General features: G+C 39.1%; 5 protein-coding genes and 1 pseudogene across 5 annotated transcripts in view; 4 read left to right on the forward strand and 2 right to left on the reverse strand.

Annotated features, from left to right (window-relative positions):
- Window positions 1–593, reverse strand: part of LOC117321470 (piggyBac transposable element-derived protein 4-like) — a gene marked incomplete at its 3' end in the record, with an annotated part of 1,234 nt that extends 641 nt beyond the window's left edge. Inside the window, exon 1 of the mRNA XM_033875884.1 lies at window positions 193–593. Coding sequence (XP_033731775.1) covers window positions 193–593 — 401 coding nt within the window. The remainder of the gene's footprint in view (window positions 1–192) is intronic.
- A 2,074-nt stretch (window positions 594–2,667) lies between these two features.
- LOC117321474 lies at window positions 2,668–4,961 on the forward strand (annotated as a pseudogene).
- Window positions 4,962–28,887: 23,926 nt separating this feature from the next.
- Window positions 28,888–31,201, forward strand: LOC117321475. Its single transcript, XM_033875888.1, has 3 exons — window positions 28,888–29,047; window positions 29,818–30,343; window positions 30,607–31,201. Exons 1-3 carry the CDS (start codon window positions 28,888–28,890, stop codon window positions 31,199–31,201), a joined length of 1,281 nt encoding a protein of 426 aa, XP_033731779.1.
- Window positions 31,202–41,454: 10,253 nt separating this feature from the next.
- On the forward strand, window positions 41,455–42,435 carry LOC117321476 (uncharacterized protein K02A2.6-like). Its single transcript, XM_033875889.1, has one exon. The coding sequence runs from the start codon at window positions 41,455–41,457 to the stop codon at window positions 42,433–42,435; it is 981 nt and encodes a 326-aa protein (XP_033731780.1).
- Window positions 42,436–56,106: 13,671 nt separating this feature from the next.
- LOC117321477 lies at window positions 56,107–56,877 on the forward strand. Its single transcript, XM_033875890.1, has one exon. The coding sequence runs from the start codon at window positions 56,107–56,109 to the stop codon at window positions 56,875–56,877; it is 771 nt and encodes a 256-aa protein (XP_033731781.1).
- An 8,740-nt stretch (window positions 56,878–65,617) lies between these two features.
- On the reverse strand, window positions 65,618–69,793 carry LOC117321478. Its single transcript, XM_033875891.1, has 4 exons — window positions 69,455–69,793; window positions 69,163–69,287; window positions 66,119–66,380; window positions 65,618–65,653 (listed from the first exon to the last, which is right to left on the reverse strand). Exons 1-4 carry the CDS (start codon window positions 69,791–69,793, stop codon window positions 65,618–65,620), a joined length of 762 nt encoding a protein of 253 aa, XP_033731782.1.
- Between the last annotated feature and the right edge of the window lie 2,296 nt (window positions 69,794–72,089).

The following is a 72,089-nucleotide window of genomic DNA, read 5'->3' on the forward strand; positions in this document are numbered from 1 at the left end:
GCCTTGTTATCCTCTCAGGTATGGTTTTAGGTCGAAACAGGGTAGCTCTGGTCCAATACATATCCTGTGTTTGCGCAGATTCAATGCACATCACAACGTGAAAAAAACAAAACAAAAAAAACTCCAAGTTCTCGTGCGTTAGTTGGTCTCCAATTCCCGTCTGGTTTCTCTGTCTGTCTTTCGCTGGCATACCGATTTGTCTCCGCAGCAATGTCCGAGAAAAACTGATGAGGGAAAATGAGATTGAAAAAATCCATCTCGTTTTTGTTGGCAAATAACAAAGCTGCGGGGCCAGGATTTCCCGTAAATTCATTTACGACTGGTGTGGCGAAATTTGCGGTCCATTCATCGTTTTCTTGTTCAGTTTCTTCTACGATTCCAGGCAGTAGTTCTGGCAAAATTCTCAGTTGTCTCGTCAATCTAGCAAGCGGTATTCTGTCCTCGAGAAGTGTTGCGAGGGGAACATCTTCATCCTCGGAATCGTCCAATTCGTCGGAGCTTGAACAAATATTTAAGTCCGATTCGTCATTTCCCCGTAACTTTGACATGTACTGTGCATCTAATGGTAGATTTAAACACGTCTTCCTGATCATATCCCTCAAATTCTCCTCCGGAGCTGTCGCTATCGAATCGTATGCTGCTGTCTGTCGCCATGTTTACATTCATGAATGGAGAAAGGTGAAGGCCAAACCCGCGTAAAGAAAGCATTCCTTTGTGTGTTTCAGCCAATCAGACCTAGGTAAACAACCCACCATTCTGTTCAGTAAAACCTACTCTGATTGGACGATTTTTGATGTGTGTCTTTGGAATACTAGTTTTCAACTAATCATAGCAAACGTAACCTAGTGTGTTTGCCAGCTTGTATGCGGGATCGGCCATTTACGACAGTCATGGGGAGACCGCCTGTATGCGGTATCGGGCCTGCAGGGGGGCTTGTAAATACCACGCATAGAGGACGGGATCGGCCGCGAAAGAGTTAATAATCATGACTGTATACTGTATATAGTGGAACACGCCCGTGACTATTGAAAAATAACTGCTTTGACGTGGTTTTCATCACATTTCTTATATCGAACACGTTTATAACTTATTAATTCATGTTACGAGAATGTGATAATAATATATTGAAAAAGAAGCTTTATTTATATAAACAACATTGCAAAAACGATATAATTGCATATTTGAATGCTATTTTTCCAACAGCAAGACTAGGGTACATTTGCGTAAACGGTTGAACCGGTACGTCAGGCTCACATGCCGAATCTACCTGAGATCAGCCTCGGTCCAGATCTGAACCTGACGTTTTCTTTCAGGTTAAGCTGGTTCAACCGTTTCAACCGCTTACGCGAATGTACCCTAGTGTATACGACTCTTTTAGAATACTGCATGTCTGACCAATCAAATTCATCTTTATTTTTAGCTCTATGACTGTAAGGTAAACTACGTTAAATACCTGGGACTTTACAAAGTACAATATGCAGTTTGCATGAACGTAAACCGTGTCCGATAGTACATGAATTTCCCTAATTAACGTTCGTTCTTATTTAATGATTTGGTTTGGTTTGTTTTATTTTGTTTAACGTTTTATTAACAGCTAAGGTCATTTAAGGACGGCCTCCCGTGCGTGCGACATGCATGCGTGTGGTGAGTGCGTATGTGTGTTTTGGGAGGCTGTGGTATGTTCGTGTTAAGTCTCCTTGTGATAGGCCGGAACTTTTGCCGATTTATAGTGCTACCTCACTGAAGCATACTGCCGAAGACACCCAGCAGGACACCCCACCCGGTCACATTATACTGACAACGGGCGAACCAGTCGTCCCATCCTAATATGCTGAGCGCTAAGCAAGGAGCAGCAACTACCATTTTTAAAGACTCTGGTATGTCTCGGCTAGGGGACAGGGCCCAAAGCCTTCCTCACAGGTGCGAATGCTCAACTAAAGGCTAAAAGTGAGGCATTGTCAAGGGAAACATTAGGAAGAAGAAAGTTGTTCAGAAAGAAAAGAAAAGATAAGATCCCAAATTTAGTCGCCTCTTACGATCATGCAATGGGGGCAGCAGGTACAATTCTTACGCCCTAAACTACTGTTTAAAAGAGTTTACAGCACATACAATATACTGACGAGTTATAAAATATAATATTAAACGTGATATTTCTTATTTAATTCCATCACAAACCTTCAATAATACATTTTCTGTATGTAAACATGGAGAGAGTAATTAATGTTAATTGCTGTCCGTATTTACCCGATGCGTGTCCGTATTTGCCCGGTCAGAGTTATTTCCGTCAATCGTTTTATTTTTTATATACACCATTTTCAAGTCACTTGAACGTTTGTATCTTATGTAAATATAAGCCTATGGCTATTCATCTGTTGTGAGCTCTTAACCAAACTAAACCAAACCATTCGGAACACCTCGGCCGATTCTCTACGGTCATCTAACCTCGGATGTATCACGGTATTTGATATGTATAAACGCCGTGCAATTGTGATGGGGTCGCCGTATCACTCATTATGGATGAGTCTCCGCTGTGCATATAGATCTCCAAAATGGCGTCATTCGACCAGTGTTTAAAGTATTCTCTCGATAATTGTCCTTTATTTAAAGAAAAGAATATCACTTTGAAGGAGAAACAGATTGAGACGTTGAGAGCATTGTACGAAGATCATGACTGTGTCGGTATTACTCACAGGCTACGGCAAAAGTGTGATATTTCAGCTGTTACCGTGGTTTTGTCAGCTGAAAATGGAGAAACGGAAACCAATGAGCGTGATAGTCGTGTCCCCGCTGAATTCCCTAATCCAGGACCAAGTCATTGCAATGAGGAAGAAGGGATTTAATGCTTGCAGTTTGAACGTCACTGGTATGTGTCAGTTATATTGTATGCTTTATGTATTGTATGTTTGGATCCCCTCATGTCTGTTATAGATCTGGTCAAAATATGGAAAGAAATCGTTGTAGGTTTAAATTTGTAACACCGGGGAATCGATCATACATCTTAAGATATATTTTACGATGCAGGTAAAAGCACACAATTAAGACAGGCAACCATAAAAAAAATTATAATGGTCATTTAAAACACAAAAACAGGTGACTGTCACAATTGCTACCACAAATGTTTGAAATAAGCCCTTTCATACATGATGATGTACACATGATACAGTGGTAAGTTATATAATAATTATGTTCAGTTTTGCCCCTCCCACTGATGGTCTGGCTTTGTTGGTTTGGCTAGATATGTATCTCTGTAAAGTAGAATGCTTCAATGGTCAATTTCAATCCTATTTAAAAACAACCAAATTTAAAATGTCATGTACCAAGATGAAGATTGAATAATACTCTTTCCCGTAACATGTATTGTACCTTTCATTTTTCATTGCTTTGACAATTGTTATCAGCTCACCAGTACTTTTTGCTTTTTCAAACTAACATAACCCAAACCAACTGAAACCGCCAGTTGGCTTGACATAACCTATTGTTCTGACTAGTGTGAAATCAGCCTGAATAACCCATCTGTTTCACGTTTCACAGGTACTCATGGCTCAACTTATGAAGATGCGGATTGCGAGAACGATGAGGAACAGGATCATGAATATGTTGAAATTGATGTTCCATTTGAGCAACTGGATAGAGGAGACTTTTGCATAATTTATTGTCATCAATAGGCACTATTGAAGACCAGATTTTCTCGACTTCTTAGGTCTCAACTGTACCAAGAGATCATTTGTGCAGTAGTCATAGATGAAGTCCATATGGTTTCAGAATGGTATGTATAAATACACATTTGCATTTAAATCAGCATTAGGGCAATGTTGCAAAATAAAATGAGGTAGAATACATATTTTGGAGTATAATCAGTCCTTATTGAAAAAGAAATTAAGTTGCAATAACCAGTCTTTGCCTTGAACAATATATTTCTAAGAAATGGTAAATTTTGATCATTTGTATTATAATTAAAATTGTTATGATTTCATTGAATTAAAACTTTGCAGGGTTATTGATATCATCACATTAATGAATATCTAATTATAACCCCAGGCCATTTTTTGGGAAATTTATCGACAAAGCAGGAAAGAGGCGACCAACAATTACAAATTAATCTTGTTCTATATTTGTTAATGTCAACCGCAATTAATCTTTTTTTTTCTTATTTGAAGGGGAGAAGAATTCCGTCCTGCATTCCAGAAGCTTGGGGAGTTAATGTGCATTCTAGAGAAGGCTTTGCATTTAATTCTGACAGCAACTGCTACACCGAAATCAATTGCAAGTCTAGCTAAAGAGCTGAATTTGAAAAATCCACTTGTTATCAGTGAGAATGTGGACCGTCCAAACATATTTATAGACATTAGAAACATATTGCCAAACATTCATAAATTTGACAAATTTGGTGACTTGATTGAACCGGTGGCAACAAAATTGCTGGAAAAAGGAGTTCATTTTCCAGTAACCATAATGTATGTGGAAAGTTTGGAAGCATTGTCTTATTTTTATCAGTTTCTTTCGTATAAACGTAAGGGCGCCAGCTATGATGGTGAGGAAATCCCACAGAACAGAATATATGCCCAATACCACAAAGATTATGCAGAGTCCATTAAGAAAATCATTATTCAGGAACTGACTAAAGAACCCCTAAAGTCAGATTAGTTTTGGCAACTGTTCCACTGGGAATGGGGCTCAATGCTCCAAGTGTTTCACGTATCATTCATTGTAGGCCCCCAACAACACTTGAGAAATACCTACAGGAAATCGGTCGTGCTGGACGTGTTGGACAACCGTCAATGGCAATTCTTTACAACAAAAATGATATTGCAAAAAACAGAATCGGTATGACAGAAGAAATGAGGAAGTGTTGTGAAAGTGAAACCTGTTATAGAATTATTCTTGTAAATTACATTGGATTTGAAAGTGTTATTATTTCAAGACCAAAAGAACATTGTTGCTCCATTTGTAGCAGAAAATGACTCGTCGTTACTGACTGTATATATGATTTTTCCCGTCCAGTGTAATTTTAAGCAACTCGCATCATCTAGTGACATACACATCATTCTTGTGGATTCTGTTGCTGTATAAAGAAGATTCTTAAGACCATTGTTCACAGGGATTATATTTAATGCCAGGCATAGTGACACTCTCACTATGTCATGATCACTTTTGCAGAGATTATTTCCTGTGAGAAACCATTCAATAACACTCTCACAATAACAACAGCTTCATTTGTTTGTTCTGATGGATATATAAACTGCCCCCTTCCTCACAGGGGCGAACGCCCAACTAAAGGCCAAAAGTGAGGCAGTGTATAAGGAGACTTTAGGAAGAAAGTTGTTAAGAAAGAAGAGAAAAGATAAGATCCCAAATTTAGTCGCCTCTTACGAATCATGCAACGGGGGCAGCAGGTACAATTCTTAAGCTCTACCTGCAGGGACGTGTTTTGGGAGGCTGCGGTATGTTCGTTTTAAAGTGTACCCTGAACGAAATTATTAAGTTAAATATATTATTCGGTTTAGTCAAAAAACACGAATGCCGAAAACCGCATCAAAATCGGCCGACCCATTACCGAGTAATTGCGATTTTTCTCGAGAACGCACCTTAAACCCAAAGCCGATTACCTCGTTTTGGTGACCTGTGACGTCACAGATTGAACATGCTCAAAGCCGCCATATTGGAAAAAGGAGGGCGAACCCTACCATACAGGTTGAACCAATTTCATTTGGAACACCCCTACACCAGTCCACACCCAATGTGAAGAAAATGAGAACAGCCTATGTAAAGCGAGAACACAGTAGGGTATGTAATTATAAGCCTACATGGTTTTACCAGATTATTCAATCGTACATGTCATATTATTTCATTTTTTGTGTAATCTGTCACAGTTTTGGTCTCTTCATATGGTATTGTAAAGCTGGTCTTAGTTTTAAACCTGTTTTTCATTAATTCCTTTTAAGCATAAAACCCTTACAAAATGTACCACATTCATGATCATGCATTATTTTTTTCATTATAATTCATTATAAATCTTGTTCCAGTATAGTTTTTGTGCTGAGTCAAATTATTTACTCTGTTGGCACTGTACATTCTTCTTGAAAATATTGGTAGAAAATCATAAAATAACAAAACAAAATTTACTAGCTAGTGTCACATAGCACAACCATAATCAATATATTATATTAAGTAATGAAGATGTCATCTAAATAAATACATACATCATGAAACTTAATTATTGAAGTATCATTATTATGAAATAACTTAATAGCAACTGAAAATATAATCATGAGTATAAGTTTAATATAATTTAATGATGTTTAATTTTATTTAGTAAAAATATATACATGTAGGTACATGTACGTATACATATATGTTTGGCCCTAAATGGCCCTAGTTGTCGATGGGCCGTAAAACATAAACAAACAAATACATATATGCAGTATGTGCAGATGATACTTTGGATCTGGCAGTACTAGTGCACTTTTTAACTTCGTTATAATAGTAGATTTTCTTTCTTACAGATTGCCCTTCAGTATGAAACACCTGTTGCTGTTGCCGAACCTGTTGCAGATGCAGATCAAGGGCTAATGCATAGTTTATCAACATCGACTGGCCATTGTGATCAGGTTACATGTATGGACACTGATCAAGATGATACCACACCAAACAGTTTTACAAAGGTAAATTAAATTATACTTTTAAACAATTATGGCAATGTTTTATTTTCAGTTTATATCTTCAGAAAATTAACAATAAAAATGCTTAGTACATACAGAAAAAAGATATATTTATGATGAAGTACACTTAGTCCCCGATTAAAAAAAAATGGGTTGCTTGTCCTTGGTATACCAGTTAATTTGTAATACGTGCACACATGTACATGTACTACGTATCAATGATAACAAGAGGCCCATGGGCCTTAACGGTCACCTGAGATTTGAAGTATTTCAGTTAATCTAATTGACCCTTTTGAGCCCATCCATCAGCCCCTAGGGGTCAGTCAGGGCCAACATGTGTATACCATTAAGCTGTCATCCAATGCTGATAATGTTAACAAAGTTAGAATGAATTCCAATAGAAATCAAACAAATAATAGTCAAAAATGTGATTTCCCTATATAAACTATAGTAAAATTTACCCCCTCCCCAGGGGCAAACTTGTGACCCCAGGGTCATGAAATTCATAACATTAGTAAAGCACCATAAGACCCTTCCACCTATGAAGAGTATTTGATTCTATCTTAATTGGGTCTTGAAAAGAAGATTTTTAAATTTCAGTCAATTTGACCCTTTTTAGCCCCGCCCATCAGCCCCTGGGGGTCAGTCAGGGCCAACATGTGCATACCATCAAACTGCAATCACAAGCTGATAATGTTAACCAAGTTAGAATGAATTCCAATAGAAATCCAACAAACAATAGTCAAAAATGTGATTTCCCTATATAAACTATAGTAAAGTTTACCCCCTCCCCAGGGGCAAACATGAGACCCCTGGGTCATGAAATTCACAATTTTGGTAAAGCACCTTAAGACCCTTCAGTTTATGAAGAGTGTTTGATTGCACCATATCTGAGAGTAGAGAAGAAGATTTTTGAAGCTTAGTCAATTTGACCCTTTTTAGCCCCGCCCATCAGCCCCTGGGGGTCAGTCAGGGCCAACATGTGTATACCATCAATCTGTTTCCCATGCTGATAATGTTAACCAAGTTTGAATGAATTCCAATAGAAATCCAACAAATTATAGTCAAAAATGTGATTTCCCTATATAAACTATAGTAAAGTTTACCCCCTCCCCAGGGGCAAATGTGAAACCCCTGGGTCATGAAATTCACAATTTTGGTAAAGCACCTTAAGACCCTTCCACCTATGAAGAATGTTTGATTCCACCATATCTGAGAGTAGAGAAGAAGATCTTTGAAGTTTTAGTCAATTTGACCCTTTTTAGCCCCGCCCATCAGCCCCTGGGGGTCAGTCAAGGCCAACATGTATATACCATCAATCTGTTTTCCCATGCTGATAATGTTAACCAAGTTTGAATGAATTCCAATAGAAATCCAACAAATTATAGTCAAAAATGTGATTTCCCTATATAAACTATAGTAAAGTTTACCCCCTCCCCAGGGGCAAACGTGAGACCCCTGGGTCATGAAATTCACAATTTTGGTAAAGTACCTTAAGACCCTTCCATCTATGAAGAGTGTTTGATTCCACCATATCTGAGAGTAGAGAAGAAGATTTTTGAAGTTTTAGTCAATTTGACCCTTTTTAGCCCCGCCCCTCAGGCCCCTTGGGTGTGAGGACCATATAATTCACAATTTTGGTTGACCTTTAGCCATAAAAGCTTCCTGCCAAATTTCATTGAATTTGGTTTAGGGGTTTTGGAGAAGAAGTCGAAAATGTAAATTGTTTACGGACGCACGACGGACGACGCACGACGCACGACGACGGACAAAAGGCAATTAGAATAGGTCACTTGAGACTTTGTCTCAGGTGACTTAAAAAAAGGGAACAAACATCAATCTTGTTACTTTTACACTTGTTAAAACACGCTCTTGGACTTGGTCTTGAAAAAAAATCCAGGTGTATTTAAATGTACATAAATATATATAAATATATATATATATTTGATTGTCGTTAATGCCAATTACCCTGTAGGCAAATTAAGTGCTATTTGTTGGAAGTTTTACAAAATTAACTTATGCATTCAAATAAATTATAACCTTTCTTTTGCTTATTTAGACAATGGAAGAGACATCAAGATCCAGGTCATGTTTAACTCAACTATCATTTAGACGGCCTAGTTATAGAACTGTACGTGTTCAAGTGAAACCTCAAGTGGTTGAGAAAGGTATTTACAAACAACAACATGTTTCAAGAAATTACAACTAAATATTAATATCACTTGATAGCCCTATAGCAAGCCTCCAACCTATTAGTCTTCAGTTTGAAACCAAATTTGTGTTAGATATGGTTTTGCTCTGGGTATTTCTCACATTTGTCACATCTTAAATTGCCATGGCTGTTATAAATAGAATGAAAAAATATATCTCAACATAGACTTTTCCCTTAGTCTGAAAATAATCAAATTAATCAAGCTATTTTGATGCTAAAATATTTTTACATGTACTGTATTTTAAAGAAAAAATATTTTTTCCCCCTAGGATGTAAAACTATGTCAGAAAAAACGAAAATGAGAAGTGTAGAAATCCAATGCAACATCCTAAAACCAACAGCATCTCTGCCATCTGCCCCACCTGAGGATCTTGACATGTCATGGATATCATCTAAAATGCACCAGGAGGATCAAAATGACCAGTCATATCCCTTCGGAATCAGATCAAGCAGAAAATGACCACGATATTGATGGAGAGGATGTGTAAGTTTATACAAACATTATTATATTTCTAATGAATATATTATGCTAGTAGCCTGTGTAACTGTCCTGGGTTAGAAACCCAGCAGTATGATGACATATTGTAAGTCAGAGTTTTTCCTTTCCGTGATCAGGTTTTTCTCCTTCCCAAAAAGATTTAACCTAGTTAATGTTATTAATTTGTTATACAGATCCTTACTTTTTGAATATTTGCATACTTGTATGTAGTGATGAGGAATTAAAAACAGCCTAACAGGTACATTCAATTTCTTACACAAGACTATAAGTGCAATTATTCAGTTTAAAAGAGTGTGGTTTGGTTTGGTTTATTTTGTTTAACGTACTATTAACAGCTAAGGTCATTTAAAAGTGTGGTAACAATTGGGATTGGACCAGCCAACCTATGATAGGATCGATCCCCTCTGGTAAGGTAAGGATGTCGTGTGGATTCCTTTTTTTCCGGATCATTGCAATCAAAGACCCTGAGAACATTCCAGATCATGAATCTTGCATGCATTACAGAAATCCAGATAGAAGGACGGAAGATTTATATTGGTGGTGATGGACGTTGCGACACTCCAGGACATTCAGCTAAATATGGGAGCTACTCTCTCATCGATTTGGAGCAGGGAAAGATTCTTGATGTACAACTTGTTCAGGTAAATGTACATAAATAGTTCATGTTTATTTTATGCATGAAATAGATTAGCTATTAAAGTTAATCTGACATTTAAGAAAATCAGAACTACAGCAAAATAAAAACAAGAGGCCCATGGGGCCTGTATCGCTCATTTGGTTGGATTAGACCAAATGTCAATGTGCATGTTCAATTCGTTTTATTTGTAAATCTCAAACAATGCTATATATGGTTAGAGAAAGGGGGATCCCAACTGCTTTAAAGATTAATGAAGTCCAGATTCTTTAAGGTCTGAAAGACCTCAAAAATTGTTTTTAGAACATGCATTCATCACTTTATGACTAGTAGCGATTTAAATGAATTACATTTATTTCCCCTGTTGGTTGGTCCCTTGGGGGTCAGTCACCATTTATGCAAAATCTGTTCTCCTTCCCCCAAGGATATTTCTGACCAAATTGGGTTCAAATCCATTCATAACTTTATGACTAGTAGCAATTTAAAGGAATTACCTCTATTGGGGCCCGCCCCTTTGGCCCCTCGGCGGTCAGAGTCACCATTTATGCAAAATCTGTTCCCCTTCCCCCAATGATGTTTCTGACCAAATTGGGTTCAAATCCATTCATAACTTGATGACTAGTAGCGATTTATAGGCATTACCTCTGTTTCCCCTATAGGGCCCGCCCCTTTCGCCCCTTGGCGGTCAGAGTCACCATTTATGCAAAATCTGTTTCCCTTTCCCCCCCAAGGATGTTTCTGACCACATTGGGTTCAAATTCATTCATAACTTTATGACTAGTAGCAATTTAAAGGAATTACCTCTATTGGGGCCTGCCCCTTTGGCCCCTCGGCGGTCAGAGTCACCATTTATGCAAAATCTGTTCCCCTTCCCCCAAGGATGTTTCTGACCAAATTGGGTTCAAATTAGTGGTGGGACATCGGTTGGGAATTCACACCGATCCGATGATCGGATCGGCTAATGCTGCCGATGTCGTTTACCGATTATTTAATCGGTAATAAGAATATCTTCCACAACAAAGTGCAGAGTTATTTTATTGCTCTCAAACTACTACTAGTTGCTTAATTGGTTGTGTGTGTGTTTCTCACTTATTTTGCTTATCATTTATAGCTTGCATTATTGTTGATATTGTGTTACTCTATTAGTGTAATATCAATAACCCTCACTATTGGTAGTTATGTACTTAGTAGAAGTAGTAGTACGGACTAGTACCACTAGTACACTTGCATGAACTCGCACATTATATTGGATATATAATCCTATAGTCCAGGAGTGTTGTGGTAGTGTAGTGCACCGATATCCTGCACATTGTTGTTGTCTCTATCACTGTCTCTGCATCACTTATACTAACTTTTAATTTCTATATATGCACCTTTTAGTTCTTAATTACCCTCTGCTTGATGCTAGTGGCTTTGTAACATACAAGTATGGTACGTGGTATAGTGCATTATTCATATGAACCATTAACCAGGCTCTGCAAGCAACTGTGTTAACCTCTCTAATCTAATCGCCCTTTGTCCGTCATCATGCGTCCGTAAACAATTTACATTTTCGACTTCTCCAAAACCCCTAAACCAAATTCAATGAAATGTAGCAGCAAGCTTCTATGGCTAAAGGTAAACGAAAATGTAAATTATATGGTCCTCACCCCCAAGGGGCCTGAGGGGCGGGGCTAAAAATGGTCAAATGACTAAAACTTCAAAGATATTATTCTCTACTCTCAGATATGGTGGAATCGAGCACTCTTCATACATGGAAGGGTCTCAAGGTGCTTTACAAAAATTGTAAATTTCATTACCCAGTGGTCTTTCATTTGCCCCTGGGAGGGGGGAACTTTACTATAGTTTATATAGGGAAATCAGATTTTTGATTTTGATTTGTTTTATTTCTATTGGAATTCATTCTTATTTGGTTAACATTATCAGCATTGGATGACAGCTTAATGATATACAATGTACACTTGTCGGCCCTGACTGACCCCTAGGGGCTAATGGGCGGAGCCAAAAAAGGTCAATTATATTAACTGAAATATTTCAATTCTCAGGTGACCGTTAAGGCCCATGGGCCTCTTGTTAATTTATATACATGTCCTGCAACAAAACTGGATTAAGTAGTAAAGGATAGAGGTGGTTGTACACCTGTGATTTATTTGAGTTTTGATTGTTTTACTTCAATGGGAGTAAATCGCTTTGCTAATTTCCATCAAATTTGAGTTTTGATTGTTTTACTTCAATGGGAGTAAATCGCTTTGCTAATTTCCATCAAATTTCATCTTAAGTTCTGCTTCTTCAAAATATATTATTAAAATTGTCCCATGAAATAAATTTGATACATAGTTATAAATATAAAGTACAAGTTAGCAATTCTGATGTCACGCATTCAGATTTATACTTAACACTTAAATACTTTTTATGTGAAGATTGGGGGTTGGTGTATTAGTTACTTTCCTCCCAGTTTTAACAAGGGGAACCTACATGTGAAATTTGAGAAAGATCCCTTCAATACTTTCTGAGAAATAGCGATAACAAACTTCAATTGTCAAAATCCAAGATGGCTGCCAGTCGGCAATGTTGTTTTCCGATTGGTCTCAAAATACAATATGCATAACTAGGCATCAAGGGGAACCTACATGTGAAATTTGAGAAAGATCCCTTCAGTGCTTTCTGAGAAATAGCGATAACAGACTTCAATTGTCAAAATCCAATATGGCTGCCTGTCGGCCATGTTGTTTTCCGATTGGTCTCAAAATGCAATATGCATAACTAGGCACCAAGAGGAACCTTCATCTGAAATTTGAGAAAGATCCCTTCAGTACTTTCTGAGAATTAGCGATAAAAAACTTCAATTGTCAAAGTCCAAGATGGTTGCCTGTCGGCCATGTTGTTTTCCGATTGGTCTCAAAATGCAATATGCATAACTAGGAACCAAGGGGAACCTATATATGAAATTTGAGAAAGATCTCTTCAGTACTTTCTGAGAAATAGCGATAACAAGAATTGTTTACGGAGGGACGGACGGACCACGGACGCAGGGCGATTTGAATAGCCCACCATCTGTTGATGGTGGGCTAAAAATGCTTTGTAATAACATATTTTTTCAACAGTGACAGCTATTGCCGACAACACGGAACACATATTAACCATGGTGCGTCAGCTGACTGAGAAACAGTCACAACTGGAACAACAGTTGGCAGATATTACTTCCTGTAAACAGTGTGTCAAAGCATTGTACAAGGTAAAATATTAACCATGGTGCGTCAGCTGACTGAGAAACAGTCACAACTGGAACAACAGTTGGCAGATATTACTTCCTGTAAACAGTGTGTCAAAGCATTGTACAAGGTAAAATATTAACCATGGTGCGTCAGCTGACTGAGAAACAGTCACAACTGGAACAACAGTTGGCAGATATTACTTCCTGTAAACAGCATTGTACAAGGTAAAACTTATCTAAAACAAAGACTTAAGATAAACATTTTCTGAACTATTCTAACACCTTGTCCACATGTTTTTAAGAGCAATTGTACATTTTTAATACGGTTTTATTACATTGTCTAAGTAATCGGTCTCATAGAAAATCGGACCTGTAGATCATTTTAAACAAAAACAGTTTATATATGTTTATATATAATAGTGTGCCCACAGTGACAAGATCATTTGCATGTTTAATGTATTTGCATATGTGCTTATAGTTTTAAATGCACAGCAAATGGCCTGTGTAACAGTGTTATATGATAAATGCATGTCTTGACATCATTTGGTGATATATTCGGTGTATAGCACTATATATATAGGTATACTATCATGTAGTTATTTGAAGTGAGGTTTGCAACTTAGAATCGTGTAGGTGTACGTGAATTAGAATGGCAGGTACAATAGCTGAATATATGTCTGTTCTTTTATTTATAACAAAATAGAAGCTGAAACCTGATGCAACAAACCCTCCTGCTTCACAAAGGACATTGTCCTTTACCACATTGTCCCAAAAATCGCCGACGACACCATCATCATCTAGCTATCTGAAAGCAACAACCTCCACAGACTCACAATCTGGGCCAAACCAGTGTGGTACCCCAAAGGAAAATGGAAGTGAGACTATGGATGATGGTAGGCACAATTAAATATGACACTGGTATAGATCTCTAAGATGTATTTTATAGGACATAGGGTTATTAAGTACCATATATCATATTTAACTGGGGTATCACACCAGCCCCAGGACAATAAAATCTTATTTCATTATTCGTTTACATGTGTTTATTATTCATGATATGGATCAACAATAAAGTCACGTTAAACAGTAAGCAAGTTACATTAACAGAAGAGTCATTACATAGATTATACAAAGAAAGGAAAGACTTTTCAAGAAAACACATTGAGTAGTGACATTTATCAACATAACCTTGAGTTTTACTGCTGTATGTTTTTATATATATATACACACACTTAAAACAATATACAAATTTAAGATTGATTGCCATGGAGGACAAGTTGCTTTCATTTGTTAAACCCTGAAAAATGTTTGGTTTTCAGACATTCACTTCGACATTCAGAACACCGAAAATACTGATGGTAGGTACTACAATGGCAAACTAATTTTCATGTGTTCTTCAAATTTTAACAGAAGTATTATGGTATGGTGTTGTCCGCTGTCCTTTCTGAAGCAAACATTTCGGCACAGTATACAGCTATATGCTTTTTGTGACGAAATGACTTGAAACAAATTGACAGATTATACAAGCTATGCACTCTAGTCATGCTAATTCGGGCAAACAAGAGGCCCATGGGCCTTAACGGTCACCTGATTTTTGAAATATTTCAGTAAATTTGAATGAAAGAATGAATTTCAAAACAAATAAAACAAATGATAGTCAAAAATGTGATTTCCCTATAACTATAGTAAAGTTTATCCCCTCCCATGGGGCAAACGCAAGACCCCAGGGCTAGGAAATTCACAATTATGGTAAAGCACCTTAAGTTTGTTTGTTTGTTTGTTTATGTTTTACGGCCCATCGACAACTAGGGTCATTTAGGGCCAAACAATATTCTAACATGTTTTATTTTTAAAGTTAAAATCGGATAAAATTTGTCATTTTTAAAAGCATCCGTATCGTATATTTACATCATTATGATAAAAGGTGGTTAAAAATGGTGATATATATATATGTACGAATAGATTATGTGAAATAATATGTACGAGTAGATTATGTGAACTTTGTTATCAATAGAACGTCAAAGACAGTAACGTAAAAGACATCAAAGTCTATAAAATAGATCGATTTCTTTCAAGTAGCTAAATATTGTTTTCGAATCCACGGAACTGAAAAGGGTTTTCATATCCGGGACTCGAAAGTATTTATCACGAATATGCTTAAAATCGGAACATTCTATTAAAAAATGCTGCACTGTGAATTGAACATCACATGCATAACACACCGGTGGATCCTCTCGTTTCAAAAGGAACGAATGAGTAGTATATGTGTGCCCGGTACGGAGCCGAGAGAGGACTATTTCCTCTCTACGATCCTTCCGGCTTGGTTTTGATGTTTTAAGTTTTGGTTGTACTTTAAAAAGTTTGTTGCTCGTCTCGAGAGACCAGCGTTGCTGCCATTTACTCTGAATGGCAGAACTAATTAGAGGTTTGAAATCTGTATATGGTATTTTAATATTTGTTTGTTGCAGATTTAGAGCAAGTTTTGCTTGGCGGTCAACAAGTTCGTTGCCTTTAATTCCGACATGGCTCGGAATCCAAAGTAATGTTATTTTGCATTTTTTTAAGATACGAGATATTCGTAAAACAAGGTTTTGTATGAGTATGTTCTTTGGATCTCGTGATTGTAAATTCTGAAGGACGGATAGAGAGTCGGAACAAATGATTGCTTTTCTGATGCGTTGTTCTTCGATATGGTCGAGGGCCAAATCGATGGCACATGCTTCCGCAGAGAAGATAGAGGCACCATCTGGTAAGCGGATTGAAGAGCAATGGTGATCGGAATAGCATGCTGCGGAGACCTTTACTCCATCTTTTGAGCCATCAGTGTAAATCTGAACATGATCAGGAAAATCTGCAATGCACTCCCGAAAAGAAGATTTGTGCTCTTCGGGTAATACGCTCGACTTTGCCCTCTCATGTAGAGTAAGGTTAATATCAGGTGATTCGACAAGCCACGGTGGTACATCAGTTACGGTGTACTCGCCTATGTTGTCTAAACTTATGTCAAGTTCCTGAAGAAAGTTAGAAATTCTAATGCCAAATGTTGGTAGGAGTTTTTGGTTTTGAGTAAATATGTTTTGGTATTGCGGATTGACAACAAGGTCAAAAGCTGGATTTTTCGGGTTGGATTTCAATTGGGCGGCATATTGAAGAGAAAGCTTTTTCCTTCTGTCATTTAAGGATGGTTCATTTGCCTCTACATAAAGGCTCTGCACAGGTGTTGTTCGAAAAGCACCAAGTACCAGACGTAATCCTTGGTTTTGGATAGGATCAAGCATCTGCAGGTAAAAATTTCGTGCCGATCCATAAACGATTGAGCCATAGTCGAGTTTTGATCGAATAAGCGTCCTATAAAGGCGCAGAAGCATTTCACGGTCTGCACCCCAGTCAGTATGGGATAGTACTCGTAAAATGTTCATTGCCTTTGAGCACTTATCTTTCAAGTATTTTATATGTGGAACAAAGGAGAGTTTCGAATCGAAAATTAGTCCGAGGAATTTAGTCTGCTCGACAACTGGAATTCTGATATCATTTAATGTTAGGTCTGGATCATTATGTGGTTTTCGTTTTTGGCAGAAGTGCATGCAGACAGTTTTTGATCTGGAGAATTTGAAGCCGTTTTCATCTGCCCATGTTTGTAGTTTGCCTAGACATTGTTGAAGTTGTCGTTCTATCGTGTGCATGTTCTTTGACCTATAGCAGATCAAGAAGTCATCAACGAAGAGAGACCCTTCAGTTGACTTACCGAGACATTTAGTTATACTGTTGATTTTCAGACCGAAAAGTGTTACGGAAAGGATTCCACCCTGAGGGACTCCCATTTCCTGTTTGGCTGTTTCAGAATAAGTTGAACCTACGCGAACTTTAAAATGTCTGTCAGATATGTAATTTGCGATGAATTTTGGGAGATTCCCACGTACACCAATTCCATGCAGGTCTTTCATAATACCATATTGCCATGTAGTATCGTATGCTTTCTCCAGATCAAAGAACACAGCGACTAGATGCTCCTTCTTCGCGAAAGCTTCTCGAATGAAGGTTTCTAACCTGACCAGATGGTCTACCGTTCCTCTGCGGTTTCTGAATCCACTTTGGAGTGGACTCAAAATATTATTAGATTCAAGGAACCAAACTAGTCTAGTGTTTATCATCCGTTCAAGGGTTTTGCATATGCAGCTTGTTAGAGAGATTGGACGATAATTATTTGGTTCAGTGGTGTCCTTACCAGGTTTTGGAATTGGAATAATTGTAGATTCCTTCCAAGAATCTGGGATCTTTCCTGATTCGTAGACTTGATTAAAAATATAAAGGAGACAACGTAAATATGATTCCGGTAGATGTTTTAGGAATTGGTACGGAATTTCATCTGGCCCAGCTGCTGAATCTTGTGATTTGTTTAAGGATTCAAGCAACTCTGGGAGATTGAATGGTTTATTGTAACTTTCTGTGTTGGAGGATTTAAAATTAAGACGTTTCTTTTCTTTCTCTTTTTTATATCGTTGGAATTTTTGGGAGTGGTTTTTGGCCGATGAGTTTTGGGCTATATTTTTGGCGAATGCATTTGCAATTTCTGATTTAGAAGAGAAAATTTGTTTTTTATTGATAAGGTGGGATGATGGTGCCGTTTTTCTTTTTCCACTTATTTTTCGCAGTTGATCCCATACCTTTTTAGATGATGTGTTTGAAGATATTTTAGAAACGTATTCCTTCCAGCTATTCTTTTTATCGGATTTGATAGATCGTCGAGCCTTTGCTCTCCAAATTTTAAAATTATTGTAATTTTCAACAGTTGGGGAAGTCAAAAATCGTCTTAGAGCTGCCTTTCGGCCGGATCTATTAATAAAAGATTCTTCAGATAGAAGAAACTTTGTAGGTTTTGGAACGGACTTTGGTATAGTTTTTTCGGCAATAAAAGTAAGAGTTTCGGTAAATGTTTTAATTGAATCATCGAGATTAGTTAATTTTTCCACAGTAAGCTCCTCGTTGCACAGGTGTTGGAATTGAACCCAATCCGCTTTGTGCATATTCCATCGAGGAGGTGTTTTATCAAGAGGAGTCCCAATATTATTTAGAAAAATAGGGAAGTGATCACTCCCGCATAAATCATTATTAACCTTCCAGTCATAATCGAGAAAAATGGAGGGATGGCATAGTGATAGGTCGATGTGGGTACGGGAGCCTGTAGCAGGGTGTAAATATGTTGGGGTATTGTTGTTTAAAAGGCACAAATTGTTTTTATCTATAAATTCCTCAATACGTCTTCCTCTCTCGTCTGTGTTCGGAGAGCCCCACATGCTGTTATGCCCATTAAAATCTCCGAGAATTATGTATGGTGTTGGGAGTTGAGAGACGAGGTTATTCAGTTGCTCACTAGTGAAAGCAACACTTGGAGGAAGATAAATTGAACAGACAGTTACTTGTCTGTGTAAAGTTGCACATACAGCGACAGCCTGTAAATTTGTGTTTAACGTGATCATTCTGTGAGGAATATTTTTATTGACAGCTACAGCTGCGCCTCCTGCTGCTTTGATTCCTATAGCTGTGGTGTTATTATACAGCGAGAAATTTCTAAGGGTAATTGGGTTTTTTAACATGACCTCCTGTAGGCAAAATAAGGCAGGTCTAAACTCTTTCGATAGATTTTGAAACTCTTCTATATTTGCTCGTAGTCCGCGTATATTCCATTGTATGATCCTGTTGTTATTGTTGGCCATTATCCTGGTTCATGCTGGTCGTTCTTCGGACTGACAGGGCTGCCTGGTGTAGGCTGTCTAGTAACAGCAACGTTGGTGATATGCTGTTCACTGTCGTCCATAAGAACGCCATACCTGTTGTAGCCAAGGATAGGGTCATCTGAACCCTTGGCCGGTTTGTTGTTTAGGGAGGGATGCCTATTGATCCGAACCCTAGATTTTGGTGTTCTTTGGTCTTGAGGGGGTGTAGTGGCAGGTCGTTTGGTAATTCGGGAGGTGTCGACCGACGGCTGAGACAGAGTTCGTCGTCTATGGTGGTCGGCACCTACCTTAGATTTACGTTCGTTTGTGTTGGTTTTTGTAGTCGATGGTGATGGTTCGATTGGTGGTGGTGTGTGTTTAATGGGTTTTGAAGGCTCTGGAGGTTTGGGGGTGGCACTCCAGCGAGAGGCTCTCCCAATTAATTGTTTGTATTTAGGTAGGTTTGCCATCTCGGGAGCATCTGGACCCCAGGCAGACTGGTCCTCAAATGCTTGGATAGAAGCATCCTTCACCGAGACGGTACCTGCTGACGACTTTTTAACAATTGTGGCAAACGTTGGGTTTGTGCTGTCCTTGCTCTCGACAATCCTCCTGGCTTCAGGAAAGGAAATATTCTCGGTATATTTCACCCGGAGGACTTCCCTTTCCTTCTTCCAGGCAGGACAGTCTCGAGATGAGGCCGCATGGTTACCCTGGCAGTTTATGCAACGCTTGCCAACAATGTTGCATTGGTCGTTGTCTGTGTGGCCTTCACGTCCGCAGTGTTCGCAGACAGTGTTCCGTCCACATCTGTCCTCGTGATGTCCGTACTTTTGACAGTTCCGGCACCGCAGAGGGTTGGGGATGTAGGCGGAGACACCGTACCTCTGGTAACCTATAGTTACCGTCTGAGGTAGCTGCGGCACTCCGAACGTGAGAATGAATGTGTTCGTGTTTATTGTTTGGCCATTGCGTCTGGAACGGATCCGCCTAACCTCCGAAACATGGATGTTCTCAACATGTTGGAAGTACTCCAGTATGTCGGCCTCGGAGTCGCTCTTCAATGCGGGGCACCTGATTACTCCCTTTGAAGAATTCAGTGAAGCGTGAGGCTTCACCTCGACATTGAGACCGGCAAAACTGGAAGTACCCATGAGATTCACCGCCTGTTGACGGCGGTAAACCTCAATGAGGAGAACACCAGATCTCATTGGCTTGACGGACTTTACCTCGCCCGCTATTCCCTGAATTCCCTTCCTCAACAGGATAGGCGATAACTCGGAGGTTTTCTTACCCTTATCTCTGGAGGACATGGTCAGGAAATGAGGGAACAACGGAGAGGCTCCAGTTCCAGATGCAGTTTTGGTCGCAGTTTCGGTTGGATTTGGTATTGTTTTTGTTTGTGGGGTTTGATTAGGTATAGATTTTGTTTGTGGTGTGTCTGTTGTGTTTGATAACTCGCCTTTGCGTTTTGTGTCATTTTGATTGTTTGTACCCATATGTATTTATAAATTGTTCACTACTTTTGTCCCCACCCACCACGGAGCCCAACTAGGGGACACTTTTGTTGGCACGGGTTTCCAGTGTCAAAAGTGTCAGGGTTACATCAAATAGTATACTCGCAAGAGAGTGAAACAGTTTGGTTCTCCAAAGCAGTAGTTTGGTTCTCCCACGATTGCCCCTAAGCCACTGTCGTCTGGAGATGTGACCAGCCGATTGAAAATACAGGGACCATATTGCCACCCGTCTAGTCCGAGTCTGAAGCCAAAGTCGTGTGTTGCAGACTGGCATGATTTAGAATCAACATCCAAACTACTCAACGACCAGGACCTTCTTCTCCGGAGCACCTTAAGACCCTTCGATCTGTGAAGAGTATTTAATTCTACCTTATTTGGGCTGTAAGAAGAAGATTTTAAAAATTTCTGTTAATTTGACCCTTTTTGGCCCCGCCCATCAGCCCTTGGGGGTCAGTCAGGGCCAACATGTACATACCATCAAACTGTCATCCCAAGCTGATAATGTTAACGAAGTTAGAATGAATTCCAATAAAAATTCAACAAATAAAAGTCAAAAATGTGATTTCCCTATATAAACTATAGTTAAGTTTACCCCCTCCCCAGGGGCAAACATGAGACCCTAGGGTCATGAAATTCACAATTTTGGTAAAGCACCTTAAGATCCTTCCATCTATGTAGAGTATTTGATTCTACAATATCTGAGAGTAGAGAAGAAGATTTTTGAAATTTTAGTCAATCTGACCCTTTTTGGCCCCGCCCATCAGCCCCTGGGGGTCAACTAGGGCCAACCTGTACATACCATCAAAGTGTCATCCCATGCTGATAATTCGATACAAGTTAGAATGAATTCCAATACAAATCCAACAAATAATAGTCAAAAATGTGATTTCCCTATATAAACTATAGTAAAGTTTACCCCTTCCCCAGGGGCAAACGTGAGACCCCAGGGTCATGAAATTCACAATTTTGGTAAAGCACCTTAAGATCCTTCCATCTATGAAGAGTATTTGATTCTACCATATCTAAGAGTAGAGAAGAAGATTTTTGAAATTTTTGTAAATTTTACCCTTTTTGGCCCCGCCCACCAGTGCCTGGGGGTCAACTAGGGCCAACATGTACATACCATCAAAGTGTCATCCCATGCTGATAATTTGATACAAGTTAGAATGAATTGCAATACAAATCCAACAAATAATAGTCAAAAATGTGATTTCCCTATAACTATAGTAAAGTTTCTCCCCTCCCATGGGGCAAACGCAAGACCCCAGGGCTAGGAAATTCACAATTATGGTAAAGCACCTTAAGACCCTTCGATCTGTGAAGAGTATTTAATTCTACCTTATTTGGGCTGTAAGAAGATTTTCGAAATTTCTGTTAATTTGACCCTTTTTGGCCCCGGCCATCAGCCCCTGGGGGTCAGTCAGGGCCAACATGTACATACCATCAAACTGTCATCCCAAGCTGATAATGTTAACGAAGTTAGAATGAATTCCAATAAAAATTCAACAAATAAAAGTCAAAAATGTGATTTCCCTATATAAACTATAGTTAAGTTTACCCTCTCCCCAGGGGCAAACATGAGACCCTAGGGTCATGAAATTCACAATTTTGGTAAAGCACCTTAAGATCCTTCCATCTATGTAGAGTATTTGATTCTACCATATCTGAGAGTAGAGAAGAAGATTTTTGAAATTTTAGTCAATTTGACCCTTTTTGGCCCCGCCCATCAGCCCCTGGGGGTCAACTAGGGCCAACCTGTACATACCATCAAAGTGTCATCCCATGCTGATAATTCGATACAAGTTAGAATGAATTCCAATACAAATCCAACAAATAATAGTCAAAAATGTGATTTCCCTATATAAACTATAGTAAAGTTTACCCCTTCCCCAGGGGCAAACGTGAGACCCCAGGGTCATGAAATTCACAATTTTGGTAAAGCACCTTAAGATCCTTCCATCTATGAAGAGTATTTGATTCTACCATATCTAAGAGTAGAGAAGATTTTTGAAATTTTTGTCAATTTTACCCTTTTTGGCCCCGCCCCTAAGGCCCCTGGGGGTTGGGGACCATATAATTCACAATTTTGGTTCACCCTCAGCCATGGAAGCTTCCTGTAAAATTTCATTGAATTAAGTTCAGCAGTTTTTAAGAAGAAGTTGAAAATGTAAATTGTTTACGACGGACGACGCACACCGCACGACGCCGGACAAAAGGCGATTGCAATAGGTCAACTGAGACTTCGTCTCAGGTGACCTAATAAAATTCACTTCCAAGATTCTGGAAGTAGTCATTTCATTGGCTAATCCAAAAGGTCAACCTGACGTGACCCCTAATGGCTTCTTGTTAGATGATCATGTAACGTAGTGATAATGACCATCTATATTTTAATTAGTTTGCATCCAAGAAAGACAAGTTGGCACTAAATCTTCTAGAACTTTTAGTTACTAAAGATGAATGTGCCAACTTGTCTATTTATGGACAGGCCAAGGGGAAAGTTGCCATGGCCCAAGCAAAGAGAAAGGCATTGAGAATAAGTGTTCATTTTCACATATTTTTCAAGTTTTCTAACAAATCAGTCACTAGAATGATTAAATGCATTGTTTTGATTTCTAAGTAAATGAAGTTGCATCACTTGATAGGGAGCTTAAGATATATAGATAATACTCTAAAAAATTAGCAATTATTCTACTGTAGTAATACACATAAAAGAAAACTAAACTAAATGAAGTGCATTTTGTATCTTGCCCTTTATTGGTTTGTAGGTCACATCTTTAAAATCTACGGAAAGGGAATGCAGGACTCAAAAAATGAATCCCTTTGGATGAATGACATCGTAAAGAAACTGAACGACAAGATCCGAGGAATAAAGAATAATAAATACAAATTGGGAAATTGAGTTACTGATTTTTTTTTTCAGTTGATAGGATGCGGACAATGCATGATCCTTATGATTTTTTGGGATCCCGGTGGGATTTTGACTGGGATCCCACCGGGATTTTGTGGGATCCAATGGGAATCCCACCCAAAAATCCCACCGGGATTTTCAGTCAAATTTTCAATGGGTGCAGCAATGTATATCATAAACAATCTCGCCTTCAAATGTATCACAATCACAAACATTACACCAAAGATTGAAATGATAGGGGCAGAGATACCCAGCGAAGATAGTCACAGCAGTATTTAATATATATATCAGTCAAGACCTAGATACAATTACCACCATTCTGAATAAGTATCAACATTTTGTTTTATCTGGGGACTAATGCGGCAAGCACACTATGGGGGAGCAAAAACACATCCTCCCGGGGTAACATATTAGAACATTTGATATTGGATAATGATATAGTAATTAACGAGCCTGATCAAGCCACCCGTATCGACATCAATACCGGAAATACGTCACATATAGATCTGACGTTAGCCTCCCCCGCTTTGGCCACTACTTTGGAATTCTGAGAAACCCATGAGAGTACGTTAGGGTCAGATCATTACCCAATACTTGCTAAATTCGGACTCCGCCCTATACGAAATAAAATTGAATTCCCGCTAAATGGATATTTTCAAAGGCCAATTGGGGAGTTTTTAGAAAACTATGTGACCTAGAGAAATGCCTATATTAGGAAAAAATGCAGAGGGCAAAACCAATTCGTTAAAAGCTAATATTTTGGTTGACCAATTTCAAAAAGCAAGTAGCTACGAAAATTGTACTAAGGAATTTTGGACAATAAAACTGAAAATATAGATACTTTGGTTTGGTTTATTTTGTTTAACGTCCTATTAACAGCCAAGGTCATTTAAGGACGGCTTCCCGTGCCTGCGACATGCATGCGTGTGGTGAGTGCGTATGTGTGTTTTGGGAGGCTGCGGTATGTTCGTGTTAAGTCTTCTGGTGATAAGTCGAACATTTTGCCGATTTATAGTGTAATCTCACTGAAGCATACTGCCGAAGACACCCAGCATGATACCCCACCCGGTCACATTATACTGACAACGGGCGAACCAGTCGTCCTACTCCTAATATGCTCAGCAGGAATAGAAACTACCATTTTTAAAGACTCTGATATGTCTTGGCCAGGGGACAAAAACGAAAGCCTTCCTCACAGGGGCGAACGCTCAACTAAATACCAAAAGTGAGGCATTGTCAAGGGAGACATTAGGAAGAAAAAAGTTGTACAGAAAGAGAAAATATTCGATTCCAAATTTAGTCGCCTCTTACGATCATGCAATCGGGGCAGCAGGTACAATTCTTACGCCCTACTATATAGATAATATTAGAGAGGTACTTAAGGATGCTGGGAACGAAGATACCATTTTAAATAACCCATTTTCACTAGAAAAATATTTAAAAGTTTAAATTAAAAGAAGGATACATCTCCTGGTATCGATAACTTATCCTATACCATTCTAAAACACCGTCCGGATAACATCAACATTATAACTCTGGAATTTTTCAATACAATTTGGAAATTGGGTTTATACGCAATCGTTATACATAAACCAGGTAAAGATAAGGAAGACCCAGCTTCCTATAGACCTATAGTTTTAACCTCCCATCTATGTAAAACACTAGAAACAATGATAAACAACAGCCTCAAACACTACCTAGAAAAACACAACATCATCAACGAGAATCAAAGCGGATTCAGAAACAACAGATCCACTTTAGATTCACTAGTTAGACTCACGTCAGAGGTTGAAAACTCACTAAGTAAAAACCATCATGCTATTGCAGTATTCCTTGACTTAGAAAAAGCTTACGGTCTAGTTTGGCACGAGGGACTACAACTGTCACTTAAAGAAATATGTATCACTGGTAACATCCTAAGGTTCATTACCCATTTCTTAAAAGATAGGAAAATTCAGGTCAGGGTAAACAATTCCAATTGAGAGGGGAAACTTTTAGATAATGGAGTTCCGCAAGGTAGTGTTATCTCCCCTATCCTATTTGATATATTTATAAATAAATTGAATCAACACCTTAAACTTAACTCACAAAATAAACATCTAGCTAATGTAGCACAATTCGCAGATGATACCAGTATTTGGATAATCTAATTAAAACCTAGATGGTCATTATCGCTACGTTACATGAACATCTAACAACATCCCATTGGGGGTCACGTCAGGTTGCATGCTGTGACGAAATGTTTTGCTTCGATGACATCGAAAAATTGCCAGTTCGCCCTGAAAGTGAAATACACACATCTCAGAGGTCATCAGAACGTGACCCCTAATGGGATGTTGTTAGATGTTCATGTAACGTAGCGAATGACCATCTAGATTTTAATTAGATTGAAAGATGGTGGTGAATTCAATTTTTTTTGTCCACAGTCACTTCAGAGGAACTTTTCTTTGAAAAGCAATATATTTAATGAAATAATCACCCTATTTTTTCGGCATGCTCACAGACTTTTATGTTGTGGATATGGTTATGTTAACATTATTACAAACAAAAATATATTTCTTTTGTAATATTTGAATAGAATGTTGAAGCAGTAAGGTTCACTATTTTTGATTGACAGCTATTCCAATGTTTATGTTTACACCGGAAGTAGAATCCTTAGGATTGCTCCACGTGTTTATAGTCTAAACAATTTCATTATATAACAACGATCATCAATGTAAAGTTCTAATTAAATTTTAAACTGTTTCATTATTACTCACCATTGAGAACGGCATCAACTCTATTAATTAGGGCCCTTGATTCCACGTTCCCCGATTCCCAAGGGGATGATAATAGCTGGCTAGTGGTTATCTTGTATCAGTTTATCCTATAGATCACCACGATTGACCATATAGTCTGGCTAATGATTGCTCCCACATATTGCCCATGTAGGGCATATCTTTTGGATTAGGGAACCACGTTCTCACTTTGTCTAACACACATTTAGGTAAAATATCCCTTTTATGCCAGGCTAGCGTTCTCCTATGTGGGTCCTGCTGCAAAGCCTGCAGTTTATTTGTTTTGTATCCATCATCCAAAAACACTTCCCTGTGGAAAAGCATTGTCCAAAAACGCTTATATTTCTCTTTCCTAAAACTGTTATTTTGCTTGTTTGGCTCAGTATTTTTAGCTTCCCACCACATTTGTCGGTTAACTTCACCAGTAATACATGGCTTACAGAAACAATATGGACACTTCATATCCTTCTCTCTGCTCAATAATAAATTTATCATTATTAGCCTCATTATCTGTCCCAAGCTCCAAAAAAGTCATGTCACACATGTGTTCATCAAAATCCCATCCATTGTGAAGAAATAAATGACGAATAGTATCCTTTTGAAGCGGTGTTACTTTCAGAGATATAGTTTGTTTTCCCTCCATTTCGTTCATTGTTCTAATCTGTATGTACTAAGCCCCCTGAAGTTATTAGTTCTGACCAATACATCACAGGTTTAGGAGGGTGTGCATTGGGAAAACAGTGTTAACTCATTGTATGATTTCGAACTATTTCTATTTGAAAACTGAAAGATACAAACAATTTATCTTTTATAAGAATATAATGGTCATCTAATATATACGTTGACAGAAGAAGTAGTAATACTATGTTACGTTCAGTACCCCTTCAGCGGCCCACTTGTCACAGAGGAGCCATGTGGCATTTTGGCGGGACCATTCTCAGGTATTCCTATAATGGCTCACAGCCTAACACAGGGGTAATAAGCAATTGATCAGTGTCTTCAATTTACAACAAAATCATCAAAAGGTGTAAATAAAAGACTTTTAATATAACTTTTAATATATTACAATATGTTTGATGTAAGTTTATAACTGGTTTTCAAGTTTTCTGTAGATCAACTACATGTTTGTATATGTTTCTATAATTCCCTGGTTCCCCTTTGTGAGGGAATATTAGAACGTTCCATATCCAGGAGACACATGTGTGGGCCAAACTTTAGTTAATTATCAGTTTCTCATTTATACAATTCACAACTTTCAACATGTCGGAGAAAAGGACACGTCCACCATCATTCAAATTAGAAATTCCAGCAGATTTAAATAAAAAAGCAATATTACTTGAGAAAATTACAGATTGTTGGAAAATATCTTATGAAAAAAATGAACAGACCAGTGAACACCTTTGACATAATTGAAAATATTTTGGACTTTTGGATTGAAGAAAAGTAATCCTGCAAGCATCACAAAGAAATTCCACCAATACCAGCAGCATACCTGCGTGCTACACGGAAGCAAGTGAATCAGAAGTTCTTTGTAACAACTCAAAACTCAGTTTCAAGACTTATGGAAATTGCAGCAAACCATGCCCGGCGGTGCCAAGGAAAATTGTTGGAAAAAAACATCAACACGTAAAGGACATGTGGGTGTGTTGAAACTGAAATGCTCACATAAAATTCGAACCCACCATACCTACTTATGGTCTTCCTCACCATACCTACTTATGGTCTTCCTCACCATACCTACCAACAGGACAGTACCTCATTAATGACAAACTTAATCAGTCATTTGTCTAAAGTGGGATGCTGCCCTCCCATTATGGAAGATTTTGTAATGGGGCTGGAATTGGTATTCTATCAGTTGAAAAAAAGAAACAAGTTTTTCTCCACCTACAAGGACTTTGTTAAGCTTGAATATGATGAATCCATCAATGATGCTCTTCTGGAGGAAGTTGCCAGCTATGAAGATTTAGATGGTATTGATATCGTTACGGATGCTCGCCATGGCTGGCGCAAAAATTCCAAAGACACCAGTATGTTGGTTATTGGAGACAAAAGTCACAAAGTTATTGACTGTGTTCACATAAGTAAGGTTGATGAACCAGTTACACAACGTCATGAGAAGATGGGAACAGAGAAGATATATGAATATTTTGAAAGTCAGGATATTTCTATAAGGACACATACCCACGATAGAAATATGGCCATAAACAAACTGGTGAAAGATCATCCATTCACTCCAAATCAAAATGATACATGGCATGGTATTAAGAGTATGAAGAAATCTTTGTCTGCTGTAGCGTCTGGACCAAAGTACAAAGAGGGAAAGACTTGGTCTGAACAACTCAACGACAAGGTTGAACCCATCGCCACTCATTTCCACTGGGCTGTTCGAAACTGTGACGGTGATGCCAAAGTTCTGACCAAGCTACTAGACAATGTAGTGGAGCATTATCGTGACAACCATACAGATTGCCCAAAATCATCAAGATGTCAAAAAGATCCAAATTATGAGCCTTCCAGACTGGTGATAACTGATCCAGTAGCAGAAAAACTTCTCCGTGGTGTTATTCAAAACTCTACAGTGTATAAAAATCCTCAATATTTCAAACTAGGAAAGGACACATATTTTGTTGAAAGTTAGATAGAATTCTAATGACGTCACACATCACGTGATCTGGCGACCGCCGCCATCTTGTGGGTCGAACATTTCCTGAGGTCATGATCAGTCACCCGCAGCATATGTAAACAATCACATAATGGTTCACACGTGTGTTGTTTATGGTTGTACCAATCGAGCAGACAACAGTACGAAGCGTGGATTTTATGGTTTTCCAACAGTTAGACTACATGAAGACAAACGGGCAGGGAAAAAAGAACGAAATGGATCGCCACCAAAGGAAGAAAGGGCTTCACGCCGTCAGTTCACTCAAAAGTCTGTTCGGATCATTTCGTGGAAGGTAACATTCACTACTGATTATGACTACGCTTCGAAAATTAAACTGTATCTTCATGAGACGTGTGTTATAACCATTACTTTCATTGATAGCCTATTGGCCTTTAGATCGGCCCTTTATAGCACAAGTTATTTATGACTGTTTACCACAGGAACACGTCTCAATATTGCCTGCGTTTTAAAATTGTCACTAAAGTTCCTGGAATGGACTGATATATAACTTACTATATATACACTGGAGCGCATTTTGAGTCAAATATGAATTGCAATATCACAATATTTATACGTGTACTACAGGGATTAGCATAGACCCATGTCTTAACCATTTAATGGGTTATATTCCCCTAGCATATATAGACACTACTTTGTATCAGATTAATAAATTCAATATCACGAATTAAGATGAACGTTTGATATAAATTTACCACCTGTACCTAGAATATGTAAATTATGTTAAAAAAAACTAAAAAATGGTATAGATTGCACAGATATCTTGCATTGATCCTCGATACATACTGAATTGTATTAATAAAACTTTGTTGTGGTTCACTTACATTTAGAAGTTTTGTAGATCTTTGTGACTTTATTTTGCAAATAATTTCTGCTTAAATATATGAATTGTCTTAAAAATCATATACAAGTTATCCATTATAATTTAGATTTGAACAATTCTTTAAAATCATATACACTCTGTTTTATTTGATTTGTTTACATAGTTCTTTCTTTTTTACAGGTAAACCAGCTAAAAGTTTTGACAAGTTGAATCCTGACTGGGTACCTTCATTAAAACTAACTGGAAAAGAACAAACCAGCTCCGTGACATCAAGCAGCAGTAAGCGTTTTCACCGGACTAATCAGCGACAGAACAAACGACAACAGCTTATTGCAGCAAGAGCCCTGATTGATCTTTCAGTTTCAGCAAGTACATGCACCATTGAAGAGGATGAACAAACATCATCAGAAGGAAATTTAAAGAAAGTGCAGTTTTTGAAATTAGGAATTGTAAGGTCTGAAACCCAGGGTTCAGAGGAACTAAAGAGCAGACAAAGAGAGGAATTACTTAGGAATTACATGGCTGAATGTCAAGAACGTACAACAGAAAACGTATCGTTAAAGCAGCAGCTTTTGGATGGACTTGCTTTTAGTGAGGATGCACTGAGAGGAAATGATAAGAAAATAAGCTTCCTCACTGGGCTGCCAGGATTTCTGACATTAATGACTGTGTTTGACTTTATCAAAGATGATATACCTGAAAGTTGGCGAGTGCCATTCACAAAATTTGAGAAACTTATGATGACATTGATGAAACTGCGTTTGAGATCATCATTACACGCACTCACCACACGCATACATGTCGCACGCACAGGAGGCCGTCCTTAAATGACCTTAGCTGTTAATAGGACGTTAAACAAAATCAACCAACCAACCAACAATCATCATTACAATTCCTAGCATATCTTTTTGGTGTATCCCAGCCTACTGCATCACGAACTTTTCTTACTGTGTTGGATATTTTGTATAGGAAACTGAGAAAGTGTATTTCCTGGCCACAAAGAGAGGAACTGAGAATGTCCATGCCCATGGAGTTCAGAAAACACTTCGGCCTGAAAGTTGCAGTGGTGATAGACTGTTTTGAATTTTTTACAAAGAGACCATCTGACCTTCTAGCTAGAGCCAAGTCGTGGTCCTGCTATAAACACCACAATACCATAAAGTTTCTTATTGGAATAGCGCCACAAGGAGCTATAACATACTTATCCAGAGCTTGGGGAGGACGTGTCAGTGACAAATACATTGTTGAAAATAGTGATTTCCTGGATAAGCTTATCCCTGGAGATGTTGTTCTAGCGGACAGAGGATTCGATATTCAGGACAGTGTTGGTTTAATGTGTGCAGATGTTAAAATTCCCAGCTTCACGAAGGGAAAAAGTCAGTTGTCCCCCCTAGAGTTAGAATCCACACGAAATATCGCACATGTCCGAATCCATGTGGAAGGAGTTATTGGGCTTGTGAGGAACAAATACACCATATTGTCGGAAGCTATACCGGTGGACTATCTGATTGCTCCTGAAGGAGACGTTACTACGGTCGATAAGATTGTAACTGTTGCTGTTTGACAAACTTGTGTGGTTCCGTTGTGAATTTTGATTGACATTGAAACTGGAGATGTTTAAATTTCAGTGCATTATTATAACAGGTAGATATATATAATGAGGTATATTATTACCATGTTTACAGTTTGTTGAATATGAAGACAAATTTTGATATTAAATTGAAGACAGTTATTATATTTTTTATTTTATTTTTTCCTTGTTTTCTTCCACAGGAAATTTGCATTGTTACACTAGCTAGGTTACATCATAAGTTATTATGATTTACCTAATGAAGTTTAACATACAAAAAGATTGTTTCCAGTTATATATTGACTTTTACTTTGTAATTTAATGTGCATTGTAAACATTGAAAAAATGTAAGAAAGTAGTGTTTTATTCATATAAAGAGTGTTCATTATCACTTTTTGAAGTAAAATGTACATCCTTATCGAGCTGGAAACAAAAAAATGTTTTTGTTTGTTAGACTTGTGGGATAAAGGACGGCCTTTATTTGTTTAAAATTATCAAATGATTCAATTCCGGCAAACAATGCGATAAATTCTGGCAGAATAATGTTATATTGGACTATCGATTATTTGTAACAATCAGCTGTCTTACATGTAATGATCGGATCGGAGCAAAATCTGACTAACCATTTGATTGTGAGTTTGAAGTTTACTTAAAACCAGGCACATCCTTTTACTGACTACATAAACATGAATAACCAAACAAACTTGTAGTGAATTTGCAGACTTCACTCCTGATGAATAGCTAATTATATAACAAAAACTGGAACTGTGAACATCTGATGATTATGTGAAACTTATAAATACAGGTCTCACACAGGTCTGGCAGTTTTCTTTAATTTATTAATTCCTGACAAAGAGCTGTAATTCTATAATTGTGGTTGTGTAAATACATACTTTTAAGAAAATAGAGCATTGGAATGATTTATTTGATATATAATTTAACTAAATCTTATGTAAATTTGGAAAATGAATAATAAATTAAAGAAATATTGTCAGACCAAGTTCTTAAATACTTCAAACATTACAGACAGAGCTAGAGTTCAGATTAAAACATTTTAATAACTGTAATCTCATAATTCAAACACAATAGATATCTCATAATTCAAACATAATAAATAAATCTTTCATTTTTTTCTCGCACACATATATACACACAACAAAACTTCTATAAATTAAAGAAATCAACATTATAACCTATATAGCTATTAATCTTTATAATAGGTCTCATTTTTTTCTATGATGATTTGACAAATTGAAAATATAATAACACTTAATTAAGCTTGCATAGTAAACATGTATATATATATATATAACTATTTAAGTCTGTAATCTATTTATCCGACACATGTATTTAACATGCATGTGATGTCTGAAGATCAAATTAGCTATCAAGCCACTTTCAACCTTACTCTTAAATGTCTTTCATATAATGAAATAAATCAAAATCAAGTTACTATAACATTCAAATAGATCTACACACGTGTACAGCCAAGCTTAAGCAGATAATCCATATGTGCACTCACAACACTGTTTGAACTAGTACTGTCAACAATTTTGTACTACTTTTTTGGAGAATCCTGGCAACTTCCTACAGTCTGGACAATACCATGTTGCACTCTGTTTTGGGGCACGTTTCATCTTGATACATTTGAAGTGCAGCCACACATACGGACAGTTTTGGTTGTCACAACCAATCACCCTATCCTCTGTGTTGTCATAGGGTTTCCTACAGATGCATATTGTCTCGGAGTCTGAATAACAGATCTAGATTGCTCTGGGTTGGAATCAACAGGAGGCTCGAGGTTGGAATCAACAGGAGGCTCAAGGTTGGAATAAACAGGAGCTGATGATGTCGCTGTGGTATTAGATTCAGTTGTCTGTAGAGAAGTAAGGTCTGCAGGCTGAGAAAACTTCTTACCAACAAGCTCTGGTAAAATAGCCCCCCGAAAGAATTTCTCCGCTTTTCCTCTGGCGTCATTCCAAAAACAGACGTCTGGCAGCACACGTTCAATGTGAATTGTGTTTGGTGTCCATACAACGAAGTCACAGAACATCTTATCACATACAAAAATCTGTGCTTGAATCTGGGAATGATATGGATGTGTTCTCTTCAATCGCAGGCCTTCTCCAAACTTTTCCAGGCAGAAATCTTTCTTCAGGTCACTGAAGTTCTCTCTGGCACATTTGACACTTGACCGCAACACAACCTTTTCCGCAACAGTTACATGCTATCACCATATCCGGAGTTGCACCAAGGAATGGGTACTCGCAGCTGACAGTCAGTCCACAAAGACTACTTTCCATATTTGCATGGTCATTCTTTGTTTTTTTGGAGGTAAGCATTAATGGCGGTTTTCTCATGTTCACAACCCCAGTCAGTGGCTTTGCTCTTAAACTTAGTGCTATGAGGATAGCACGCTGCCTTCAGTTAACTCTGGGATGGTTTGTCCAGGCTTGTATGGCTCATAGCATAAAGGCGAGAGGCAGCTATTCTTCCCGTCCTAAACCTATACCAGTTTTTATTGCAAGCCCGGCCACGTGTACGCTCCTCTACTAAAGATGCCTGAGATGGTGTCACTTCAATGGTGTCAAAAATGACGTCACAGTGATTTTTAACATCCTCGGACGTCATTCCCACGCACTTCTCATCGTACAGTTCTGAAATAATCTTTGGCATGCTGACACCAAGGGATGCAGGTTGGTAATGATGAGCATAGCCAGGCATCAACGATAACAGCACGGGCTTGGTACCAGTGTCATGCAATCTTTGCAGGAAGGTGTCACACTTTGCTTTTGTAGGGCAGGCCTGGGACTTTGCATTGCAATGCTATTATCCAGCTTTCTTTTTTTGGCGGAAGCAGAAGTGAAGTCAATGTCCCCAACTTCATCATATCCTACTTTGTCAATTCCTGATGGAAGAAGCCAGTAAGCAGCAGATTGTGTCACTGTTTTACAACTTCTGATACGGACAGCAGTCTCAATCCAAAATAGCAACGCTCCAACATGGGTGCAGGTTTCACCGAGGCCTGCCATACATGTACATTGTGCTCCTAATATGGCTCCACGAGAGGTTGTTACAATCCATGGTTGTAGAGGTTTTTCATTCATCCTTTGGGAATGACGAACCTGTAAATAAGAAATTAATCACATTATTATTTAAAATGAATATAACACTGCTGTGAACATAACAAATTTGAAAACCTAATTTATTGAAGTTAATATAATGATTTCTTAATTTCCTCAGCTATATATAAGTCACTTTCATTGTTTGTTTCCGATATTTTCCATGTCAATTATATATCAATATCAACATTCAATTTTACCAAAGAAGAAGGTTCTCTTGTAATACAATTTACATACACATTTTCAATTCCCTTTCAGTTTTCAGGGCCAGACATCTAGAGGAAACTAGCTACATTATAATTAAATTCAATATATATATCTTGCTGTTGACAGTGATATGAATTAAATACTGTAGAAGAAATTAAAAAAACCTTTTGTGAAATTAATTTTTTAAATGCATAAAACATGTCAGTTACACAAAAACAGATTACATATGATACTAGGCCTAGACCTAAACCATGATTCTCTTTCATGCTACATTTATGCATGCATGTCGGTTATAAATTAAATTGACCCCATTTCGGGTATATTTTAGAAGTGAATATCGATTACATAATCAGGTCTGCGGGGATTTGTTGACTACTGTAGGGTTAGGATCAGAAATGTCAGAAAATACATGCATGTTATGATCATGCGCAGTGTTTACCTTTGCGGACACCAGTATGTTCTTCGTTGTAAATCTGGATATGTATACCACATGCCTCACCCATCCACAAAGAAACTGGTTAAACGAACCAAGGGACTTGTAGGATCGTAACTCATCTTGCGTATAGGCACTCTTTGTGTGGACGAGGTCGGTATTGTTATATATTATAACAATATATAATATATAGTATTTACTGGCCTGTGAGATATCTGATTATATCATGTATATGGTCTAAGGGGAGACAATCGAATCCGGAATCGGTTTCTTTTTTTACTTTATTAGTATATACCTAAATCCGGAAACTAATACCGGAAGTTGATTTTGTAATTACTTTTTCGAGATGAAGACAATAAATGATGGAGGAAAGATGGATGCTCTCGTCGTTTTCAAATAAACAAAGTTTATGTCAACTATTCTCCATTCAACAAACGACATAACATGGTGGAGAATTCGAATCGTCTAACAGGTGAACATTTTTGAAAGTGATTATTATGGATGGAACTTTTCTGAACGAAACTGTAATCGAGATGGATCCTTATTTCATGCCACCTCCCACCCCAGAAATGCTAGGAAATATGGCGGGAACCACGTTGCCCCAACACCCCCCGATGTCTTAACAGACCCAATATGCGCCCACTCAGCCAATAATTGTGCAAACTCCAGCTGTTTTACCAGAAAAAACATTAAAAAAGTTCACAGGTATGACATCGGAGGACGGAGAGAAATTCCTTACCGAATTTCATTCGTATTTGACTTTGTCTAATATCGATACCGGCAGTCCTCAGGCCGTCGCTGCTTTCCATCTCCACTTTTGGTTTGGTTTTGAACTCTGACTTCTTCCGATAGATCCAGTTTTTATCATGTCAAGGCGATGTTTAGGGAAGAGTTTTGCTCAGATACTAATCCCGCGCTCATAGCGGAGGAAACCACCTTCAGAACTGTAACTTTGAGACCTGAACAACAACTGGAGGACTACCATTCCCACGTGTTACAGAAAGGCAAACGTTTACATAAAACGGAGAGGGACATAACAGCAAAGTTTATAGACGGCCTACCCTCCCAATTAGCATTTTTTGTTAGGGCTGGCAAGGCTACAACCTTACGGGAGGCATTGCATTCTGCCAAGATTGGAGAGGCTCACGGATATAGGGTACAGGACCCATGTAGACTAATGGCGGCAGCCGCCACCCCTCAACCGGCTCCGGTGGATAAGACATATGACCTCTTCGTCCAAATTAACACTCAACTCCAAAGCCTTAGTAAACGATTGGAGTCACTTGAAGTCAAAGGAACGAAGCCTAATCCCCGACAACCCCATGACAGATGGTCCAAGGATTCTAGTGGAGGAACTCGTACCTGTTTCCATTGCGGTGGTGAAGGCCACATCAGAAGGAACTGTAATTGGTCTGGAAATGGCCATAAGATACCAGACTCTTAGTGCCAAATGTGTAAACAATGGGGCCATAAGGCCAAAAACTGTCTGCGATTCCCCGAGGCAATGCCAGATCCCCATTGTCAACTGTGTTCTCGCCCAGGACACACCGCTCCTGCTTGTCGAACGTTAAACGGACAAGGCCTGAAAGCGTAGGCCACCTTTCAGGCCCAACATTGGACATTGACATTGATTGTACTACTACTAGTACTCTGGATGAAAATGATAGTGATGATGTCGATGAACATGTTAATGATTGTTTTGAAGAAAATGTTAATAGTACACACAATTTTATGTATCAAACTTTCAGTGTGTGTTCACAAAACATTACAGGTTTACTAGATTCTGGTAGCAATGTAAATATCATATCAAAATTATTTTTTGATAATGTTTTGCCTAGTATCACAGATTTTCAGCCTACATCGAGTAGGGTAACTCTTGCTAACAACAGCACTGTCAATATTATTGGTACAGCTACTCTGAAATTAAGCCACAAATCTAGTAGAATGATATATTTCAGTGTTTTTGTGTATATCATGCAGGAAACCTCACACCCATTAATTTTGGGAACTGAATATATGAAAAGTCATGGCATTGTTCTAGATTTTTCAAAACAATGCATTTTTTCTGATATGAAGAAAAGCGTTAAAATAAGATGTGTATCTTCTGTGAAGGTTGAACCAAATTCTGAATGTACAATGTATTGTTATGGGTAAATTTCCAGATGTAGTGCCCATAGGTACCCAAGGTGTTCACATAGGACATTTTGATGTTTTGAACAAAGATGTTATGGTAGCTAAATCCCTCGCCACATGTGATGTTGATCGTTTGACACCTATCAAGATCCTTAATCCAGGAAATAGTCCTGCTTATATACAGAAAGGCAATATTTTGTCATCATGTCAATTATGTGACAATTCTACAGAGATTATTCCATTGTCGTGTTCCAATGTCCAATTATCTGAAGTCAGAGATGAAAATGTTACAACTGTTCATAAAATGTCAGATGATTTTGAAAATGTTGTATCCAATTTTGACATTGAAAGTAGGTCAACCTTGTCTAGTGAACAGAAACTTCACCTTCGACAATGTTTGTACAAATACAAAAATGTTTTTGTCACTGAAGATAATCCTGATCTGGGTTATACAGACCTTGTAAGACATGTTATTCATTTGAAACCTGGGTTTGTCCCCAAACATCAGAAAACTTATCGTTTACGTAGTGATAAAAAAGTTGCCTTAAGACATCAGCTTGATGAGTTATTACGCCAAGGTATTATCCAACCAGTCTCTGATACTGAAGCTATTCTTATATGTATCTAGTCCTATAGTACTAGTAGCCAAGCGTAACAAACCTAAAATCAAAGCAGGTGAGGAGGTCACTAAGCAGCAAAGTTTATCTTCATACAGATTCTGCTGCGATTTTCGATATTTGAATAGTCAGACAGCTGATTTCAAGTATACCATACCTGATTTACAGGATTTGACAGCGTCATTTGCTAACCGTACTCCAAACCTCATCTCCTCACTTGATTTGAGTTCTGGTTTCTTTCAAATGGCCATAGATGAGCAATCTACTAAATACACAGCATTCAACACTTGCTATGGAACTTTCAAATTTTTGAGATTGCCCATGGGTTTATGTACATCACCTAACTCATTTCAACTTTTAATGGACAAAATCATGAAGGGTTTCACATTTGTATCTGTACTATGTTACTTAGATGATATATGTATCATATCAGAAACATTTGAACAGCACATAGCAGATTTATCAGAAGTATTAGGCAGACTTCAGTCTGCGGGTCTCATACTTGGTCCTAGTAAGTGTAAGTTTGCTAAAGACTCCAGCTTCAACGCCTGCTCGGAATATTCAACTGGTTTCGAAAATACATTCCTAACTACAGTGCAGTGACTCAACCATTATATTTATTACTCAAAAAAGGTGTACCCTTTCGCTGGAGTAAAGAGTGTGATTCAAGTTTCCAGAAACTTAAACAGTTACTAGCCAATTAAGATGTTTTGTAAATTTCGTCTCGCGGTGGATACCAGTTCTAAAGGCATTGGATATACTCTATATCAAATTCACGAGGATGGGAAACCCCATGTTCTTTGTTTTGGATCAAAGGGACTTAACAAATGCCAAGCATCTTATGGACCTACCAAGCTTGAACTCCTTGGAGTGGTGACACGTGTTTTGGACTGTTCCCCATATCTTAGGGGAAAACACTTTGTCATTGAATGTGACCACTGTTACATATAGCTAAATATGTTGGAGCTCGTACTGAGTATTATTTGTATGTACACTGAGACCGGTGACGTCATGAGTTTTGGTAGTTAATAAAATGTCGCCTTACACAAGCGTGTTGCTAGTCTTTACATGGTGTCAGATTGGCTTGTTGTGATGGAATGATGCAGCTAAGCAGCGGTAAATAGGACAAACAACGACGATAAAACTCCAGTTAACACATCGGCATGCATATTAAGCCTGGAGGAGTCCACGTTTGAATAATATTCCGACTTACAGCTCAACATCACACATACCCACGTGTACCGCGGCGCGGGAACGAGAACCACGAGGTCATGGCGGCGTCAAAGGGTATACCACCCCCAGCTCCTATGGACACGAAAGGTGACTTGAAGTCAAACTGGAAATTCTTTCGTGCTCAATGGCATAATTTTGAGACTGCCACGGAACTGGCCGATAAAGACGAAAAGGTAAGAGTAGCTACCTTACTGTCTGTTATGGGAAAAGAATGTTTCCAGCTATTTCAACACCTGGACATAACAACAGGTAATAGAAAGAAAATAGCACGTGTTTTGGAAGCGTTACAAAAGCATTTTGAGCCAAAGACAAATGTTATATATGAGAGATACGTGTTTAACACATCGGACCAGCTACCAAATGAGAACATTGATTCCTACACTACTAGACTGAGGGGCTTAGCAGAATCGTGTAGTTTTGGACAGTTGCAAGATGAATTGCTACGCGATCGACTTGTCTTGGGAACTAAGGACATAGCAGCAAGATCCCGTATGCTACGAGAGTCGGACCTCACACTGTGACAAAAGCAGTTACTTTATGTAGAACAAGTGAAATGACTGAAAATCAATTAAAGAAATTCCAGTCAACTGAGGACAAAGTTCAGTATGTGAAGGGTCCTCACAAATCAAAACACAAAAAAGAACAGAACGATGATAAGAAGAAAAAACATTCTACAAAGCAGCACTCTCAGTCCAGATCTAGTTATCAACAACATCGGTCCAACCATAACCCACACTCTTCGCGAACATGCAAATACTGCGGAGACTCGCATGAGTGGGACAAGCGGAAGTGCCCAGCATATGGAAAAACATGCAATAAGTGCGGTAAACGAAATCATTTTTCAAGTATGTGCCTTGGAGCTAAAGTACACAGAGTTGAGGACTCGGACGATTCTGACGAATCACTGTTCAACATTAAATCAAAGCATGGTAAACAGTGGTTTGTTGATGTAACTATGACAATTCCAGATACAGGGGCTACCTCGGTGATTAACTGTCAAATGGACACTGGGTCGACTTGCAATTTAATTAGTCGTCTCGAGTATGGAAAGCTGGCGCAGGATTTGAATCCATTACTAGAACTGATTAAAGTTCGCTTGAAACTGTATGACAACACAAGACTACAACCCATTGGAAAATGTGACATTCGATGTCAAGTGGGTAAGGTGACCCAAACTCTGGAATTTCTGGTTGTGGATGTTGAACAGACACCGCTGTTATCTGCCGAAGCGTGTGAACTATTAGGATTATTGACTGTCAACTCGGTGAACTGTGTCAAATTGTCAGATAAGCCATTAACCCTGCATGACATAATGAATGAATACAGTGACCTGTTCGAAGGCCTTGGTCAATTGCCGGGAGATTATCAGATCGACATAGATCCTACAGTTAAACCGGTTCAACATCACCCCAGGAAAGTGCCTGAAGCACTTAAGAAAGACTTGCGTAAGGAACTTACAAGGCTCGTAGAGAAGGGTCTTATACAGAAAGGGACAACCCCAACAGATTGGATTAGCAGTATGGTTGTTGTCAGGAAGTCGTTGGGAAAACTCAGAATTTGTATTGACCCGAAGGACCTCAACAGCGCGATAAGAAGGTCACACTATCCTATGACAACTGTAGAGGATATCTTACCAAACCTCTCAAAGGCGAAAGTCTTCACAGTGCTAGATGCAAAGGATGGTTTCTGGCACGTGAAACTGGATACACCGAGTAGTTATTTAACTACCTTCTGGACTCCATTCGGACGTTATCGATGGATTCGCATGGCTTTCGGAATCTCTTCGGCGCCCGAGGAATTCCAACGCAGACAGCATGAGGCATTTGAAAATCTCACAGGGTCAGAGGTCATAGTTGATGATATCTTGGTATACGGGAGCGGAGATACCATGGAGGAGGCGATTCATGACCATGACATTAACCTCAGAGCCACACTCGAAAGAGCGAAATCAGTAGGAATTAAGCTGAATCGCGACAAACTCAAGTTACGACAAACTGAAGTATGGTATATGGGACATCTCTTAAGCTCGGACGGTATTCGCCCTGATCCAACAAAGGTTCAAGCTATTACGGAGATGCCAAAACCCACAGACATGAAGGCGGTACAGCGCTTTGTAGGATTTGTCACTTACCTCGCAAAATTTGTACCACATCTTTCGGAGACGATCGAGCCACTTCGTCGACTTACAATGAAAGACGCAGTCTGGACATGGCAATCGCAGCAGGAAGACGCATTCCAGAACGTTGTGAAACAAATCACCAGTCAGCCCGTACTGAAGTACTACGACTTAAACAAGGAAGTCACTATACAATGCGACACTAGCGAAGTAGGTCTTGGAGCTGCGCTCAAATTGAAAAAGAATGCCTAGCAATCGTGTTCGCATGCGAAAGGTTTGAACAATATATACTGGGCAGAGACTTTGTGACAGTATGCTCAGATCACAAGCCACTTGAAAGTATTTTCAAGAAACCTCTTAAAGCAGCACCTAAACGGCTTCAAAGGATGTTGCTACGCCTGCAAGCCTACACCCTGAAGGTGGAATACAAGAAGGGGAAAGAGATGTATGTAGCCGATACTCTCTCGCGAGCATATTTACCCCTCGAGAGCTCAGTGGAATCTAGTGCGCGTAGACTAGAGTATGAACAGGTTAACTTCACTGAATCGCTCAATGTCAGTGAGCCGCGACTCAGACAGATTCAGACGCACACAACGCAAGATACGTGTCTACAGACATTGAAATCGGTAATACTGTCTGGCTGGCCTGATACCAAAGAGGAGGTACCAGTTACAATTCGCGAATATTGGAACTTCAGAGACGAACTCGCAGTGCACAACAGAATTCTATTCAAAGAAAGCAGAGTTGTGATTCCGAAGTTACTCCGTAAAGAAATGTTGACCAGGATACATTCAAGTCACCAGGGAATAGTGTCATCCTTGAGTAAGGCTCGTGGAGTGATTTTCTGGCCAAACATGGGTAACGAAATACGAGATCATATCCAGCAATGCGGGACCTGTTGTGAGTACGACATTCGTCAGCAGGGAGAACCCTTGATAACGCATGATATTCCCGACCACCCATGGGGGAAAGTCGGAGTAGACCTGTTTACGCTGCAGAAAACAGATTATCTAGTGTCGGTTGACTATTATTCTGATTTCTGGGAGATTGATACACTATCTACAGCAGCGACAGTGATTGCCTGCTTGAAAAGACATTTCAGTAGACATGGCATCCCAGACATCGTTATGTCAGATAACGGACCACAATTCAGTAGTGCTGAATTCGCAGAATTCGCGCGCGAGTGGGAATTTAGTCATACCACTTCATCACCTTACCATAGCCAGTCGAATGGTAAAGTTGAATCAGCAGTCAAGATATCCAAAACCATCTTGAAGAAAACCATTAGGAATGGTCAGGATCCATGGAAAGCTATTCTTGATTGGCGGAACACCCCTACAGCAGGAATGGACATTAGTCCTTCCTAAAGACTGATGTCGCGACGAACAAAGGGAACGCTACCTGTCGCTACTGTGCTTTTGCAACCATGTGTCGTCGCAGACGTTGATGAGCGCAGAGTGCGAAAACAACAACGCGCCAAACAACAGTACGATAAAACCGCGAAAGAACTTCCAGAGCTTAAAATTGGACAGCCAGTACGTATGGCCCCGTTACCAACTGATCGCGATAAAAAATGGAGATTTGGTACATGTGTAGACAGTTGTGGTCAAAGAAGTTATGTGGTCGACATAGCTGGTAAGCTATATAGGCGTAACCGTAAATTCATTAGACCAACTCGGGAGGACTCGCCATCATCGTGTACTGATGTTATCGAGTACGAGTCATTTCCGACAAATACTAGTGCTACCCCTATAACCAGTACCGTACGTGATCCAATGGCGCCCAACACACCTGCAATAGGCCCAGAACAACCTGGTCCAAATATTAACACTACTCCTGGTCCCAAAGGCACCACTCGGAGTGGCAGGATGGTGAGAGCACCAGTTAAGCTGGATTTATAGATTTGGCGCGTTCTGATTTATAGACTTATTGCGTCGCGTTGTGAGTTTGTGAGTTAAAGACTTTTCGTGTCGCGTTGTGAGTTATAGAACTTTCAGTGTTATTTTGACTTATAGCGTTTCTTCCAGTTAGAACAATAGTTCTTTTATTGACTTTAAATTTTCTTTGTGTTCCTTAAAGAAAGGGAGATGTTACATATAGCTAAATATGTTGGAGCTCGTACTGAGTATTATTTGTATGTACACCGAGACCGGTGACGTCATGAGTTTTGGTAGTTAATAAAATGTCGCCTTACACAAGCGTGTTGCTAGTCTTTACAACCACCAAGTCTTACGTGTTCTGTTTCAAAAACAGCTTCATGGTGTTATCTACGAAAGATGGATTGCTATCCTTCAACAGTTCTCCTTTGATATCTATTATAAACCTGCAAAAGAAATGGCTGTTCCAAATGCTCTGTCTCGTCAGGACAATTTCCCTGAAATAATGAATTCCAGTCCTGAGGAAGACGACCCTCATTTCAAGTACATCATGGAGAAACCATCTGAGGTCCGACTTCACTCCGCAGAGGACAAAGTTGTAGAGATCATTCATCCACAAGTCAACCTCATCCACACCTTGCATGCTCCAGATGCTGATTTATATGATGCTGACACTAAGGACAATGATCATGGACCTATTGGTCTTAAACGGAGGGGGGGGGGGGGGGGGGGATATTTAACTGGGTCAGATCGGGTCTTCAACTCCTCCCTTTACACTAGTCACAGGCTAAAAATACTGCGGTACCCTGTATCCTGGTACCGCATATTGGGGGTTGAAGTTTTTCATTATTCACTGCCTGATGCTATTTGGGCCGATTTGACCATAAATTACTGTTCCGTCTATATGTCGTTTCGGCACACAATTTATTACAACCGATTCGGCACACAAATTATGAAACTTTGACAATTTCCTATATTCAATGGTTTTATTAATCAGTATTCGTTAAAATCCTGCAGCGAGTCCCACAAGTAGTAGCGCATTGTCCTTAAGTAACAAAGGCTAATGATGCCTTTGCTTTGTTAGTGTAACAGTTTTCGTATAGTGGATATGTTTCTCAGGTCCTACGCCTGGGTTCCGTGTGTGCTATACAACTGTATACACCCCGGTATGTATCTCCAGCGTGACATTGCAAAAGACAATCAACGAGCAGATATACTAGTGGGGTGACACCTAAAGGAGTGTCACAGAAAGAATGAAGTGTAGTGAGGGGCGATAACTCTGTTTGAGCATGAAAGACAGATAAATACAAACAAGTTGCTGTCTTTCAAAAAGGACAACAATACGTGGACTGGCAAATTTTGCATAGCTTCAAAGTGAATTTGTTATGATGTACAAAATAATTCTTTACTGAGTGTTGTTAGATGAAGGAATATATAAATAACACTGTCTGAATACAATAGATACATGTTTATTGGTTATTTCATACATGTAAGTAGTTATAATGATAGCATGATGTTCAAGTTTGATAGATGTTCAAATCTGGCTTTATATCTTCTTAAAAGATATTATACATTTTCTGAAATCATTGATGTATAATAAAGCTACTTTATTTTTCTTACCCCGTTTTACCAGTGCTGTATGAAATGATTTGATGTGACATTCAGAACATGTAATGTCACCATTCTAACAAAACTACATGTTATAGAATGTATTTGCCAGTTAAGCCAATCACTTCTTCCAACGTTAAAAACAAAGAAATTGCATTGGACTATATTGTAAAAATACAATTAAATGTTCAGTCTGCTAGCAGACTTTAAAAGACTCGATGCAGAAAATTATAGGTTTTCCACATCCTTGGTTTCAGATGAAAATTGTATCATCGCTTAGTTACTCCTTGCGATTTCTACACAGACCAAGGATGAATTTGATAGTCTTTCTTTAGTAGAGTTATCAAAGGTGGTATAATTTATGACACTTAAGCTGATTTTGTTTTACAATTCCTACAAATGTGTATAAAGTGAATAAGAGACTACTACTGAATTGAAAACTTCAACAATATTAAATGTATAATACTGAGCATCAAGTACAAAACTAAGGCACCTAATGTTTTTGACTGTGTTGTTCATAATGGTGCAGCGAATTTCCTTTAGTTTCCATCAACACTTTTTTTCATAATTTGGTTGGGTTGTAATGCCATTGGCAATCAGAATCTTGTCTAGTTCAGGTTTGAATAATGTGACTTTCGTTGTAGTTGGGAAAGATGATGCTCCTTGGACTGATTCAAACAGCATGGTTACTCGTAAATAATGATTGCAGCTGCTGGCTGTGTATGTAACTTTGCATGAGCAACAACACATTTTACTGTGGATAGTTTCTTGTTGTTGCACCCTGGGTAGGGGCAAGAAAGATAAGGATCAATATCGTATACAGCACAGAGGGATCCGTTTTGCAATTTGCCACCAGAACTGCTCAGATTCTCATCATCGTCATCTTCGGATGAGATATTCTGCAGGGTTCCATAATGGCTGTATTTCTGTGGTGAAAAGGATAACATTACATTTATGCATGCTTTGTGTGTTTTATATGTTATCGTCCATCATTATTGGTATATATATCCATTAATTTATGGCGCAACTGATGGTTATTTAATTTTATAGACAGGACAATTTATGTATTAATATCTGCAAGTACATAATTTGGTTTGGTTTGGTTTATTTTGTTTAACGTCCTATTAACAGCTAAGGTCATTTAAGGACGGCCTCCCGTGCGTGCGAAATGTATGAGTGTGATGAATGCGTATGTGTGTTTTGGGAGGCTGCGGTATTTTCGTGTTAAGTCTCCTTGTGATAGGCCGGAACTTTTGCCGATTTATAGTGCTACCTCACTGAAGTATACTGCCGAAGACACCCAGCAGCACACCCCACCCGGTCACATTATACTGACAACGGGCGAACCAGTCGTCCCACTCCTAATTCGCCGAGCGCCAAGCAGGAGCAGCAACTACCATTTTTAAAGACTCTGGTATGTCTTTGCCAGGGGACAGAACCCAAAGCCTTCCTCACCGGGGCGAACGCTCAACTAAAGGCCAAAAGTGAGGCATTGTCAAGGGAGACATTAGGAAGAAGAAAGTTGTTAAAAAAGAAGAGAAAAGATAAGATCCCAAATTTAGTCGCCTCTTACGATCATGCAATGGGGGCAGCAGGTACAATTCTTACGCCCTACCTGCAGGGCAGGCAAGTACATAAAGAGAATATATTTCATACCAGTTGAAAAAAGGACATTGTAAAGTTTACCCAAAGCGTTTGTATTCTTTACCTCACAAAGTGATCCCCGAGTAGTACTCGGGCGCTTCTCGTCATTAAACAGTCGAACTTTACACTTGGTTAACTGCAAAATTTGCCCCTTTTCTGTGGTTTTTACCATGTCTTCCCATATTGCCACAGTTGTTTTGTCATCCTTGTCCTTGAGGACCATTCCTTGAAAGGCCACCATATTTCCATCTACTGACTTTGTTGTAGCTGGTGAAAGCTGAAATGTATGAATATCATGTATTAGTAATTTAATTTCTATTTCAGCTACGATTGTTAGGAAATCAGAAGATGAATCCATAACAATATATAATTTACATGATTAACTGACTGATCTTAGTTAACTATTACATAATGCTTAGTATTAAGATGCATATCATCTTAACAGCTAGGCCTACAAACATCGCACCTGGAACTTGGAAGCTATTGTTTAAATGCTTTTAGCGTAAGTTTACTTGAAAACGTACAAATCAACACCATGAAAAATTGATGCAAATAACATAAATGGAAAATTTAAACATATTTTTTAATTGTGTCACGTTAAATCAACTCACCTTGCACTTGATATCACCTGTCTGTCAGCAGACGTTCTCAGCAGACGCTCGACCACGAGGAGTCAGGACAGGATGCTGGAGAGTGGGTTGTGTAAACCGCTAACGTTATGATGCGCTGTTAAGTCCCGAGAGCAACCGAACGTAATTTATAACGACTTCTAGCTGGTTAAACAATAAACACTATTGAAGCCCGAGGAGAACCGAGCAGACTCAAATTAATCATTGACCGGCGCGGTATCTCGAAGGTAAACAGTCAGCAGTTTCCATTATATTAAAAGATAATAACAGGGTTTGTGGCTGCTTATGATAGTGACTAACGCAGGCAAGCGTCACATGAATATACGTAAACCATTTGCCTAACCAGCGGTCCCCTCGCCAATTAAAAGATAACGTTTCTATACAGTAAAATCAATTAGTAATCACAGCCACACTGTAACGTAATGCTGCTGATGATAGCGACTGGGCTGTCAGGCGGTCAAGCAAGCAAGTACGTAAACCATTCACATGAATGTCACATGCGCAAACATCATCTTCCCCATAGCATCCGGAATCTTGCATCTGATATTTTTACTGCGTGGACCTCAGGGTCAACGCAATAAATTCCCTTCCTTTAGCATTAATATCTTCACTTGCAATGATTTTCCTCACTTCCACTAAATTTCCACATTTGCACTTAATTGACACACGCGACATTTATCTAAGTTTAAAAATTCATACTGGCGTGAGGAAATTGAAAGTTATGGGGTTACCAGTGCAATAATTCTCGCACATTCTACAGTTTTTAGCTCGGCGTCAACTTTCCATTCAAGCAACTTCTTCTCAATAACCAAAAGGCCCAGAGACCTAATATTAGGCCTGTAGCATGCTGGGGTGAAGGGCTACCAAGTTTGTTCAAATGAATAACGTTGACCTTCATTCAAGGTCACAGGGGTCAAAAAGGCTAAAATCTTTAAACAACTTCTTCTCCGTAACCAAGAGTCCCAGGGAGTTGATATTGGGTCTGTAGCATGCTGGGGTAAAGGGCTACCAAGTTTGTTCAAATGAATGACCTTGACTTTCATTCAAGGTCACAGGGGTCAAATATGCTAAAAAAAAATTAGACGTCTTCTTCTAAATAGCCAAAAGACCCAGGGAGTTGATATTGGGTCTGTAGCATGCTGGGGTGAAGGGCTACCAAGTTTGTTCGAATGAATGACCTTGACCTTCATTCAAGGTCACAGGAGTCAAAAAGGCTAAAATCTTTAAACGACTTCTTCTCAATAACCAAGAGTCCCAGGGAGTTGATATTGGGTCTGTAGCATGCTGGGGTGAAGGGCTACCAAGTTTGTTCAAATGAATGACCTTAACCTTCATTCAAGGTCACAGGGGTCAAAAAGGCTAAAAATCTTCAAACGACTTCTTCTCAATAACCAAGAGTCCCAGAGACCTAATATTTGGCCTGTAGCATGCTGGGGTGAAGGGCTCCCAAGTTTGTTCAAATGAATGACCTTGACTTTCATTCAAGGTCACAGGGGTCAAAAAGGCTAAAATCTTTAAACGACTTCTCGATAACCAACAGTCCCAGAGACCTAATATTTGGCCTGTAGCATGCTGGGGTGAAGGGCTACCAAGTTTGTTCAAATGAATGACCTTGACTTTCATTCAAGGTCACAGGGGTCAAAAGGCTAAAATCTTTAAAAGACTTCTTCTCAATAACCAAGAGTCCCAGGGAGTTGATATTGGGTCTGTAGCATGCTGCGGTAAAGGGCTACCAAGTTTGTTCAAATGAATGACCTTGACTCACATTCAAGGTCACGTCGATCAAGTATGCTTAAATCTTTAAATGACTTTTAGTGAAAAGCCACAGTGCAGAGAGATATTATATTGGTCCTGTAGCATGCTTTCAAATAACTGCAGGATCCATATATGAAAAGATCACTGCATTGCAGGTGAGCGATTTGGGCCCATTGGGCCCTTGTTAGGGCTTTTCACCAAAAGTGGTGAAAAGACCTATTGTTTCTGTTCTGTTTATTATTATTATTATTATTATTATTATTCTTCTGCATTTTATTTTGTCACACAAGTTGTGGGAAAATGGTAAAATGTATGCCAAGTCAGGTATGCCTATTGTATATGGCATGAGTTGAAGGGGTGACAGCAACATCTTCAAGTAGGTCAAGAAACCAAGATGGCCGCCATGACGTCATACCTCAAAAGTTTAAAATGGCCATAACTCGAAAAGTATTCAAGAAACAAGAGTAATGTTATGATATTATGTTACAGTAACTTTGGGGCTAACTTTTATAAACTTACAAGTTAAAGGTCAGAGGTCAAATAAAAAAGCTCGCCTGGGGGTCAAGTTAGTCTATTTTTAGAAAATCTTCATTTTTCAATCTTTTTCCAAAAAATTATTCTTAGTATGATGTAGAATGTCATTCTGATGAATTTGATGTGTTTAGTTTTTATGTAACACATGCGGTTTCCGGTATACGCCATTTTGAATTTCCCCCTATATATTCTATATTAAAAATAGTTTTACATTTTAAACTTCTTCTCAAGTTCCACAAGTGGCATTCAGCTCAATCTTAGCTGAAATAATCCTTGGATTGTCCTGGCCAAGTTATGTTATTTTTTAAGTTTGTTTGAAATCCAAGATGGCCGCCATGACGTCATGTATTAAAAAACTTAAAATGCCCATAATTCAAAAAGTTTTCATTTTACAGGGGTCATGTTTTTAAGTTATTTGTAGTTAATGCCTGACTCTAGCTTTTACTCTCAAAACGTTTTAGGTTCAGAGGTCAAATAAAAGCGTTCGTTATGGGGTCAAATTAGTCTATTTTTAGAAAATCTTCATTTTTCAATCTTTTTCCAAAAAATAATTCTTAGTATGATGTAGAATGTCATTCTGATGAATTTGATGTGTTTAGTTTTTATGTAACACATGCGGTTTCCGGTATACGCCATTTTGAATTTCCCCCTATATATTCTATATTAAAAATAGTTTTACATTTTAAACTTCTTCTCAAGTTCCACAAGTGGCATTCAGCTCAATCTTAGCTGAAATAATCCTTGGATTGTCTTGGCCAAGTTATGTTATTTTTTAAGTTGATTTGAAATCCAAGATGGCCGCCATGACGTCATGTATTAAAAAGCTTAAAATGCCCATAATTAAAAAAGTATTCATTTTACAGGGGTCGGGTAATTATGTTATTTGTAGTTAATGCCTGGCTCTAGCTTTTACTCACTAAAAGTTTTAGGGTCAGAGGTCAAATTAAAGCGTTCGCTATGGGGTCAAATAAGTCTATTTTTAGAAAATCTTCATTTTTTAATCTTTTTCCAAAAAAAGAAATTTAAGTATGATTCAAAATGTTATTCTGATGATTTTCATGTTTTTTGGTGTTTCGGTAACGTTTACCATTAACGCGGAACGCCATTTTGAATTAATTTGGCATCTGATATATAATGGCATCTGAGATATAACGTTAGTTGGACGAGGGGAGATAACTCGTACAAGGCTGTAGGAGTTATTTCCCTTCGTCCACTCCTTTGTTGAAATGTAATATCTCAGATGCCAGATTAACCAAAACTAGAATGTGGATGACCTATCAAGTGTTCTAAAATAGTTTTTTTTATGTTTGGAAATACCAAGCCTTTAGGTCATTTATGCTAAATAGTGAAAAGCCCGTCAAATTGTTCCGAAACAATTTCTAGTTTTGAATATGATACTTTAATTGATTATGAGACATCAATTCGCATCTATCCAAGCATTAGTTCAGGGTCTCTGGTGTGTTGTTCAATGGGGTAGTCACCTCTTATACCAATATATTGGTTTGGTTTGGTTTATTTTGTTTAACGTCCTATTAACAGCTAAGGTCATTTAAGGACGGCCTCCCGTGCGTGCGACATGTATGCGTGTGATGAGAGCGTGTGTGTGTGTATAGGGAGGCTGCGGTATGTTTGTGTTAAGTCTCCTTGTGATAGGCCGGAACTTTTGCCGATTTAAGAGTGCTACCTCACTGAAGCATACTGCCGGAGACACCCAGCAGCACACCCCACCCGGTCACATTATACTGACAACGGGCCAACCAGTCGTCCCACTCCCAATTTGCTGAGCGCTATGCAGGAGCAGCAACTACCATTTTTAAAGACTTTGGTATGTCTCGGCCAGGGGACAGAACCCAAAGCCTTCCTCACCGGGGCGAACGCTCAACTAAAGGCCAAAAGTGAGGCATTGTCAAGGGAGACATTAGGAAGAAGAAAGTTGTTAAGAAAGAAGAGAAAAGATAAGATCCCAAGTTTAGTCGCCTCTTACGATCATGCAATGGGGGCAGCAGGTACAATTCTTACGCCCAACCTGCAGGGCAGATACCAATATATACCTCCGATACAGTGATATATAACTGGTACCTCCTGTATAATAATAATTCTCAAAATTCTACAGTTTTCTGGAATATGACACTTTAATTGATTATGAGACATCAACTCGCATCTATCCAAGCATAAGTTCAGGGTCTCTGGTGTGTTGTTCAATGAGGTAGTCACCTCTTATACCAATATATACCTCCGAACAGGGCCTTTTGTCTGTTGTTAAATGAGGTAGTCACCAACTACTACAAGGAGATCCAGCCTCAAAATCCTGACTGAACCGTGGTGATAAACAAACCTATGTTCAGCTTAGTAACAGATGTACTCGCAGTATTCTAATCCATAAAGAGTGACATATGCCATCAAAGATTAAGAAATGTCATGCATTTTATATAATATGATGTCAAAATCAGGGTTCTAGTGTGTTGTTCAATGAGGTAGTCACCAACTACTACAAGGAGTCAAAGTCTCAAAATGATATTGCATGACTGAACCATATGTGTGGTGATAAAACCAGCAAAGAAACCAAACTAAGTTCAGCTCAGGAACAAATGCACTTGCAGTATTCTAAGTTTTAAAAATGTCATGCATCATTTGAGGTAAAAATCACCCAGATCAATAAGGGTAAAGTAGTCTTGCCCAAAGACACAACTACAACAGCACATACCGGCCTGATTGTCAGCTTCCCTTTTCTTCTGCAGGATAACTGTTCAAATTTTTCTATACTTCTATAAATATAATATTAATCAACTTGGTGTACTTGGTTTAACATCCTATTAACAGCCAAGGTCATTTAAGGACGTGCCAGGTTAAAAGGTGGAGGAAAGCCGGAGTACCAGGAGAAACATCACCGGCCTATGATCAGTACCAGTTAACTTCCCCACGTAGGTTTCGAACTAGCAACCCAGAGGTGGAGGGCTATAGTGATAGTGTCATGACATATCTTAACCACTCGGCCACCGCGGCCCCTCAATAATAAATAATTAAAAAACCATATTACAGTAAAAATTGTGGAAAATTTGTTTCTTAATATCTAAATGGCTTGAAACAACTGTAACCTCCAATGTCAACTTTTAATATGACATAATATTAAAAAGTCCTGGTCCTGACGGGAAAATGTAATACAACTCACTTAGAATGCAGCTGAAGCCTGGAGTTGAACGAGTAAGCGGCGTGAAGTCCCCGGTGTTATTCCATCCGGAACTCATCGGGGAATCATTTCAGTGATAATACCCGATGAGTTCAGGATGGCGTTATTCTATAGTTTTCCGTTATTTATGCGGACAAGACGACCAAACCAAGTGCGTTTATAATTTCTATTTCGTATAAACTTCATACGGCAATTTTTACGGACCTGTTGATGTTAATGCAGGCTTTAAAGACATCATCAAGATGTCGCGCAAAACAAATATAAAACAAGTTGATCTGTAATGATTTTAATGCTGATAACTCTGTATGCCTACCCGGTCCATCTGTTCAACCTTGCTAAACGGAAAGGAAACACCTGGCCTTGCGTCATCAAAACAGGCAGCCTATTTATAGGAAATTTCCCCAGTCGAGTGGAAAAATACTGAGACGGTCGAAAAGATAGGCCATTTTCAAAACAATTTTGTGGCCGTTCTGCTAAAGATATCAAAAAACTAAACGACTGTTTTCCTTCAGGAAACATTTATCTCTTTGTATGACCGTTGTATATATCTGTAGTTTTTTTTTTTTGAATTTTGAGGGCGATTTAAACAGAACCTCTCGGTCAAAATGTCGATTTTGGTATGTTTGACCCAAAATATCTCACAAAAACGATTTCCCACAGGGATACCAGATACACCCAGACCTAGATCGAGCCGAGTTTTACAATGGCTCAAAGTATCAACCGAATTGTATGTGCCAATTTTTCTGTCCTCAAATCGCTATTATATCCGGCAAAATAGGCGAATTAGCTCGTATTATCATTACGTTCCGTAAGGAACGATAACTCTAATGAGTTATCGACCCTCACTACACTTCATTCTTTATTCACTTATATATTTATTTACATGACAGGAATACAACAATACAAGGCCTACAAATACAATCACAAACAACTCGCATACTGCACTCTCATTAGACTGGCCACCAGACCCTAAGTTTTTTTGTTTTTTTTTAAGAATTGCCAAGCTAAATTCTAATACCAGATTATCTGCCCCTAGTTTGAAACTTAGGCTCTGGTCAAATATGGAAAAGCACTCCCCGGAATAATGGTGAGTACAGAAAGGTCAAGCCAATATACATTACTGTGACTGTATTGATTTGATCCAGTGATTAAGATGTGGTTAGTGGGACCTGGGAAAAGTTTGACTTTTGAGATTGCACCTTTTGCTTTTAAAAGTTATGCTAATTGTCTAGATGCACTTTCAACTGTGATTGTTGTATCACCATTAATAACACTGATGAAATATCAAGCCAAGAAGAATATCAAAGCAGTCTATATACCTGATGGTGTAACGGTGCAAGATATTTATCAAGGGAAGTGCGACATCATTTTTGAAAGTCCAGAGTCACTCCTTGGGGATCAGCGGTCATTATTAACAGATGTGTCCAATTCAGGGGCATTGAAAGCTGTTTTTGTAGACGAGGCACATTGCATTCACAAATTGTAAGTACCATTACAATTCACAACTGCAGTATTTCACAATAATGTACTCTCAAAATATTAAACCTTGTATTAATTGATTATTCTGTTGATTTCCAAATTCTAAAAGTAGTTTATCAATTGAAATGATAATGATTATGGACGGTATAATGAAAGAGATGAACTTTGTAGTTTAAATATACAGTTTTTATTTTTTTTGTCATGACAAAGAGCCTGGTAATCTATATCTGATTTATTTTGTAAGTGGTGTGAGAACATTCATCTGATAGGATTGTGTTAGTACATGCTTGTAAGATGAAAACATAAATTTCAAATGACACATCTTATTAATTTCACTTTTATTTCATTAGTGCATTAAACGGTTTGATATATGTTTTACATTAAAATGGCACTGCAATACATGTAAAAAACTTCAGCTAATACACATTTACCATAACATATCAAATGAATGTTAATCTTAGAATTAATATTTGCTATCAGAATTATTTTAAAGATAAAATTGATGCAAATACAATCCAGGAAAAGTGTACTTTGCTGTCACTTGATCTCAAATTAAAAAAAAATTGATTTATAATTTGGGACCATTTATCACATACCTCAAATGCAAGTGAAAATTGCAATTAAAACAATATTTAGGATATAAAAAACTATATTGACTATTGAAATGTTCTTTAGAAACTTAAATGATATTTGGAAGAAAAAACAGAAAACAAACAAACACAACCAAAACTACAAAAAAAAATGAAAAATAAATTAGACCAAAATGATATCCCTAAAATTACCGCTTAATATTAAATACTTTTATCAACTTTGAACCCTAAAATTGCCAAATACTATCTATTATCTATTACAATGTTGCACCGCTATGACCAGCTAGTACATAATTAATGATGATATTATAGAAATTATGTACGGGAAGGGTGTCAAAGTCACCTTTCACCTATTTTAGGTGTTCGTATTGCCTTTCTATGTTTTTGACGTTTTGCAATGAAGGTGAACATTTGTTGTATTTCATTTACAGTGGTAAATCAGAAAACCCACGGAAACAGCAAAATTACAGGCCTGCATACGGTAATCTAGGAGAAATCCGATCCTTAGTAAAAAGGGACATCCCAGTCATTGCACTTACAGCGACAGCAACAGAGGCCACAAGGGAAACTATAATACAGGAAATATGAAAAATTGTGAACAAATTATAGTAAGTCCTAATAAACCAAACATCAAGTACTCAGTTGAAAGTATGGGTAGCGGTATTTTTCATAACTTTCAATGGCTGCTTGATCTTCTGTTAAACAAAGGAAGCTCCCGTCCACGTATAATAGTTTTCTTTCGACAGGTCTCCAAGAAAGCTGGGTCCACGTCCCGAGACTGGGTGCACTGGTGCTCTGCCCACATCGATTGTTTCGGGGGGTTATGATCGGTGTGCGTTGGGTATTAGTGTAGCAGAAGGCTTTCACAGCAGCTCCAATTTGAGCCAACCTGTTTGCCGTGGGTTGCATCTCGTAATCTGGGGAAAGATGATCCTGGTGGTTGAAACACACCACTTTGGCTTCAGACTCCAGAGAGACGAGAAATAGTACGGGCCCTGTATTATCAATCGGCTGGTCACGCCGAGCCCGGGATATTTAATATCCAGAGGGCGGTGGCTTAGGGTCAATCGCGAGAGAATAACAATTTTCGCACAAAACAAAATCGTATTCTTTCTCGAGTATATTACTCTGTGTAACCCTGACACTTCGGCGCTGGAGAGCCGCGCCTCAAGCAGTGTCCCATTGTTGGGCTCCGAGGAGGGTGGGGTCACGAGTAATGAATCACATAACTACCTAACATGTCTCAAATAAACCAAAAACAACAAAACCAAATCAAACCAAACCAAAATGATAACCTCAACAACACAACGTCCGAAACGACTTTCCCTCAGTATCTCCTTATATCAGCGAAGGAGACTGGGAAGAAAATATCATCGCTATCACCCATCATCATCCAAAAAGCTATTAAAGGATGCATTGGTACTGCCAAATCCGTCAAGCCCTTGAGATCGGGAGAACTCCTTGTTGAGGTTTTCCGCAAGCAGCAGGCGGATAATCTCCTGAAGTTGTCGGCATTTTCTGGGATCAGTGTCCATGTTAGGGCCCATCAGTCCCTCAATTTCAGTAAGGGGGTAATCAGATGCCCTGCCTTGCAGAACGACACTGACGCAGAGATTCTGCAATACTTCAAGTCGGAGAATATCCCGATCTCGGAGGTGAGGCGGAACAAAATAAAACGACAGACAGTAAAAACCAATACTTTCGTCCTCAAGTGCCAAACCTTCCTTCATCGGTAATGGTAGGTTACATGAGATGTAACGTCTCGCCCTACATACCGAATCCTCTACGATGTCGTAACTGCCAGAGATACGGCCATCATGAGGACAGATGCAGGCGAAGGGAGGTTTGCGAACACTGCGGACGAGAGTGCCATAACGACACGGATAGCTGTGATATCACCGGCAAACGATGTCCAAATTGCAAGGGCAACCACGCGGCGTCATCTCGAGACTGCCTTTCCTGGAAGAAGGAAAGGGAAGTTCTGCGGGTAAAGTATACCCGTAACATTTCCTTCCCTGACGCCAGGAGGGTGGTCGAGAGTAATGACCCCGCTGCGTTGTCATATGCATCTGTAACAAAATCAAAAACGCAACAGAACACAATCACCGTTAGCGATGCAAAGGTACAAGCCTACTTTCACAAGCCAGCTTTCGGTGCGGAGGTACCACCTTTGATGGACGAAAGGAATGACAAGATTCTTTTCGGTTTGGCATCCCGTTTCAAGTCAGGAAGCGTAGCGTCTAAGACCACCACAACATCAGCTAGACCTTCCAAGCCTGACGAAACAGCAGTTATTAAGACCAATATGCCAGCACCTCAAGCACATACACCTGCACGCCATATAACTCAAACATCGAAGCCGAGGGTCACCCACCACAGACGGACTGTATCACAGCCGTCAGACCTTAACAAGATTGCTGGTAACACCAATAAACGACCAGCAACCACACCACCTCAAGACCAACGAAAACCGAAGGTAAAAAACTACACAGATTACCTTCCTTAAACAACACAAAGCCCAGCAAAGGCTCAAATGACCCTATCCATGGTCATAACAGGTACGACGTTCTTCCGGACGACAGTGAGTTTGGTGACAGCAATGTTGCTGTTACCAGACAACCTACACCAAGTAGTCCTGTCAGTCCAAAGAGCGTCCATCACGAACCTGGATAGTGGTCAGCAATACAAACAATTTTATCATACAAAGGAACATACGCGGACTAAGGGCAAATTTGCTGACGCTATAGAAGAGCAATGACAACTCCCAGATCCAGCTCACTAGAGTATCTACACTCAAATCTACCCAGATTACAACCCATAGTACCCAGTTCCATTTCTGAAATAGAAGATAACCAAATGTAGAGCAATTTAAGCAGTGCATAAAGTAGATAATACCTATACCCTATATATATATATATGGATTGAATAGATTTTTAAAATTTTCATTGCGGCTATGAATACCAGTAGCTAGCTACATATCTACAGATATTGTGGTTACCTCCCCTTGACCGACAATATTCTGTTCCGTTTCATTGTTGAAAACAGAATTTAAAAATTAAAAAGTCATGACACAATTTATTTTTTTTTTTATTAAAAAAATATATAAAAAATCTAAAATAAACGATACGTTACTTTTATAATATTTAAATAAAACGCCACCTATCTGTCAAGAGTTTCTGTCGTCTGCAAAATGAGCGACGTTGAGTTATCAGACTCGGGCATAGAGCTCGGAAATTGGGATATTTCTTTACCAAAAGATCTAGAGGAAGAAAAGATGGAGAATAGTAACCTACTAAATTTTCTAGACATGGATTTCGAAAATATGGAAGTAATAGCCAGTTCTTTGGGAATTTCGGAGGAAATTGAAGCCGAGCTGCAGAAGTCTGCTATTGATTGCCTGCCCCCTCCAGAAACGCCCGTGTCTGCGGTCCCCCCAGAAAAAAAACAGGAGCGGCCTAGATTTGACCATGCAACAGAGGACGATCTGTCGTTGTATTTCGATGCCAGACAGGCCAAGTCCACAAAAAAGAACACTGCATGGGGAATGAAGATCTTCCAAGGTAGGTAGGCCTATATGCTATACTGTTCTATACACAAACTCACTCGACACTGTGTTGATCAAGTTTGTTGATATTGCCATACTGTATAAAATCAATCAAAATACGTTAAATGTTGCAATTAATATCACGCAAACGTAAAACGGCTTTAACTGTTACACAGCTGACTTTCTCGCTTCTTATCTTGGGAATCACAGCTTCTTATATCATAGGAATGATCCGAATCAGCTTTTTTTTTTTTTTTTTAGACTGGAACAGAGAGAAAAAATGGAAATGTAGTAAACATGGAGGAGATAAGTGTCCAGGACCTGGCCGAGGAACTCCGCAAATTTTATGTAGAGGCTAGACCAAAGGGGGCAGATGGGCAGATATTTATCATAGAAATACACTCATCAATATTCGGGGAGCTATTAACAGGCATTTGGCCGACATTCATAGAAACGTTGATATCGTGCGAGATAAAGAATTTAAACATGCAAATGGTGTTCTAGACGGGCTACTAAAGCACAGGGAAAAGTCAGGTTTAAGTAAGCCTACTAATCATAAACCAGTCATTGAACCCTGTCACTTGGAAAAAATCGCCACTTACCTGGCAACTGCACCAACCTCTCCAGTGATCCTTCGCCAATGTGTATGGTTTAATTTATCCATTCATTTTGTCACAAGGGGGGTGGAGTTCCATCATCAGCTTACCCCAAATTCATTTACATTTAAGGATTGATTGTCAATTTTGTTGCTTGCATGGACTGATGAAGGGAAGTGACATTGACCTATGACCAATACTATTATCAGAATCACTATTTACAAAGTTGACCAGACTTTCTGGTAACTGCATGTCAAATTCTCCCAACTCGCTGTGATCTATCGCATCCATATCTGATCCGCTATCGCTGTGAATATCCATTTGGATGAAAAGTTCGCTGCTACAACCTATATTAATTCTTCGTTCAAAATTGTTTACTTACAATTATGAAGTGTTTAAAAAATAACCCGGACAAATACAAGCATAAAACTATGTTTAATTGATAGAATATGTCACTGATGATCTCTCGTTTCTACGTGACCTAAAAACGTCTAGGCATTGTAAAAATAGATCACCGATGTAAACTATGTATTCATACGCCGACAAAAAGTGATTCGCCGGTCAGAAATTCTTGGAATATCGGCGCGTGACCCAGAATCTTCATTGAGAAATGAAGTGATTGTAGAATACTAGTATCATTGAGGCAGAGCGAAGTGAAAATGTAAATATTTCAACATGATGAATCCGGAGAGTATGTTTCTCTCTCACATGCCACACAACAAAAACAACCAACAAGGTGGCTTGGATCCCCGAGAATCAGTGAATGACAAACGTATGTACAGTTGTCCCGAGTCGTCCCAGTGTCCGGTGAAATTGTTAAAACTTTTTTTTAGAGAAAACTGACGCAAACGCCACACACATGTTCAATCAATATAACAAAGATGCGTGTATCTCTCCTTTGACTTTTGACATTTGGTACAACACCAAGCCCCTGGCCAAACGTACATTTGCACGTTTTCTCTCAGACATATGCAAATCATCTAATGTTGACAAGCAATACACGCCTCATTGCCTCCGGGCCACAGCAATCCAGTTTTTAAACGACACCGGCTTTGAAGCAAGCATGTACATGTCAGACCATCGTTGCTTCGCTCCTATAATCGTTCTGTGTCCACAAATCAAAAGAAATCCCTCAGCTCTTCACTATCTGCCTTGACAAACGCAACAGCCCCTCCACCGCGCCCTGTATAATTCAAAATGGCGATCACTCCTACTGATAACACAGCTACAGCTACCGAATCCTCACGGCCGTCAGAGCTCGTACCAGTATCCCTTTCGTCAAACAGTCAGGTCAATGTTAATTTGACCAACAATATAATGTCTACGCCAGGATTCTTTGCAAATTCCTCTTTCAATGACTGTATTTAACTTCAACAGTTGTACATTCGGGAAGCACATGGTTTTGAAGCGTGTCGTCACGTCAGCCGTATCACTACTACAGCATTACGCTTACGCGTGTGATTTTGTTTTGTTTTGTTTTATAGATGGACAGCATATAAAATGAATTATCATTCATGTTATTTTTATTTATTTTATTACTGAATCTTCCACGCACTATTTTCTTTCATTCATCAAAATAGTTCTGGCTGTTGGCTGTTCCAGGAAGTGATCTCCGCTACCGGTAAGCGCGGGCAATTTGAATTTGAAAATTTCAAAAATAAATCGCACGACAAATAAAAAATCGCAGATGGTAAATATAAGCATTGAACAGCTTTCAGTTGGCATTCAGTCAATATGAATGCCAACTGAAAGCCGTTCAATGCTTAAATGGCTACTAGTATTCGATTCAGATAAATGGATTTGGTTTGGTTTGGTTTATTTTGCTTAACGTCCTATTAACATTTAAGGTCATTTAAGGACGGCCTAACGTGCGTGCGACATGTATGAGTGTGGTGAGTGCGTATGTGTGTTTGGGAGGCTGTGGTATGTTCGTGTGAAGTCTCCTTGAGATAGCACTTTAAATCGGCAAAAATTCCAGCCTATCTCACTGAAGCATACTGCCGAAGACACCCAGCAGCACACCCCACCCGGTCACATTATACTGACAACGGGCGAACCAGTCAAATGTCTGGAATATCCATTCTGCTTCACTTGTGATGCTTTATATTATCCAATCACTCCCTGGAGGAAACTCGATAGGGCAGCTTCATATTCCCAGCACTGATGAAATCTGGATTTAACTGATATGCACTTTCAAAAAAAATGATGACCTATCCGGAGATGCCTCCTTGTCTGGTTGACCCTTCGATAGGTTAGGGAACATTCTGTACATCCCAAAACTTTCCATCCGGGGCGATGGACCCGTGCCCAGTGGTTGCGAAGCTGGGTATAATTATAAAAGATCGGCGTGCTGCATCCTGCGACCGGGCATACCATCCCTGCTGGATTCCACCGCGGCCTAACATCTGCCTCCAGGTCCAGTAGTTCCTCCCTGGGAATATTTATCTGGATAATATCCATCGTCCTGCAATATATAAACTCTCATACACACAAATTAGCAATGTGAATATTTATTCTATTTTGCATCATTGAAAGTACTTAATCCTTCCATTGACAACCCCAACATAGGTATATAGAATATGTGAAATTCCTCCCACACTTGAAGTAAAAAGTCCAAAGTTAATTATATAACATTGGTATATAAAACGGTTTAATATTACCCCACACTTTAAAGTACTCAAAACTCCAAAGTTTATTGTAATAGCACATTCTATTTTAACAGTTCAAAATAGAAACGTTTGTAACACTGACAGGTTCAATTAATTGTCCATGTTTTATTATATTATTTCATTTCACTCTTAATCTGCATTACTACTAATCAGAGCTGAACCGACGAGGAGGTACTATTCTCCTGCCGACCCTTGTTAATCTAGGAGGAGTTACTTCCCTTCATTCACTTGCGTTACCCGGAGAGGGGTTTGTACTTCCCTCGAAGTGGAATGGAGTTGGATCATTCCCAGCACCAGGTGTCCCAGGTTCCACAAAGGATATTTCCGACTCCACAGAGTTCCAATTCCTTGGGACTTCATTCCCCCGGTATGGTTTCAAGTGGTCAATGTGTACAACCCTCAAGCTCGAGTCTTGACCATCTCACACCTCATATGACAGGTTTGATATTTTTGTTACCACTTCATAGGGACCAATCCAACCCTGGGCCAACTTATTTGTTAAAGCAGGGGGGTACCAACGCCATACAAATTCTCCCACCCTGAAATTCCGTTCCTTTTTGCCTCTATCAAAATAGGTTTTCTGTCTAACAGCAGCTTCTCCTAGCTTCTGATGCACAAACTTATGTGCCTCCCTGGTAGTATCCTGTACCCACTGAACATATTCTATGGGACATCTCTCTACTGATTTGTCTGGCAAACCCACCATAAGATCAGGTAGCATAGTTGTCTCCCGACCCAACATAAGTAAATTGGGAATACACCCCGTGGAGTTATTTCATACTAGCCCTATAATCCATCACAACGTACGGAAGCTGATCATCCCAGTCGTCCTGATTACTATTCACGAACGAAGACAACATTTGGATAAGTGTTCGATTAAACCGCTCCACGAGTCCATCGGACTGTGGCCTATATGGTGCAGTTCTAGTTTTTTCTATCCCGAACATACGACAAATGGCCTGAAACAATCCAGATTCAAATTCTCTTCCTTGATCACTATGTATAGATCTGGGAACACCAAACCGACTGAAAAACTCCGACACTAGTCTGTCTGCCACTGTAATAGCGGTATGATCATGTACGGCGTATGCCTCTGCCCACTTGGAAAAATAATCTACCACCACTATAATGTAGTTATTTTCATTTACAGTTTCCCTGAGACCACCTAAGATGTCAATGAGTACCCGCTGCATGGGACCGCTAACAACCTCAGATTGATGCAAAGGCACACGGCCCCGATGAGGACAAGATTTCCTTCTGGCACACATCTCACAGGACCTACACAAATTCTTAACATCCTCGGTAACTCCAGGCCAATAAAACCTTCTACGTAGTGAATATATGGCCCTGTCCCTACCTAAATGATCCGACGAGATGTTATGTAAATGTTTCAATATAGTTTCCTGTACTACTTTGGGTGCAACTATCTATTATTGGTTTGGTTTGGTTTATTTAGTTTAACGTCCTAGTAAGAATTGTACCTGCTGCCCCCATTGCATGATCGTAAGAGGCGACTAAATTTGGGATCTTATCTTTTCTCTTCTTTCTGAACAACTTTCTTCTTCCTAATGTCTCCCTTGACAATGCCTCACTTTAGGCCTTTAGTTGAGCGTTCGCCGCTGTGAGGAAGACTTTGGTATGTCTCGGCTAGGGGACAGAACCCAGAGTCTTTAAAAATGGTAGTTGCTACTCCTGCTTAGCGCTCAGCATATTTGGAGTGGGACGACTGGTTCGCCCGTTGTCAGTATAATGTGACCGGGTGGGGTGTGCTGCTTGGGGTCTTAGGCAGTATGCTTCAGTGAGGTAGCACTATAAATCTTTAAAGCCTCTGGTATGTCTCGGCTAGGGGACAGAACCCAAAACCTTCCTCAGAGCGGCGAACGCTCAACTAAAGGCCAAAAGTGAGGCATTGCCAAGGGAGACATTAGAAAGAAGAAAGCTGTTAAGAAAGAAGAGAAAAGATAAGATCTCAAATTTAGTCGCCTCTTACAATCATAGAATGGGGGCTGCAGGGCAGTAACCTGAAGAATACAGAGAAAATAGTAAAGTTCATAATATGCCAAAAATTTCAAAAAATGAAAATAATGTTTTCAGTTTGAACCGTTCAAAAGTAATGCCACATGCCCAAAGAACCTCTATGCAAAGAATCAGCATCCTAATACCAAAACTTTACCGGCCTATCACAAGGAGACTTAACACGAACATACCGCAGCCTCCCAAAACACAATAGTTAGTGTTAGTTAATAGGACGTTAAACAAAATAAACCAAACCAAATTAACATCTAAGGTCATTTAAGGACGGCCTCCCGTGCGTGCGACATGCATGTGTGTGGTGAGTGCGTATGTGTGTTTTGGGAGGCTGCGGTATGTTCGTGTAAAGTCTCCTTGTGATAGGCCGGAACTTTTGCCGATTTAAAGTGCTACCTCACTGAAGCATACTGTCGAAGACACCCAGCAGCACACCCCACCCGGTCACATTATACTGACAACGGGCAAACCAGTCGTCCCATTCCAAATATGCTGAGCGCTAAGCAGGAGTAGCAACTACCATTTTTAAAGACTGGTATGTCTCGGCTAGGGGACAGAACCCAAAGCCTTCCTCACAGCGGCGAACGCTCAACTAAAGGCCAACAGTGAGGCATTGTCAAGGGAGACATTAGGAAGAAGAAAGTTGTTAAGAAAGAAGAGAAAAGATAAGATCCCAAATTTAGTCGCCTCTTACGATCATGTAACGGGGGCAGCAGGTACAATTCTTACGCCTTACCTGCAGGGCAAAGTTGCGGGGGCGTTGCATAGTCCAAAAGACATGACGTTAAACTCGAAAAGGCATTTGTGCGTACAGAACGCAGTCTTTTCGCGATCTAACAAAGACATTACACTGCCAATATCCGCTCACCAGATCCAGAGTAGAAAACCATTTTGACCCAGCCAGTGCGTCCAGCGCATCATCGATACGTGGCAACAGAAACGCATATTTCCTGGTGATAGCATTCAACTGTCTGTAATCAATACATAACCGGACTGATCCATCTTTCTTTGTAACTAAAATTCTGGACAAACTTCCGGTGATGTCCAGCAAAGCCAGGAAACTGTCGGAGTTGATCAGCATTGGCTGGTACGGGCCAATCTTGCACTTTCTCGATCTTGGAGGGATCTGCTTCAATTCCTCTTGCCGACACCACATGTCCCACATAAGTGACTTTGTCTCGAAAGAAATCACATTTCTTGGGCGACAGCTTCAAATGACTCTCCCGCAACCGTTGAAATACTTTCTGAAGTCGATCCAAATCCTCGTCATAAGTCTCAGCGAAGATCATCAAGTCGTCAATGTAAACTAGACAAATGGTAAGGTTATAATCTCCCATAACCTGTTCCATGAGCCTTTGGAAAGTCGCTGGCTGGCGCGTTTGTCAAACCAAACGGCATACGGTTGAACTCCCAGAAACCAAGTGGACCTACCGTAAACGCAGTCCTCTCCTGTGCTCTTCATGTGCTCTTCATCAATGGCAATCTGGTGATATCCGGACTTGAGATCAAGTTTAGTAAAATACTTGGACCCAGACACTACTCTATTCTAATGAGTCAACGAACAGTAACGGTGTTAAATCTCCTAAAGTCAATACACATGCGTAGAGAGTTATCCTTTTTCCTCACTAATACGATGTTATTCGCAAACGGACTGTGACTAGGTCGAATGATCCCGGCAGACAACAACTGTTGTGTGTCCTGATCTCCTCATACATCGATGGGGGTATCTTGCGGTGGCGTTGTTTAAACGGTCTAGTGTCAGACAACTCAATACGATGTTCCAGCAAATTGGTACAACCCAAGTCATTGTCATCATGAAAAAAGATGTCTTCGTAGCTCTTGATGAGGTTAATCCCAGCCTGAAGTTCATCTCCGGTAACAACTGATTCCACACGCATTCATGTCGCACGCACGGGAGGCCGTCCTTAAATGACCTTAGCTGTTAATAGGACGTTAAACAAAATAAACCAAACCAAACCAAAAGATTCCGAAAGATCGATCTTCTCCATAAATTCAGGTGTAGATTATTCTGTCTGCTGTCTGGCATCTCAACAATGACTGGCTGCAATTCACAAAGGATGGCACCAGGCTGAATGACGTAAGTCTGAGTGGTGACGTTGGATAGCAGCACATCAACAAAATCACTCCACTCAAAGTCACATGAAACCAAAGATGGACTAACATCGATCTCATTAGGTAACGTAGATATGGCCGAAGGTTGGACCATTGCACATGTAGGAGGATATAATACCTTCCGGTCCATGGCTTCTTTAATCGTCAGGGTGGCATTTGGCTGAAGAATGAACCTCATCTTACTGATGTTCTTGACCAGGGCAATGACATTATGATTCCTCGCCATGTCACGGTTCCTAAGTGACAAACAGCTAACAGCTAAAAACCAGTGTGTAGCTAGTTTCCATGCTGTGCATACCTAGCACCACACTCCTGTAGGCAAAATGAAGATTTTATTGGAAGATTACATACAGAGAGATTATTTTTGATCCTCTTCTAGTTCCAACGACTTGGACGTCAGGTTTAAACTCCAGGTCTGGAAATATTTCCTGTAGGCTTTGCGTGTCCACATTGTAGACATTGTCTAGGTCATCTTTCAGAACACCATACCATCAAATTGTCTTCTAAAACTGCTAATTCTATACCAAGTTAAAATTGAATCGAAAAGAAATATAACAAATGACAGTTAGAAAAGAGATTAGTTAGGTGTTTGCTCATCAGAAATTAAACAAAATTCTGGTTTGATCCGTACATCTTCACATTGACACTGACTTGACTGAGTAAGTATCTATCCATTCTGAATAGATCGTGAAATATGGGGCCTTCTAAATCGACGACTTTACCACCTTCAAATAACTCGGCTCTTTCGAGTAAAGCTAAATTATTACCGGTCCTTACGTCTACATCGTCCATCTCTCCATCAGTATCTTTATTCCATAACTGTGTTGTCAACTGGGATGTTTTGGTGTATTTTCCATACTTTAGTAATGTTTGAATGTATGCCTTGTATGCCATATAATATCCAAGGAACATGGATGAAATGGCAACGTATGCCACTGCTGAACTGAACCTGCTAGTAAAACACTTCACTATTCCTCTTACAGAAGCAAGGTGTACCATAGCCAATATTGGAAAGGAGTTCAAGGATTTGGAAGCATATCTGTTGAGAAACAAAAACGTTTCTTTACAAAATATTTTCTAACGAGATAATTTGTGCCACCCCTGACAGAACCTTCTCATGTTTATGGACATCCTTCTGGTGTTCCCCATATCCACTGCCTGTTGTGAAAGAGGGTTTTCGGCCATGAAGCGTGTCAAATCAGACTGGATGAGTAGACTCACACCTGACATGCTGCATAAACTATTGTTTATAGTGATTGAAGGACCATCAGTTGATGATTTTAACACTGCACGGGTTATGGACAGATGGTGGTCCTCAGGAAGGGCAAAGAGGCCAGGCTTCAACCCGAACGATTTGATTTCATGTAATCAAAATGAATCACTTGTTTATAGTTTAGTTGAACAGTTCATGAAAGTTACTGATTTTAAAGTAAAAGAGGATGGTTTAATAAAACTTTAATAACTTGTAATATACTTTCTTGTTTTGTATGCAATCTAATTAAAATCTAGATGGTCATTATCATGAACATCTAACAACATCCCATTAGGGGTCACGTCAGGGTGACCTTTTGGATTAGCCAATCAAATGACTACTTCCAGAATCTTGGAAGTGAATTTTATATGACTAGAGTGCATACTGTCAATTTGTTTCAAATTATTTCTTCACAGAAAGCATTTAGCTATATACTGTGCCGAAATGGTTTGCTTCAGATGCATGCTGTGACGAAATGTTTTGCTTCGATGACATCGAAAAATTGCCAATTCGCCCTGAAAGTGAAATACACACATCTCAGAGGTCATCAGAACGTGACCCCTAATGGGATGTTGTTAGATGTTCATGTAACGTAGTGAGAACAAGTTGCAGTCCTTCAAAAAAGGACAGCAATAGACCTGGGGTATGCTAAGTATTTTGTTGAAGAAAAAGAGAAAATCAAATATCTCCTGAATTAAACATCTTTATTAGGATACAATTTGTATAATTATCAAATTTTAAGAACAAATTATGAAGTTTAGATGGATATATACCTTATCGTTGTTTGTAAACTAGAAGTATATTATTTGACATAACGGAAGTGTACATCTCTCATAACACTTTCTTGATAAAAGTAACAAATCAATGTAACAGTTTTCACTTTTAAAAACATATTTAAGATCAATGAATGAGTATTTTCCTTGAAAAATGTAATAGTGCTGTCTAAATCGGATAAAATAAGTCATCATGAGGATATTTAATAGATGGATTTCTAATTTCTACCTATACTATCAAAGGATATACATCATATGAATCACTAATACTTCAAACATTAATTGTCAACGGCATATACAGTGAACCCGTGATAATCCGGACTCATTGTCCGGGAACGGTTTTCCTTTAAGTTATTTGTATCTACCAGTCCGAAAATTCGAAAGTAAGGAAAACTCGTAATCCAGACGGTTAGAGTCGGGAACGAAGATGTCCGGATTATCGAGAATCCACTGTAACATGAGTTTCTATATCCTACAATACATTGTCAAATGCATATATAAGAGGAGTGAGTGTGGTTTCCTTCACATGGGACACAGAGCAAAAATAACATGAGTTTCTATTTCCTACAATACATTGTCAAATGCATATATAACATGAGTTTCTATTTCCTACTTACATTGTCAAAAGCATATATAACATGAGTTTCTATTTCCTACAATACATTGTCAAAAGCGTACATTTAACATGAGTTTCTATTTCCTACTTACATTGTCAAATGCATATATAACATGAGTTTCTATTTCCTACTTACATTGTCAAATGCATATATAACATGAGTTTCTATTTCCTACAATACATTGTCAAAAGCATATATAACACGAATTTCTATATCCTACAATACATTGTCAAAAGCATATATAACACCAGTTTCTATATCCTACAATACACTGTCATAAGTGTACATATAACATGAGTTTCTATTTCCTACAATACATTGTCAAAAGCATATATAACATGAGTTTCTATTTCCTACAATACATTGTCATAAGCGTACATATAACACGAGTTTCTATTTCCTACAATACATTGTCAAAAGCGTACATTTAACATGAGTTTCTATTTTCTACAATACATTGTCAAATGCATATATAACATGAGTTTCTATTTCCTACTTACATTGTCAAATGCATATATAACATGAGTTTCTATTTCCTACAATACATTGTCAAAAGCATATATAACACGAATTTCTATATCCTACAATACATTGTCAAAAGCATATATAACACCAGTTTCTATATCCTACAATACACTGTCATAAGTGTATATATAACATGAGTTTCTATTTCCTACAATACATTGTCAAAAGCATATATAACATGAGTTTCTATTTCCTACAATACATTGTCATAAGCGTACATATAACACGAGTTTCTATTTCCTACAATACATTGTCAAAAGCGTACATATAACATGAGTTTCTATTTTCTACAATACATTGTCAAAAGCGTACATATAACATGAGTTTCTATTTTGTCAAAAGCGTACATATAACATGAGTTTCTATTTTCTACAATACATTGTCAAAAGCGTACATATAACATGAGTTTCTATTTTCTACAATACATTGTCAAAAGCATATATAACATTAGTTTCTATTTTCTACAATACATTGTCAAAAGCATATATAACATTAGTTTCTATTTCCTACAATACATTGTCAAAAGCGTACATATAACATGAGTTTCTATTTCCTATAATACATTGTCAAAAGCGTACATATAACATGAGTTTCCATTTCCTACAATACATTGTCAAAAGCGTACATATAACATGTTTCTATTTCCTACAATACATTGTCAACTTTTCCACCAGATCATTCCAAACCGCGACTGTGCTCGCGCCTGTGCCATTTTTCAAGGTCAATTCCTGATATGGAACATTTCCACCTGCATTCCTTCTAGTGTCAGCTGGTGATACCTGTAAACAGATAAAATAAACCTTATTGTTTCATAAATAACAAATGTTCCTGATAAAGATTTGTGTATTAACTTAAAATCAATACGTTTGAAGTATTGCTCCATAATATTTATGCAATTTAAAAGAAAACAAAAGACAATAAACAGTTATATGAAATCAAAACTCACATTGAGGATCTTGCCTTTAACAGCAACCATGGTTTTGTCTGGAGAATCCAATGCATCCTTAATGGTCATTTCCTGAAGCTTGTTTGGTTGAAAGAGTTTTGGTGCTGTTTCAACTATGTGAGGAGGAACTTCAATGGATCCACATATTCCAACATCAGTTTGACTTGTGATTGCTAAGAAAGTGTCTTTAACCAATGCATTTACCAACAACAGACTTGATCCTTTTTTGAATTTAGAATCATCATCTCCTTGATATATAGTAGCAGAAATGGAGCCTGTGTGATCAGCGATAATGCAATAGATTCTTGGCTTTCCTTTAGCAACAGTGCTTTGCTCCATCTGCCCTGCAGGTAGGGCGTAAGAATTGTACCTGCTGCCTCCATTGCATGATCGTAAGAGGCGACTAAACTTGGGATCTTATCTTTTCTCTTCCTTCTTGATAACTTTCTTCTCCTAATGTCTCCCTTGACAATGCCTCACTTTTGGCCTTTAGTTGAGCGTTCGCCGCTGTGAGGAAGGTTTTGTGTTATCCTGTTGCCAATCATTAACTAGTTGGGAGAAGATTTTCTTGATCCATTTTTGAGTATCTGAAATTAGTTTAAATTACTTATAAATTCAAGAAATTTATGATAGAAAAACAGACGGAATATTATCAACAATGCTAACATTTGAAGTGAATTGATATTTTCACATTTAAAATGTATACACAGGTTGAATAAGGTAATTTTTAGCTCACCTGGTCCGAAGGACCAAGGTGAGCTTATGCCATACCGTTGCGTCCGTCGTCCGTCCGTCCGTCCGTCGTCCGTCGTCTGTCGTCCGTCGTCCGTCCGTCCGTCAACAATTGACTTCTTCTTCATAACCACACATCAGAATTTGACCAAATTTGGTCAAAAGCATCCCTATGGGTAGGGGACTCAGAATTGTACAAATGATGGGGCTGACCCCCTGGGGGCCTCTGGGGCGGGGCCAAAAGGGGTCATTTTTGCGCTATTGATATAAACGACTTCTCTGAAACCAAGCAATGGCTATCACTCATATTTGCCTGGTAGCATCAATATGAGGTGGGGATTCAAAATTGTACAAATGATGGGGCTGACCCCCCAGGGGCCTGAGGGGTGGGGCCAAATGTGGTCAATCTGGCTATATTGATATAAACGACTTCTTCTCTGAAACCAAGCAATGGCTATCGCTCATATTTGCCTGGTAGCATCATTATGGGGTGGGGATTCAAAATTGTACAAATGATGGGGCTGACCCCCCAGGGGCCTGAGGGGTGGGGCCGAATGTGGTCAATTTGGCTATATTGATATAAACGACTTCTTCTCTGAAACCGAGCAATGCCTGTCACTCATATTTGCCTGGTAGTATCACTATGGGGTTGGGATTTAAAATTGTACAAATGACGGGGCTGACCCCCTGGGGTCTGGGGGGCGGGGCCAAAAGGGGTCAGTTTTACAGAATTGATATAACGACTTCTGCTCTGAAACTAAGCAATGGCTATCACTCATATTTGCCTGGTAGCATCACTATGGAGTGGGGATTAAAAATTGTACAAATGGTGGGGCTGCCCCCCATGGGGTCTGAGGGGCGGGGCCAAAAGCGGTCAATTTGGCTCTCTTTATATAAACGACTTCTTCTCTGAAACCAAGCAATGGATATCGCTCATATTTGCCTGGTAGCATCACTATGGGGTGGGGATTAAAAATTGTACAAATGATGGAGCTGACCTCCCGGGGGCCTGAGGGGCGGGGCCAAATGTGGTCAATTGGGCTATATTGATATTAGCGACTTCTTCTCTGAAACCAAGCAATGGATATTGCTCATATTTTCCTGGTAGCATCACTATTGGGTGGGCATTCAAAATTGTACAAATGGTGAGGCTGACCCCCCGGGGGCCTGAGGGGCGGGGCCAAGAGGGGTCAATTTGGCTGAATTGATATGAACAACTTCTCTGAATCTAAGCAAGAGATATCGCTTATATTTGCATGGTAGCATCCTTTTCAAAATCTTATAAAGGAAGGAACTGACCCCCAATCCCCCCGGGGTGCAGAAGGCGGGGTCAAAAGGGGTCAATTGGTTTAAACAACTTCTTTTCTGAAACTAAGCAATGGATACCACTCACATTTGTGTGGTAGCATCCCTATGGGGTTGTGCCAAAAGTTAATTTTATTTCATGGATTAATGCATTTTTTGACATCAAATCCTCACGTACCCATATAAAATGCCTATGATATATTGACATTGGTCAATTTGGCTATATTGATATAAACGACTTCTTCTCTGAAACCGAGCAATGGCTGTCGCTCATATTTGCCTGGTAGCATCACTATGGGGTCGGGAATCAAAATTGTACAAATGATGGGGCTGACACCCCCCCCCCCCCCCCCCCAGGGGCCTGAGGGGTGGGGCCAAATGTGGTCAGTCGGGCTATATTCATATAATTGACTTCTTCTCTGGAACCAAGCAATGGATATCTCATATTTTACTGGTAGCATCACCTTGGGGTAAGAATTTGAAATTGTACAAATGACGCGGCCGACCCCCCTGGGGCCTGAGGGGCGGGGCCAAAAGGGGTCAGTTTTGCAAAATTGAAATAAACGACTTCTGCTCTGAAACTAAGCAATGGATTTCG

This window comes from Pecten maximus, unplaced genomic scaffold (genome assembly GCF_902652985.1).
Source record: "Pecten maximus unplaced genomic scaffold, xPecMax1.1, whole genome shotgun sequence".
Taxonomy (NCBI): domain Eukaryota; kingdom Metazoa; phylum Mollusca; class Bivalvia; order Pectinida; family Pectinidae; genus Pecten; species Pecten maximus.

Excerpts from the sequence above, each read along its gene's own strand:
- LOC117321478 (XM_033875891.1), bottom strand. The coding sequence starts at position 69,793 with ATGGAGCAAAGCACTGTTGCTAAAGGAAAGCCAAGAATCTATTGCATT. Across the intron at positions 69,288-69,454 it reads TTAAAGGCAAGATCCTCAAT|GTATCACCAGCTGACACTAG; the intron begins GTGAGTTTTGAT and ends ATCTGTTTACAG. Across the intron at positions 65,654-66,118 it reads GAGAGATGGACGATGTAGAC|GAGTGTGGTGCTAGGTATGC; the intron begins GTAAGGACCGGT and ends TTTTGCCTACAG.
- LOC117321477 (XM_033875890.1), top strand. The coding sequence starts at position 56,107 with ATGGTAGGTTACATGAGATGTAACGTCTCGCCCTACATACCGAATCCT.
- LOC117321475 (XM_033875888.1), top strand. The coding sequence starts at position 28,888 with ATGGTTCACACGTGTGTTGTTTATGGTTGTACCAATCGAGCAGACAAC. Across the intron at positions 29,048-29,817 it reads GGAAGAAAGGGCTTCACGCC|GTAAACCAGCTAAAAGTTTT; the intron begins GTCAGTTCACTC and ends TCTTTTTTACAG. Across the intron at positions 30,344-30,606 it reads GATGATATACCTGAAAGTTG|GAAACTGAGAAAGTGTATTT; the intron begins GCGAGTGCCATT and ends TATTTTGTATAG.
- LOC117321476 (XM_033875889.1), top strand. The coding sequence starts at position 41,455 with ATGTTGCTACGCCTGCAAGCCTACACCCTGAAGGTGGAATACAAGAAG.